This window comes from Martes martes (genome assembly GCF_963455335.1).
Source record: "Martes martes genome assembly, chromosome: 17".
Lineage (NCBI taxonomy): Eukaryota > Metazoa > Chordata > Mammalia > Carnivora > Mustelidae > Martes > Martes martes.
The window spans coordinates 47,216,080-47,277,027 of record NC_137905.1 but is presented as its reverse complement, the minus strand read 5'-3'; the positions used below and the strand labels follow the sequence as shown (position 1 = coordinate 47,277,027).

The 60,948-nt window shown below is 60.6% G+C and overlaps 3 protein-coding genes across 6 annotated transcripts; 2 read left to right on the top strand and 1 right to left on the bottom strand.

The window, feature by feature from the left end:
• The first annotated feature begins 369 nt into the window (after nucleotides 1–369).
• CD79A (CD79a molecule) lies at nucleotides 370–3,782 on the top strand. The gene is made up of 5 exons (XM_080827810.1): nucleotides 370–476; nucleotides 1,893–2,213; nucleotides 2,439–2,557; nucleotides 3,110–3,178; nucleotides 3,308–3,782. The coding sequence occupies exons 1-5, from the start codon at nucleotides 398–400 to the stop codon at nucleotides 3,425–3,427; spliced, it is 708 nt and encodes a 235-aa protein (XP_080683936.1). The 5' UTR covers nucleotides 370–397; the 3' UTR covers nucleotides 3,428–3,782.
• Nucleotides 3,783–4,903: 1,121 nt separating this feature from the next.
• On the top strand, nucleotides 4,904–23,671 carry ARHGEF1 (Rho guanine nucleotide exchange factor 1). 4 transcript variants are annotated; one of them, XM_080828292.1, is made up of 30 exons: nucleotides 4,904–5,034; nucleotides 10,067–10,109; nucleotides 10,198–10,281; nucleotides 10,736–10,849; nucleotides 12,819–12,917; nucleotides 13,100–13,142; nucleotides 13,343–13,589; nucleotides 14,012–14,041; nucleotides 14,293–14,392; nucleotides 14,542–14,638; nucleotides 14,712–14,747; nucleotides 14,902–15,039; nucleotides 15,642–15,747; nucleotides 16,921–17,088; nucleotides 17,382–17,527; nucleotides 18,980–19,126; nucleotides 19,446–19,528; nucleotides 19,748–19,873; nucleotides 19,984–20,098; nucleotides 20,199–20,299; nucleotides 20,494–20,571; nucleotides 20,778–20,853; nucleotides 20,926–21,093; nucleotides 21,608–21,695; nucleotides 21,807–21,893; nucleotides 22,145–22,215; nucleotides 22,309–22,395; nucleotides 22,717–22,892; nucleotides 22,987–23,089; nucleotides 23,308–23,671. In XM_080828292.1, exons 2-29 carry the CDS (start codon nucleotides 10,080–10,082, stop codon nucleotides 23,068–23,070), a joined length of 2,925 nt encoding a protein of 974 aa, XP_080684418.1. In that variant the 5' UTR covers nucleotides 4,904–5,034; nucleotides 10,067–10,079; the 3' UTR covers nucleotides 23,071–23,089; nucleotides 23,308–23,671. The 4 variants fall into 4 exon arrangements, with proteins under 4 accessions (XP_080684418.1, XP_080684420.1, XP_080684417.1 ...); XM_080828291.1 differs by lacking the exon at nucleotides 4,904–5,034 and adding an exon at nucleotides 7,705–7,846; XM_080828294.1 differs by lacking the exon at nucleotides 16,921–17,088 and having other exon boundaries at nucleotides 4,906–5,034.
• Nucleotides 23,672–24,395: 724 nt separating this feature from the next.
• ERFL (ETS repressor factor like) lies at nucleotides 24,396–28,686 on the bottom strand (the record flags this gene model as incomplete). The annotated part of the gene is made up of 5 exons (XM_080828296.1): nucleotides 24,396–24,844; nucleotides 25,179–25,296; nucleotides 25,402–25,597; nucleotides 25,915–26,149; nucleotides 28,620–28,686. 5 exons carry the CDS (start codon nucleotides 28,684–28,686, stop codon nucleotides 24,396–24,398), a joined length of 1,065 nt encoding a protein of 354 aa, XP_080684422.1.
• Nucleotides 28,687–60,948: the final 32,262 nt, after the last annotated feature.

The window sequence follows — 60,948 nt, the reverse complement described above, 5'->3', positions numbered from 1 at the left end:
CTCAGAGAGGACATGAGCTCTGCCTAAGGCCAGTGTGGAGCAGAGAGCAGGCTCAGAACCACCACCCCAACAGACCGCCTGCAGGCAGGGGCACCTCAAACTCTGGCTCCCTGGGGCTTCCTTGCGAGGACTGGTCTCTTTCCCCTCCCTCCCAACAGCCTCCCCTCAGGGGAATTGTGGCCACAGGTGCAGGGAGCAGTTTCTCTCCACCCGGGGCCTGCAGCTCACGGGCAGGGGCTGCCCCAGGGGCCCAGAGCCGAAGGGCCCAGCAGTGGGGCCATTGGAGCCCATCTCCGGCAGGGCTGGGCAGGAAATAGGGCGGGGTTTCGGGCCAGCCGAGGTGGAATCTGGTACCCCAGGACTGCTGCAGCCCAGACCAACCAACCCACTGGGAGAGATGCCTGGGGGTCCCGGAGTCCTCCAAGCGCTGCGTGCCACCATCGTGCTCCTCTTCCTAATCTCTGCTGTTGGCCTGGGTACGTGGCTGACAGGCTGGTGCTGGGGGAGGAGGTGGGGAGCAGTGGGGTGGGGAGGACTGAGGAGGCTGGAGAGAGGGCCCAGGCAGAGAGAAAGGCCCTGCTTAGGGGGCGAGGAGCCAGCAGATGTGGGGGGCGGTGCTGGGAGAGCCCCTGAAGAAGCCTTCCCGGGCAGGCTGCAGGGCCAAGGGGAGGCCGGAGGGGGTTCAGCAAAGTTTAAGGGGCGTCCACAGCCACATGGAAGGAGACAGGGACGACAGACGACTTCCCCACCCCCTCAACCCCACAGGTCAAAATAAGGAACTAAGGTTGCCCTTGACTGAGCTTCAGAGCTGGGGGCAGGAAGGGGACTTGGGGGGTAGGACTCAGCTTCAGTAAGAAGAAACCGCTTTCTCTTTCTCTGCCTTGAATCTCAGTCACCCCACTGCATAGGGAGCCCCCTTTCAGTGCTGGGGAAGGGGGTGCCTCATCCACGCTGCCCTCCGGGCTGCCTCACCCCCACCCCACGCAATGCCAGCTGGTGGGGCTGTGACCACTGGGGCTGAGGTTGCTGCCTCTCTCCCCACCTCTTCCTCCTCCTCTCTTCCTCACCTCCCACCTCCTCCCTCCAGAAGAGGCCGGCCAAGCCAGCTCTATGGGCTGGCCTTGGGGGGGCTGGAAGCTGGGGGTTTCCTCAGCAGCCAACCACCTTCCTGAGGCCCTCCCCTAACCCCCAGCCCAGCCGCCAGCTGAGGTCACTCCTGACCCCCAGGTTGACAGAAGCAATGAGGGGTGGGCCTGAGGTCACAGGGCAAGGCGGGCCCAAAGGCTCAGGGTTTGAAACACCAACCACTCTTGCTGCCCTCATGATGCCAGGCAACAAATTTGCCCTCCCTGGGCCTCAGCTGTCCCACCTATAAAATGGGTTAATGAGAGACCCTACCTCTAAGGCTTTTGTGAAGATTACACCAGAAAAGGACCAGGTGTCAGGTGGGGCTGGGGACTGATGGGAAAGTGAGCCTGGAAGGCCTCCAGGAGGCGGTGAGGCCCAAACGGATTCTGGACAGAGCTCCCTGGACAGGGGCACTTCTGCCACTAGGAAGCCAAATATCCAAATGCCTGTGAGTTCAGTGGGGCCAAAGCACAGAGCACAGGTGGGGAGGGTGGCAAGAGGCACACTGGAGAGGTGGGGGGGGCACTCATGGGGGTGTCCTCGTCCCCGTCCTCCACAGGTGTGCCCTCTCTCTGCTCCCCTCAGTACTACTCTCCCCCCAGAGGCAACCTCACTCCCAGCACCATGGGCCCCCTCCCCCAGCCCCCTCTCCTCCTCGGGGAGTGTCCTCAACCCCCTACCTCCCCACACACGCACCCTGGGCTGCTGCCACTGCTGGGCCCTGGGTCCCCATCACAATCCCCAACCCTTCCGCGTCTCTGCAGTCCCCAGGTGCCAGGCCCTGTGGGTGGACGAGGGCCCGCCCTCGGTGACCGTGAGCCTAGGGGAGGAGGTCCACGTCCCGTGCCTGTACAACCACAGCAGCCGCGACAGCACCTTCAATGTCACGTGGTGGCGCATCATCCAAGACAATGCCACCTGGCCCGACATGTTCTGGAGCTACGGCCAGGGCCCCCGCAGCGAGCTGAGCATCCAGGCCACGAACAAGAGCCACATAGGCCTGTACAGGTGCCGGGTGGAGGAGAAAGGCCTCAACCAGAAAGTCAACCAACAGTACTCCTGCGGCACCTACATCCGAGTGCGCGGTGAGCCAGCCAGCGGCGCCCGCCCCCTCGCACCCCACCCCTGCCCCACCTGCGCGGTGGGGGTGGAGCCGGTGCCCCCCTCCCTTGTGGACATCCTTGCTTCCCGCTCATGCTCACTGCAGGTGGGGGGCTTTGGTGGTCTAGGTCTTGCCGGAACAGGGCTGGGATCCCTGGCGGGTTGGGGGTGGGAGGCCCTCGTGCTCTGAGCGGCTCCCCTCCTCTCAGAGCGGCTCCCCAGACCCTTCCTGGACATGGGAGAGGCCACCAAGAACAACCTCATCACAGCCGAGGGCATCGTCCTGCTCTTCTGCGCCGTGGTGCCTGGGACCCTGCTGCTGTTCAGGGTGAGCCCCTAGGGACTGGGGCCCTCTGACGTGGAGGTCCCCCTAAAGTGGGAGAGTGACAGCACCCTCACAGGACTGAGGGACACCTGAATTTGTAAAGGGCGCGGGGCCCAGAGGCGCATCCTTGCTCGGTCCCTTTGCAGGGTTGTCCTCACTCCCCCCACCGCCAGGTGTACCTCACTCTCGCCCCCCACCCCCAGCCATGGTGTCTCATTCTAGCCACCCCCCCCCCAGGAGCTCAGGGGCCCTCAGATGTGGCCAGGGAAGACTGGGGACTGGCTGTCCTCCTGGAGTCTCTGAATTGCTCCAGCCCTGCCTTAGGTGACAGTCCAGCCACTGCTATTTCTAGGAGAGCTGTTTTTTGTGCAAAAGCAGTAAGGCCGGGACCCAGAGACACCTGCCACTCACCTGCTGTGTGGCTTTGGGCCCAGTCCTTACCCTCTCTGGTAAAGCACCTCTCGGCACCCTGGAGTGTTGTTCGGGGGGGGGGGCGGGGGGAAACATATTTTCCCACACACCCTCTCACTGAAGCTCCCAATCACCCCCTCCCAGAAACGGTGGCAGAATATGAAGTTTGGGGTGGACGCCCCAGATGACTACGAAGATGAAAACCTATATGAGGTGAGCGGTGGGTGGGGACAGGCAAGGGGCATGTGCATTGAGGTTCTCATGGGGGTCCTCCCTGGGGTTGTCTGGGGGCAGGGTCTGGGCATCAGGGCACTGAGGCCCCTCACCACATGTTCACCCCAGGGCCTGAACCTGGATGACTGCTCCATGTATGAGGACATCTCCCGAGGCCTCCAGGGCACCTACCAGGACGTGGGCAGCCTCCACATCGGAGACGGGGATGTCCAGCTGGAGAAGCCGTGACCCTGTGGGCTGCCCTGGCCGGCTGGGCTGCCAGCTCTGGTGTCCCCCTCCTCGCCCCCGCCCCCACCGCCCCATCCGGTTCTCTTTTCATCATCTTTCCCGGGAGTGTCCTGACTCAACTTCCCCCTTGAGCGTGTCTGCTCTTCTTCCTCCTAGCCTACACTCGTCCCGCTGCACATACCCCAATTCAGCCCTCCTCCCGCGGCTTTTCCCAGCCTCCCCCCCACACCCAGCGGGTAATGAGCCCTTAATCGCTGCCTCCAGGGGACCTGATTGCTGAGCCTCGTTAGTGTCCCCTCCCCCTCCCTGCTCTGTCATGGCCACTTAGTGATAATAAATCCCTCCCTACTGCAGACCTTGGCAGGAGTCGTGGATCTCATGGGGATGCTCCCCTCTTCTGGTGGGACCCTGGAGTCCAGGCCTCCGGCCCCTTCTCTCTTAAACCCAGGATCCTGCCCCCACCGACCCCCCCACCCCCACCCCTGCCCACTCCCTACACCTGGGGCCAGGTAACCAGACAGAAATAAGAAGTGTTTGGGGAAGCGCCTCACCCTAGGCTAGGTCCCTGAGCAGGCAGGGGACACAGAAAGGAGGCAGGTGACCATATTTATTTATTCATATTTCAGTCCCACAAACACAGGCGCCTGTCTGGTGGGGCTGGTACCCCGTGCTGACTCCAGCCAGGCCACACCTTTTCTTTTCTGGGAATGGACTTGCAGCAGGGGCATCTGGGGAGAATCTGTGGCTGTCATCTGGGGACTGGGGTGGGGGGCACAGGGACGCAGGGTTTCTGGGGGAAGAGACAGACAGACACAGAGAGATAGTGATGGAGAGACAGAGCAAGTGAAGAGAAAGACAATGAAGGGACAGGGAATCAGGGGGGGACAGAGAGAAAGCAGGAGACAGAGAAGGGAAAGAAAGGTCCATAGAAAAATGGACACGGAGAGGCTGACCCCTGGGACTCTAGAGAAAGGAGTGGTTGGGGAAATGACCGAGGCAGCCATGCAGAAAGATACTGAGACCCGGAGAGGGGAAGACAAGAGATGCGACAGAGGGGAGGGCCAGCGCGGAGAAGCAGGGGCCGCGAGCGGGAGGAAAAGACCCCCCACGGAGAAAGGAGAGCCAGAGGGGCAGACAGAGAGGGACGCGGACAGAAACACGCAGGGCGAGGCAAAGAAAGGAAGACTAAGAGACCCAGACGGAAAGCAGGGGAGGCTGCGGCGAGACGGCCCCCATCCCGCCGGGGACGCGATAGCGGACACCGGGTGGAGGCGAGAAGCGTGGAGCCCGCGACCCGCGCGGACAGACAGACGGACAAAGCCGGGAGGAGCCGGGCGGGGTCGGGGCGGGGCCGGGGCCGGCGGGTCCCCCGCCGAGCGGGGAAAGGAGGGGCCGGGCGGGCGGCGAGAAGGGGAAGGAAGCGGAGGTGCCGGGCGGGCGCGGGGCGCGGGCAGGAAGCGGGGAGGGGCGGCGGGGCGGGGGCCTCCGGAAAAACGCCCCAACTTCCTGCCCCGCCAGAGCCAGGAAGCGGGAGCCGGGACGCAGGGCCCGGGATCGCCGAGCCCGACCTCGGGCGCCCCGCCGGTCACCTCCCCGCCGGACTCCAGGTACACGGTCCCGGCCCCGCCCGGCCTCCCGCCCCTCGGCTGCCAGGGGAAGTGGGGAGGAGGAGGGAGGGGGCCGGGGCGCTGCCGGCAGTGCCGGGGCCTCCTTGGCGCCCCTCAGAGCCAGCGGCCGCCCCTCCGCGGGCCTCAGTTTCCCCATCTGTCAAGGGGAGCAAAGAGAGGAGAACTAACACCTGCCGAGTGCCCAGTAAGTGGGGATGAAGGGTGCAAGGCCGGGGTCAAGGCCTCGCAACTGTCCAGCGGAGGACGGATGATCACTCCCATTGTACGGGTGGGGAAACTGAGGCTTAGGGAGCGGAACCGACTCGTCCCAGGGTCCACACACCGTGAGACCGAGTGGAGTTGGGATTTGAACTTGCAGGTGCTTTCAAGCACCGTTCTCCAACCCCACCTGCTTTAGGGCCACCGAAAAGGAAAAACGTCAATAACTACGCCGTAGGCCCCTGTGAAGCTGAAAGTTGCAGAGCGCGTTTGAAAGCATTTTTTGGAAAGCTCTTTTTCTGGGCCATTAATTAAATACCCTGAGAGTTGGGTTGTAGATGACAGAGCTGGAGATCTTCCCCCATTGTACAGGCGGGAAGACTGAGTCTCGGAAAGAAGTAATTACTTTTTCCAGGTTACACTGCATGTCAGGGGGAAAGGTACCCTGGCACCCAGGAGTTTTGCTTTACAGTCCCGGCACAAAGTGTGCGGCCCGGGCGGTGGGGGTGCCGGGAAAATTAGTGTCCGCCTTGGAAATTCAGCTGTTTCCGGAGTTAGGAAGGCAAGATAGGGTGGGGAACCCAGGCCGGAGACTAAGGGCCAGGGGCGACTCGGAGATCTCGGATTGAGCCCTGGGCCGGGGCGGGGGGCTGGAACGACTCTCTAGTCTGACTGGGGGGGCGGGGGCGGGGGGCGGGGCACAATAGAGTGACAGGGGCAGTCGAGATACGGAAACGCCGGCCCTCCAATGCAGGCCAGAGCGGCCCTTTCTGGCCAGCGTGGCGCAGTGGAGAGCTAGAGCGGCCGGCGGGAGGAGTAGAGTCTCCCGGGCAAGAACCAGGCAGCAGCTAGGCTAGAGCGGCTGGCGGGAGGAGTGGAGCTGGAAGCAAAGGTAGACGCTGGGGCAGCTAGAGCGACTCGGAGGCGGGGGTGGGGAACTCTGGAGCCGGCACGCAGAGGCTTCGGTTCTGGCTGCTGCGGTGGATTCTCCTACGACCAGGAGCAGGTGAGGGACGCGGCCCCCGCCTGGCGTCAGACCCTGACTCCGCAGGTCCGCCCCATCATCCCTGGCCGTGCGCCCCGCCACGTCCCTTGTAGTAGGATTTGGGGCCCGCGTGGACCCGCCACGTCCCACGTAGGATTTGGGGCTGGTGTAGATGCCCCACGTTCCATATAAATTACAAGGTCCTACAGACTTACCAGTTTCCTGCTACCCCCCCCCGGAAACTCGGCTTCTTACAGATGTGGGGTCCCCATCGGTCAGTAGCACCCCCTAGATTCCTGGGTCTTGGGACCACCACATGCGCCTATAGAATTTTGCTCCCGTTTTAAGTCTCCATAGGTCCCCTAGACTGGCTGCTTTACATAGGGAATCATGATCCGGTGTGATCCTCCGTGTAGATCCACTTGTTTGAACTTGCCAATAGAAGAGAATCTGGAGCCTTACACTTTCCAAGGGCCCCTTGTGAACTTACCTTGACTACTCTGTATTTTTAGTCGTTTACGGCTGCTGGAGGTTCTTGGGGACCCGGGTCATCCACTCAGTGTCTTATAGACCCCGAACCTTGCATAGAATCCAGGTGCCCATATAGTCCCCAACTGGTGCCTGCTTTGCTCTAAGACCCTCACCTCTAAGAACCTTCGAAACTTTCCCTGACTGCCACCACCTCCAGTCCCATGGACACAGTGTTCCTGCTGCTGGATGGTTGGCCTTTTCAGTTGCCTACAAACCCATCTGACAGCCTCAGTGTGTGAATACCCTTTGTGGTACCCCCTCACTGTCTATCTTCTAAGCAGCCAACCCCCCACCTTCCCTTCCAGAATGCTCTCTGAGCCCTAAGCCTCTGTGGAGCAGCCTGAGCAGCAGCCCGCACTCCTGCCCAAGTCACAGTGCCCACAGACCCCTGACTTTCCCAGACACCATCAAGGGACCAGACGTGCCTCAACTTCGGTTCAGATTTTAGTTTCCTAAGGTTGGGGTGGGGGGTGGGATTCCCTGTGCTCTGAAGCAGCACATTCTGATAGTTAAATGTGTAAACTCTGAAGTCAGACCGCCTGGGTCTGAATCCTCGCTCTGTCTCTTAAGAACTGTGCCTCAGTTTCCTCTTCTGTAAAATGAAGATAGTTACAAAACGGATCTCCAGGGGTCATTTAGGGGATTCAGTGAGTTAATACCTGTAAAACAATAATGTTATGCCTGGCATATACTTTATGACACTTAGCGCACACTAACAGTTAGCCACTGATTCTTGTTTCCGTGATGAGGAATGCAGAGGTAATAGGCGTCAGGTGCATGACTGGGGCCTGCCTGGCCCTGAGCATTTGCTCACATGACATGTGTCCTCTCCTTTGCGCTTTTTGGAATCTCCCTGCCTCTGTTGAAACTCCCCCCCTGCCCCCCCCCCAGTGGGGTGAGCATGGACCTTCCATGTGTGCGGTCATGTTTTCCAGAAGTTGCTGCCAGTGGCCTGGTGAAGGTTTTCTGTCTCCAACGGGAGTACTAATTGCATGGGGTGCGTGTGGTTGTGAGCGTTGAGTGAGTTCAGATGTGAGAAGCACTTGGAGCAATGCCTAGCACGCTGTTAAGTGCTAGGTAAGTTTAGCTTTTGTAATAAATAATTGCTTTTTTTTTTTTTTTTTTTGGTGCCGGTTTGCAAGTTTATTTACGTGAAGATCTAACAGTGCTCAAATCTTAAATCACCCGAGCTTGGAGGTGGACAGAGGCGCTCTATGGAAGAGAAAGGGAATGTCGTGTGCTCTGGGGAACCCGTGGGATGACACAGGGACACTCCAGAAAGCATCACTGTTTCATGGTCATAAACAAAATCCTACCCACCATTTATTGAGTGCTAGGGAGGAGGCCTGTGGAGGAGGCAGAAGGGTGAGCCTCAGGCAACCGGGGCTGTAAATAGCTTTGGGTTGTGGGGGGAACCCCCTCCCCTCCCCCCACCACCCCACTGGTCCACCCCTCCCCACCTCCTTCCCGCCTGACACGGGCTCTCGTGGCATTAGTCAGACTAATTAAGAACCGAGAAGATGGTGGTGGGAAGACACAGGAAAGCAGAGACTCTAATGGAGACGATGGGAGAGCCAGGGAGAAATGGGGGAGAGTGAGAGACAGTGCATGACACAGTGACTTGAGGACTCAGGTGGCTGCAGAACCAGATGTGGGAAGACAGACACTGACAGAGGGGAGAGACAGCACCGGAAGCTAGGGCAAGGTGGCTGAGAGGGGAGGGAGGGCAGAGGTGGTGGGAAAGTGAGACAGGTCTGAAGGGAGGGAGAGAGGGAAGGAGACCAGGAGAAGAGAGGCAAAGACTTCAAGCACATTCAAGGGACAGACAGCCAGAGGACAGATAGCTGGCCACGGAAGGAGGGCCAGCGGGACAGATGGAGGCAGGGCAAAGGAGACAGACACACCTTGGGGATGAGCTGGCTGAGGACCATCCCTTGTTTTATGGGATTGGAAGCAGGCGAAGATACCAGGTCCCCGAGGGAAAGCAACTTCTGGGTCTTGGGAAGGAGGTTCAGAGTTTTGTTTTCTTATGTGGAGAGAGTTGGGGGTTGGGGGATTTGCCATTAGATTTCCTGTCACAGGAAGTGGGGCTGGTGGGTTCAGAGGCAACATCCGGCCCCAAGCCTGTCAGGTCTAGGAGAGCAGCCCCCACACACCCCATTTATCTCCTTTCTACCTTTCCTTTAACCTTCCCAACTCTGCTAGCCCCCAGGCCCTGCCTCCCTAGGACCTAGCCTGCAGCGCCCTCTTCCCTCAGACCCAGGAGCCCAGACTCCCAGTGCCTCCTCACTCAGACCCAGGAGTCCAGGCCCCCAGCCTATCCTTCCTTACACCCAACCTGCAGCCCTCTCCTCCCTCAGACCCAGGAGTCCAGGCCCCCAGTACCTCCTCCCTCAGACCCAGGAGTCCAGGCCCCCAGTACCTCCTCCCTCAGACCCAGGAGTCCAGGCCCCCAGCCTCTCCTCCCTCAGACCCAGGAGTCTAGGCCCCCAGTACCTCCTCCCTCAGACCCAGGAGTTCAGGCCCCCAGCCTTTCCTCCCTCAGACCCAGGAGTCTAGGTCCCTGGCCTCTTGTTCCTCACACCGAGGAGTCCAGGCCCCCAGTTCTTCCTCCCTCAAACTCAGAAGTCTGGGCCCTTGGCCTCTCCTTCCTCATACCCAATCTGCAGCCCACTCCTCCCTCAGACCCAGGAGTCCACACTCCCAGTGCCTCCTCACTCAGACCCAGGAATCCAGGGCCCCAGCCTGTCCTTCCTCAGACCCAACCTGCAGCCCCTCCTCCCTTAGACCCAGGAGTTGAGCCCCCAGACCTTCCTCCCTCAGACCCAAGAGTCAGGGCTCCTGGCCTGTCCTTCCTCAGACCTAACCTGCAGCCCCCTCCTCCCTCAGACTCAGGAATCCAGGCCCTCAGACCCAGGGGTCCAGGCCTCCAGCCCCTCCTCCCTCAGACCCAGGAGTCCAGGCCCTCAGACCCAGGAGTCCAGGCCTCCAGCCTGTTCCCCATTAGACAGCCCAAATTACAGGCTTTCATGGCCACAGCTCTCTTAGGGACCCCGGCTCCTGGGCCTCCATCACTTCCCCCACCCTCCCAAGGCTCCCTGTCCTTGGGCTCCCCGCCCTGGCTGGCCTCTGAAGGGCTCTTTGTCGCCACACAGAGGCTCCATTGAGCTGTGGAGGCCGGGATTGGGGCGGGGGACACTGTTTACTCACCTTCACACCTGGGCCAGGAATCTGTGAGTAACTGCCCTGTGCCACCGTCTCCTGCTCCCCCTAACCGTGGCCCCTCCTGTTCCCCAGCCCTGTGGAGCCCATGGAGGCAGAGGACATCGCCCGTGGGCTGGTGAGTGGAGAGAGCCTAGGGGCAGGGGACTGGGGGGCTGTGAGTTGGCGTTGCTCCCCCAGCTGAAGCCATCCCTCCTCTTCCATAGGCCCCAGGACCACCACGGCCTGGCCTGGTGCCAGTCAGCATCATTGGGGCTGAGGATGAGGATTTTGAGAATGAGCTGGAGACGGTGAGGGGGAGATGGGGTGGAAAAGCTTCTGTCCCAGCCTCCATGGGCCCCAGCCCTCAAGTCCCATCCTCAGTGTCCCCTCCCTCCTCAGGTCCCCCGTGGGATGCTGGCCCCCGCCTCCTCTCACTGCCTGTCCCTCTTTCTGTAATCTGGGTACCACAATCCTTGTTCCCTCCCGCCCCATCCCTGGTGTCCCATTATAGCGTGGACTCCCACCCTTTTAACTCTAGCCCCGGGTTTTTTCACCGCCCCCCTTAATCGCAGCACAGATCCCTACTCCCTGTGCTAATGCTTGTCCTCATAACCCGCCATTGTACTGCTGACTCATCTGCTGTCCCTGACACCAGCCCTAGCCCCGGCTATTACGGTGTCATCGCTGCCAGGGAGGGGAGGGGTCAAGCCCAAGGTGCCGCTCTGCTCCCCTCTGTCTCACCGCCTCACGCTCCGCCCTCAGAACGCAGAGGAGCACAACAGCCAGTTCCAGAGCCTGGAGCAGGTGAAGCGGCGGCCTGCCCACCTCATGGCCTTCCTGCAGCACGTGGCCTTGCAGTTTGAACCGGGACCCCTGGTGAGAGCGGGGCTGCGTGGGCAGAGGGAGGGCTGAGGCCTGGATCGGCCACCCCGCTCAGTGAGACCGGCCAGAGAAGCCCAGCTGGGAGGGTCCGGGAAACAGATCCAGAGCACACAGCGTGAGCTCTAGAAGAGAGAACCAGAGCGATAGGCATGCGACCCAGGCAAGACTGTGGGTGCCCCGTGGAAATGTCCGCAAGGAGCGAGTGCAGGGGGGAGGGTACTCACAGCAGGGTCAGGCAGAGAGCAGTGGAGACCCCAGAAGCCAGCAGAGCCCCCAGGCTCCCCGCCCCCCTTCCCTGCCCGTGGGTGTGTCACCCATCCATGGCCCCTCCCGCTGACCATGGAAGTGGAATCCTTTTCTGCGGCCTTGGCAGGGGCCACCCGTCCATCGTTCAGGGCCCAGGGCCACGGGAGAGAAACCCCTGGTCTTCCCAGGTCTGGCTGCCCCCAGAAACAAGGAACCACCGCAAGCAGCCCGCACGGCAGAGCGAGCAGAATTCACTATCCCAGATACAAGGCAGAAATTTCCTGGGCCCTGTTAGGGGTGGCTGTGCTGCCCTTTAGGGTCTGGAGAGCCCAGTTCGTGACTCAGGAAGGAAGAGGCCACTGCGCAGGCTGGAGGGGGGCACTCTGGGGACAAGGTCCTCATCGCAGGGAGACCCAGGGTGGCCCAGCCCAGGCTGCAACTAGGGCGTAGCCCGGAGCACTGGACCGTACTGGAAGTGCACAGCAGGGTACATCCCCCCCCCAGCCAGACACTGAGAGAGCTGCTGGGCTGGGATGCCTGGGGCTCCAAGAAGGAGGGGTGCATCGACTGACCCTGGAGCTTCAGAAATGGGCAGGAAATCGGGAAAATGCCTTCTCTCCAGAAGAGTGGCTGCCCCTCCCCTGCAAATGGAGGCTGTGCCCCTCTGGGCAAGGAGGTCCCCCTAGCGAGCCTGAGCTTTCTAGAACTCAGGCTCCTGAACTCAGCCCAGGGAGGGTGCTGACTGCCATGTCCTTTTACAAATGTGGAAACAAGCCCAGCCAGAGCCGGGGGCTTGGCTGAGGTGACCCGGGTGGCCCCCCGCATTCAGACTCTGGCCTCCTGCAGCCCTCTTGCCTCATCAGCTGGGCAGGCAGCCAGGAGATAGCTGTGGCCCTGGGCTGCTTCTTATGGGCCTCTTGTGGGGTTTTGTCATGGAGTTCGGGGGTGTGCAGAGATTGGAAGTGTTTATGGCAGGAAAACAGAGTCCTACCCCTACCGGGGTAAGGCCTTGGCACACGGACTGTGTTCTTTACCCAACGAGAGACCCCAGGAGCCAAGATAGGTGGGAGCGGGCAGCGTGGTGCCAGCACTGCCCAGCATGGGGCTGAAGGGCAGGCGAGCTCGGGGGACGAGTGGTGAATGAATGAGTGAGCCCCACTGGTCCACCTGGTTGTTTGCCCAGCCCCCACTGTGCTCGGGGCCTCTCTGGGGCACCGATGAACCAGAACCTCCCTCCCTCTCTCTCACACACGCACACACATGTGTCCCTCAGGTTTTTGCAATATTTCTAGGCTGTGGGTTCTAGAGGAGCAGTCTGCCTGGATTCTAACCCCAGCTTTGCCACTAACTAACTAGCAGCGTGACCTGGGGCAAGCTACTTGAGCCCAGTGTTCTCATCTATAAAAGGCGATAGTGACCAGTGCCGCGACTGACCAGGTGAACGTGGACCAAGGGTTAGAACAGCATGCTACAGGCCCCGGGCTTCTCAGCGTAGCAGGAGACAGCAGGAAACCAAACCACAGCCACTTCACAGGATAGAAAATGAGCAAATGGTCACACTGGCCCCTGGGGAGGCCAGGAGAGGCAAGGGCCTGGGCGTGGGAGTGGTAGAGACCCAGGAGCTCTTAACCAGAGGACGTGAGCCTCAGGCTTTTCAAGGGAGAGTGTGGTTTGGGGCTGGGCGGGAGAGGACACGTGATGCTCTCTGCCTCCCCAGCTCTGCTGCCTGCACGCAGACATGCTGGCTTCCCTGGGTCCCAAAGAGTCCAAGAAGGCCTTCCTCGACTTCTACCATAGCTTCCTGGACAAGACTGCGGTGAGACACCTCTGAGGGGCCCCAGTCCCCCCACATCCTGGTCCTGGGGAGACTCGGTGCCCGCCTGGCCCTCCCTCCCCGGCTCCCTCCCCTCAGACCATCATTCCCAGCAGGCACCTGGGCTGTGGTGACCCCATCACTGCCCTGGACCTCACCTTCACCCTGTTCTCTGTCCTGAGCAGGTTTTGCGGGTGCCGGTCCCTCCCTCTGTCTCCTTTGAACTCGGTAAGGAGAGAAGGGGACTGTGGGTGAGGGAGAGGTGTCCGGCAGGGGAGCCCTGGGGCGGGAGGCCACGCTCCCCTGCTCCCGTGGACAGCGCAGACTCCCGTCCTCGCCCCTGGCCCCAGCAAACCAAGGAAGCGCACCCGCCGGGGGTCTGAGGGTGGGTGGGAGTGACCCCCAGCCCCCTGCCCGTGTCCCTGCAGATCGCACGCGACCCGACCTCCTCTCCGAGGATGTCCAGCGGCACTTCGTGCAGGACGTGGTGCAGAACCAGCAGGCCACCGTCAGCCGGCTGCTGGAGGACTTCCGCTCCAAGCGGCTCATGGGCATGACACCCTGGGAGCACGACCTGACCCAGCTGGAGGCCTGGGTTGGGCGGGACCGTGCCAGCTTTGAGGCCCGGGAGCGGCACCTGGCCGAGCGGCTACTGACCCACCTGGAGGAGATGCAGTGAGTGGGGCCTGCCCCCTCCCCAGCCTGGCGTGGGGGTTGGGGGGGTCCCTGCAGCTTCAGGTTTCGTTCTTTAACCTTTGGGCTCTTCCCCTGACTTCTGGGTTCCCCAGCCCTGGCATTTGTAATTCAGCTGGTTTTGCATTGTCTCTTCCCAGCTTTGGGGCACCCTCCCAGTTTCCAGGGCTTTCCATGGTCTTGTGTTTGGGCCTGGCGCTTGGGTCCTGTCCTTGCAGCTCCGAGCTCCCAAGAGACGCTCCTCTCTGCTGTGCTCCTCCTTCCCTGCAGCCGAGGCCCTCTCCCTCTCCGCCTCGCCTCTCTCTGTCCCCGCATCTAAGGGGCAGCACCCCGGACATCTGTGCTGGATAGATAGGGATCCAGGCTTAGCAAGTTTGTCGCAAACTTCTCCCTTCTTTTTGCAGACACACCATCTCTCCCGATGAGGAAAAGAGGTGATGAGAGAAGCAGAGAGAACGGCAGGAGAGGCATTTAGTCCCCCAGGGCCCAGGGAGGAGGACTGGGGATCGGGGCCCCGTCCTCTGGAGCCCTCTCCCCCTTCCTCAGACACTCACCTGGAACCGGTTGGGGGGCTGGTGGGAAGTGAATGCGGAGGGGAAGGCTTGGGGGACAGCAGTGCCCTCACGGCCATGGACGTGCATGCATCTGTGCGCATTTCCGGGCCCTGATCGACCCTTCCCCACAGTGCCGCTGTGGTCAGCGCCATCAGCCTGTACATGCGCCACCTTGGGGTGCGGACCAAGAGCGGGGACAAGAAGTCAGGGAGGAATTTCTTCCGAAAAAAGGTGCTTCCCCTGAGCACCCAAACCTGGCGCTTCCCTCCCCCAGAGGCCCCTGGGGAGCCCCGTGACTCTGGCCTCCCAGGGTCTGATTCTGCTCGGTTAGGGTCTCAGGGTTGGAGAGCCCCCTCCTTCACTCTCCCTTCTTCCCTCAGATGATGGGGAATCGGCGGTCAGATGAGCCAACCAAGACCAAGAAAGGCCTGAGCATCTTACTGGACGCCGCCCGCTGGAACCGGGGCGAGCCTCAGGGTGAGGTGCCTGGCCTCTGCCCGCCCCGCTTCCCCACGGCGCCCCTGCCTCACGGCCCCGTCTCTCGTTTCAGCCCCCGATTTCCGACACCTCAAAGTCGAGGCTGATGGTAATGGTCCTGAAGCCGGCTGGGGGTGGGGGGAACCTGGGAGAGGGGCTGGGGGTGCTCCTGGGCTGTGGGGAGGATGGGGCCGGAGTGCAGGCTGCAGTGGATTAGACGTGTTGGGCTCTCATTCCCCCCTGCTCCCTGGGTGTCTCCCCAGCTGAGAAGCCAGGCCTTACGGAAAGGAGGGGAGGCCTGGGGGTGCCCTCCCGGGACCGGAACGTCGGGGCTCCTGGGCAGGACGTCCCTGGAGTTTCTCCTCATCCTCTGTCTGGAGACAGCCCTGACCGAGAACCAGGTGAGTTTCTTAAGCGCCCCCCTGCCCCCAAGAGACCCCCCACTCAGTTCTCCACTTACCCTGCCCTGCTCTTGGTTCCCAGTAGTATTAAGAAACCACCCCCCTTTCCTCTGCTCACCTGCTCCACGGCTCTCCTCTCAGGCTCCAGCCTCTGTCCTGGGGCTGCATAAGCCCCCCTCCTTGGACTGCGTTTCCCATCTGCCCCCAAGGCGTCATTTCCCAGAACTCTCTCAGAGTATATTGTCAGTCCCCTCCAGGGATCTAAGGCAACTGCTCGGCCAGTTCTGGGTTCAAGTCCCAGCTCTGTGGCTTAGTTGGGTTATATCAGGGAAGCCGTGTCTGAGCCTCAGTCTTCCTAAATGGGGTCTACCCTTTCCCTGCAAGTCCCGGCTGAGGGCCGGGGGGAGGAATGGACGTGGAACCTTCCCTGGTTCTGTGGCTCCCCCCAGCCCCCACCCCAGCTGCCGTGGCCATGTTCTCAGAGGCCCTTCTATGAGTCTGTCCCCCATCCCCCACGCCACAGGAGGAACTTGAGGCCCCCAGGGTGGGGGTCTTGCCATAAGGGCCTGGCAGCCAGCTTTGTTCTCCCCACCACCCCACAGGTGTTGATGCCCCACCAGAGCTGGGGGACCCACCGCCGCAGGGCCCGGCCAGCCTGGAGCCCCTGGCGCCCCCCGAGAGCACCGAGGAGGGTGCTGACACAGAGAGGTGCCCGGGGCCAGGCCGGGAGTGGGGGCAGGGGTGCTGGGAGCAGGAAGGGGCTTATCGGGCCAGGGAAGGGGGGAGGTTATGCGTGTGCCGGGGGTCGCGCTGCCATTTGCTCCTGCTGTCCCCGAGCCATCTCCACTCTGCCCTGCTCCTACCTCTATCCATCTTCTGCCTCCTCTTTCTGTCCTCACTTTCTCTTTTCTATCCTCCTCTTCTTTTTCTCCTCCTGCACCTCCTCTGCCTCCTCTTCGGCTCTTCTCGGTCTCCCTGGTCCTCCTGCCCACCCCCCTCATCCCTTCAGGTTGTCATTCCCTCCTCTCCTCTTCTGAGCCACTGCCCTGCGCCTTGCTCCCGCCCCTGCCTTCCTGTGCCCGGTCCTTCAGCCCCCCACCCTCTGTGCTCCAAGCCTGGGGGCCCTGTCCTCCTCACAGTTGGGGGGCAGGCTCTGCCCCCTGCCCGTCCTTGTGCCGCTGCTTTGGGGACCCTTTGGTGGGCGGGGGAGGTGAGTTGGGTTCCATTTGGGTCCTCCTCTGACCCTGTGCCCCTCTCTCCCCAGAAGATGGAAGAGGTGGGTCCGTGGGCCCTGGGTTGGGGGAGGGCTAGCCCCTCCCCCATTTCTCCCAGCCCCTCCCCTCTCCCCATGGGCCATCCCCTCCCCTTCACCCTGCAAGGGGTGGGTGGGGACATCACCCTCCCAGCAGAAGAGCTAAGTATTGAAATCTTCCCTCCCTCACTCCCTGCTCTGCACCCCCCACCCCAGCCCCTTGCCTCAGGGAAGGGAGGGGTCAACCCTGTGCTCCGGACTGGGCTTCCTTCCCCGCCCCCACCAAGTTTCCCGGTCCCTCTTGACCAGCCCCAGTGCCCCAACAGCCCAAAGTCCCAAGTTCCACTGCTCCTTCTGACTCTCTCCTCTCTTCTGTTGCATGTTTGGTATCTGTCCTGGTCTCCCCTACCTTGGTCCCCATCTGTCCCTGTCCTGGTCTCTCCCTGTCTGTCCCTGACCTGGTATCTCCCCACCTCTGGTCTTGTCTTGGTCTCTCCCTGTCTCTGTCCCTGTCCTGGTCTCTCCCAACTGTCCCTGTCTTGGTCTCTCCCTGTCTCTGTCCCTGTCTTGGTCTCTCCCTGTCTCTGTCCTGGCCTCTGCCTGACTCTGTCCTTGGCCTCGGGGTCCAGGCTATCGGGGCGTCTGGGGCGCTCGGAGAGCCTGCGGGTGAGTGACCGCCGCCGGCCGTCCCGGGGCAGCCTCGGGGCTAAGGGCCGGGGTGGGGGCCGCTCCCGGAGTGACGTGGACATGGACCCCAGCTCTGCCACGGCCGTGCTTGGCCCTACCCGACGAGCCACGTAGGTCATTCCTCCCCCATCTACTGAGGCAGCCTGGAGAGTCAGGAGGATGGTGGGGGAGGGGTTGTTGCCAGAGTTAGAGAGAATTGGGTATTGGACACTGAAGTCACTGAGGTCACAGGAGAGGGGTGGGACTCTTCTTTCTTAGAGATCCGGGGCCTACTCTGGAGGCCTTGAATGCCAAGGCCATGGGGTGGGCCGGGGGGTGGGTGGCGGGGCTTCGACACTAGGAATGGAAGTCTCCTCCCAGGGATGCCCCAAACTGGGGCCCTAACAAGGCCTCTGTCTCACAGCCCTGAGCCTGGAGACGAAGGGGACCCGGCACGGTCAGGACTAGAGCTAGAACCAGAAGAGCCCCCTGGCTGGCGGGAGCTTGTCCCCGTCGGCACCCTGCACAGCCTGCCCAAGAGCCAGGTGAAGCGGCAGGAGGTCATCAGTGGTGAGTACGGGGGTTGCCACCCAGTTCTGGCAAAGGGACAAGGTGCTGCCCATCTCTGTGTGCCACAGGCCACGGGCTGGACTTGAAGGCAGCCTGTTGTTACCACCGAGGGCCGTTTGTCATGTACGTCATGGAACAGCCACTCATGGAACAGGAATGTGGCTGTCACCTGTCGAATGTCACCTGTCCAAGTGACATTTGCTGCGAGTTTTTTTCCTAGTGCAGGGCAGAGCTGGTAAGAGCTGGTAAGAGCTGGAAGGGCCACGTGAAGTTGTATTTCTCCAGGAAATCTTTGTTTCCTTATTCGGGAAGTAATAGTTCCCACCTCAAAAGATGGTCATGGAGCTGAGGGGATTCATGGGAAGTGTTCAGTGTGGTGGGGGGCCAGGTAAGAACATTCCAGTGTGGACTTAACCGTTCAGAGGCAAAAGCAGTGCCCTGGGGACAGGTTCCGGAAGATACTCAGTATATCATCAGCGCTTGCTTCTGGACAGGGAGATGATGGAAGTATCCTTTCTGTGTTGATTCTTCTCTGCAATCTCGAACTGGGTGTAGGGTGGGCGTTTGGCAAAAGGAGAACACTTCTTTGGAAGCTCTGGTTTAGAAGTTTTATTTACAAGTTGCTTAATAATAAGAGGAGAACTCATTTGGAAGTTCTAGGGCCGTAGGGGAATACTTCTTGTGTTCCAGATCCTTCTAAGGATAGGAGCCAAATAGAAAGCTGTGTTATCTGGTAGAATTTTCTGGAATAATGAAAACACGCAGCCTCTGTGCTGTCCAGCATGGTTACCACCAGCCGTGTAATGGCCGTTGAGCACTTGAAATGTGACAAGTACCACTGACCACAGAACTGTATCTCATTTCAATTAAAATCTGAAGGACTGTGTGTGGCTAGTGGTACCGTAGCGGAAAGCACAGCCGTTTCCCTCATCAGAAAAATATTCCTAACACGGAGTTGTGCGTTTATAGTCTCCAGGAACTCCTGGGGCCCCTGAAACCCAGGCATGCTCCCTCGCAGCAGTCGGGGGGAGGAGGGTTCCCTGGATCCAAAGCTATCAACGTGTGCGTAAAGGGTTGTCATTGTTCCAGAAACCAAGGCCAAGGGACTTGCTGGATGCTACACACAGCCGCAGGCTTGCTGATGGTGGTGTGACCAGCTCATCCCAGTTCGCCTGGAATTTTCCCAGGTGTAGCACTGACAATCTCATGTTCAGGGAAAGGCGTGGGTGCCAGGCACAGGGGACCACTGGTCACCCGGGCTGGCTGCCGCAGCCAAGGAAAACCAGCAGTGGGATCAGGAATCCTCAGTGGCTAGTTCGGGAGCAAATGATTCCACCCAGGGAGAGTTATCCCTCCCTGTCCCCCTACCCCGAGCCTGCCTCTGAGACTGTGTGCATCCCCCCCACGCCCCACCCCCCGCGCCTTTCCCAACCGTGCTTCCTGCTCCCGCAGAGCTGCTGGTGACCGAGGCCGCCCATGTGCGCATGCTCCGGGTGCTGCATGACCTTTTCTACCAGCCCATGGCAGAAGGGGGCTTCTTCTCCCTGGAGGAGCTCCAGAACATCTTCCCCAGCCTGGACGAGCTCATCGAGGTGCATTGTGAGTGCAGGGCTGTGGCCCGCTGTGCGCCCCACGGCCGGCTCCCTCCTCAAGGCCTCAGTGGCTCAACCGGAGCCTAGCACATTCTCCTTGAGTGCCTGCCATGGGCAGCTTCCTTTCTAGCCCTGGGGGCAGCCCCGGACCCCCCCAGAGCTCATATTCCCGGGGCACATCAACAAGGGCATAGCATTGGTTGGGCGGCGGCCCCTCGGCCCCCAGGATCTGACACCTGCAGCTCGACCACCACTGCCTCCTGCTCAGCTCTGCACACTGCGGCTCTGGCCCTGACAGTGCCCCCTTGCCTCACCGCTCTCCACAGCCCTGTTCCTCGATCGACTGATGAAGCTCAGGCAGGATAGTGGCTACCTCATTGAGGAGATCGGAGACGTGCTGCTGGCTCGGGTGAGGGCGCCCAATCCCTGCCTCCCCTGGGGTCCCCTCCTTCCAGCCAGGGACCTGGAATCCAGGCCCAGGGAGGCCGGTCTCAAGCCTCTCTCCCATTAAGACCCCGGGGTCTGGGCCGCTCACTGCAGGCGCCTGTCGAGGCTGCTGTTCCCACGTGAGGCCCGGCTCTTCCCAATCCCACCTGAGACACCCTCCCTGGCCTGAATCTCGCTGTAGTTTGATGGTGCCGAAGGCAGCTGGTTCCAGAAAATCTCCTCCCGCTTCTGCAGCCGCCAGTCATTTGCCTTAGAGCAGCTCAAAGCCAAGCAGCGCAAGGAGCCTCGGTTCTGTGCCTTTGTGCAGGTGAGGGGGAGGCCAGGGTCCGGGGGTGGGGGAAGGCGGTGCTGGTGTCACAGTTCCTGCTGCGTGCCCCCCCCCCCCGGCTGGGCCACTCAGCGCCACTCTGCCCGTAGGAGGCTGAGAGCCGCCCCCGGTGCCGCCGCCTGCAGCTGAAGGATATGATCCCCACGGAGATGCAGCGTCTGACCAAGTACCCGCTGCTCCTCCAGAGCATCGGGCAGAACACAGGTGCCAGCGCGCCGGGCCCCAGCTTCCGCGGGGCGGCGGCGGGGCGGGCCAGGAGCTTCCCGGCTCGGGGTCACCAGGGCCTGTCTCTCCTTTGCCACAGAAGAGCCGGCGGAACGAGAGAAAGTGGAACTGGCAGCTGAGTGCTGCCGAGAAATTCTGCACCACGTCAACCAGGCCGTGCGCGACATGGAGGACCTGCTGGTACGCCTGGCCCTGGCCGTGGGCCCAGGGCAACGGGGCGTCCACGTGCGGGGCTTGGGCGGGCCTTTGTCTTGTCTATCTCAGGGCCCCTTCTCTGGAGGCCAGGCCCTGCCCTCAGCTTGTCCCCTTTAGGGTCACTGTGGGTCAGCCACAGCCTTCGGGTCCTCCCTGTGACTCTCCCTTCCCCCGTGCAGCGACTCAAGGATTATCAGAAGCGCCTGGACTTGTCCCACCTACGCCAGAGCAGTGACCCCATGCTGAGCGAGTTCAAGGTGGCCCTGCCCGCCCTGCCCCTGCTCTCCAGCAGCCCTGCCCCTCCTGCCCCGGGAGTTCTCTGCTAATGCACCCTGGGAAGGAGAGCCACCCCTCCGCCCAGAGCCCCTCTTCAGTCGCAGCCGGTTGCCCCTCCTGACCCCTGCCCTGCCCTCCCCTCCCCTGCCGTGCCCTGCGCCGACCGGGTGCGCCCTCCTGCCTCCAGAACCTGGACATCACCAAGAAGAAGCTGGTGCATGAGGGCCCGTTGACGTGGCGGGTGACGAAGGACAAGGCTGTGGGTGAGCGCGGGGGCCGGGGCTGGGGTGCTGGGGGGTAGGGGGGGGCCGCTGAGCCTGGGCCTTGCCTTGCAGAGGTCCACGTGCTGCTGCTGGACGACCTGCTGCTGCTGCTCCAGCGCCAGGACGAGCGGCTGCTGCTCAAGTCCCACAGCCGAACGCTGACACCCACACCCGACGGCAAGACCATGCTGCGGCCGGTGCTGCGGCTCACGTCCGCCATCACCCGCGAGGTGGCCACCGGTGAGGCACAAGCCCGAGGCGTGGGCGGCGACCGTCCGGGAGGGCTGGGGAGCACGCGGGGCGGCGGGGGGGGGGGGCATGCCAGGGGGCCCCAGCAGAGGCGAAGAAGGCAGCCAGGGGACCAGGAGGGTTGTGGGTCTTAGGAAGGGAGCCCAGCAGCTCCTCCGGGATTTGCAGGGAGCAGCCCGCTCTCATCAGTCTTGGGAGATGCCCCCCTGGCTGTCTCCTGGGGACCGTAGGGGAGCGGGAGCGGGGAAGGGGGGTACAGAGTGGGGGTTTGCAGAGGTACATCAGCGGCTGCAGGGGTCTGTGGGGCGAGCCAGACTGGGGACTTGCTGCCTGATGAACGAGGGGTGTGAGATGGAGGCCTTGGGACAAGGCACGTGAAGGATGGCGTGAGCTGCAGGAGCCCAAGGCCGCTGCCAGCAGGGGCTGCCCCAGCCTCTAGCCCACACTCAGGGGAGGGCACATGGGGGTGACCTTGGCTCTGAACCCCTTCTCCCTCCTCCCACAGATCACAAAGCCTTTTATGTCCTTTTTACGTGGGACCAGGAGGCACAGATCTATGAACTGGTGGCTCAGACCGTGTCGGAACGGAAGAAGTGAGGGTCGCTTGGGTGGACGAGGAGGCCCGGGCTGGGGGGTGGGAGGCTCCGGCGCAGGATCTGGGGGCTCTGACTGCCTGCCCCGGGGGCGCTGACCTGTCTCCCCAGCTGGTGTTCCCTCATCACCGAGACTGCTGGATCCTTGAAGGTCCCCGCTCCTGCCTCTCGCTCCAAATCCCGGCCTAGCCCGAGCAGGTGAGGGAGGACAGTGGAGGCCTGAAGACCCGGGGAGTTTGAGCTCTGGGGGTGTGTGTGTCTGTCTGTCTGTCTGTGTCTGTGTGTGCGTGTGCCGCCACCACAGCCTCTCTGGTCCCTACCCAGGCTCCTGTCTCCATCTCCCAGCCTCAACTTTTTTTTCTGTTTGTGGCCCCCACCTGCTGTCTCCCTGCCGCCCCCTCCCCAGGGCCAGGGCTGTGGGATCACTTAGTCCTTCCCCCCCCCACCAGCACCCGAGAGCCCCTGCTCAGCAGCTCAGAGAACGGCAACGGTGGTGGCCGAGAGATGCCCCCAGCGGACGGTGAGCCTTCGCAGGGGGCACGGAGGGGGGCGGGCATCACGAGGAGGCCTAGCAACAGCTGAACACCCGCTCCGGCTTCTGCCTCCTGCCCAGGCCGGACAGAAAGGATCCTTAGCATGCTCCTGCCCTACTCCAGGCCCGGTCCCGAGGGCCAGCTCGCTGCCAAGGCCCTGGAGAAAGGTAGGCCATGCGGGACTGCCCCTAGCCCCCCTTCCCAGCTTGCCTCCTGCCCAGGCCCAGCACGCCCGGCCTGCATCACCACTCTCGGTGGCCCCAAGCCCCTCTTCCTTCCACAGCCTCTGTCCCTCCCTTGACCTTCCGTTCAGCCTCTCCCTGGACGCCCTCCACCCTCCGTGTTCCTTGCCTCTCCTCTGCACCCCTTCACATCCCCCAGCCCCACCTGCAGCCTGGCCCCCACCTTCCCCTCTGGGATCCCCCCCCTGCCAGCCTTCAGCCTCTTTCCCAGCCCTGCTTCTGACTCTGTCCCCTTGTCCCTGCCAGTGCTGTCCCTGAAGCAGCTCCTGGTTCCCTCGGAGGAAGACAGCGGAGCGGGGCCTCCCCGTGAAGGGGATGGGGTCCCAGGGGGCGGCTCCCAGAGCCAGGACCAGAGCCAGGACCAGACCCAGGAGATTCGGGAGAAGCTGCTCAGCCTGGAGGAGACCGTGAAACAGCTGGAGGTGGCGCCCTGGGGGGGAGGAGAAGGGTGGGGGGAGACGGAGCAGACTCCGGACTCCGTGGAGGGACCCCTCTCACTGCGGACTCTCCAACCAGGAGGTGGAGGAGGAATTTTGTCGCCTGCGACTCCTCCTGTCTCAGCTCGGGGAGAACGCTGCGCCCCAGCCTGGCTGTACCTGAGGCCCCTGGCCCCAGGCAGGTGAGTGGAGAACTGGTGGGACCAGAGTGGGCGCCTCAGCGGCTCCCTTCTCTACAGCCCCCTGCTGCTCTCTCCCTCTGCCTCAGTTTCCCTGCATGTCCCCATTCCACCTCTTGCACCCTCCTCTCGCCCTCCATCATCCCCCCTCCATCTCCCTCTCCCTGTTTCTCCCCCTTTCTCTTCATCTCTCCCCATCTCCCTCTTCCTACATCCCCCAGGCCTTTCGCAAGACTGAGGGCCACCCGCTGCCACCGCACAGCTGCCGCCGCATCTCCACCCCAAGGGCCTGAGGAGAGGGAGCTGGGCTGCCGGGGCGGGGGGCTGTGCCTGGGGGGGCCCCGCTGGGATCACTGCCTACCCGCAACCTCCCGTCGGCCTGGGCCTTCTCTCCCTCCTGCCTTCTGCTTGGGGGACTCAGGGCTTCCTTCCCAGGGGGACCACAGTGACCCTGCCATGCCCCGGGCCATCACAGTAATGCCGGGGTCGGGGGGCCACCCCTCCATTCCCCACCCCCAAGTGCCTTTGCTCTGTTTTTATACCCTGAATTGGAGGTTTATTTTTTAATATATATTATCTAAGGAGAGCTCTGTGTCTGTGAGAATAGGGTGGGGGCCCTGGAGTGGGTTCTGGAACCCTCCATGACTGTCTGGCATCACTTTCCTGGGTCTGTCCCACTGCCTTTATCCAGTCCTTCCTTCCTGGGTTTTGCCAGCGACTCCCCAGGTGATGCTCCCACCCCAAGCCCCAACTCACCCATGACGCCCGGATCCTGCACAGCTCACGCTCCTTTCCGTTCTTTTATTTTTGTAGTAAACTCTCTGGAGGTGGCTAGTGGGGGTTGTGGGGAGCTGGTGGGGAGGGGGCCCTCCTGGGCGGGGCTGGGGGCGGGGTTATTGCTCTGAGCTCCCTGTCCCAGGGGGCTTGTGTGGGGAGGGGGGTCAGGGCTGGGGCCAGCACAAGGGGAGACACAGCCGCACAAACACATAGGGCACAGCACGGGGGCGGGGGGCGGATGGGTAGGAGAGGCTGGGCGCCATATTGCACTTTGGGAGTGGGGTCAGACGGGGACCCCCCTCAAACAAGCCTGGGCAGGAGGCTCGAGGCCTTCACATTCCCTCCCTCTCTGGATGGGGGAGGGGAGACCCCAGCCTGGGGTGAGGGAAGAAGGTGGGCAGCCACGTGCCCGGTCCTGGGAGGGGGTCGAGGGCTGGTCCCCGGCCTCGGGCGGGACATCGAGGGCAGGCCAGGCCAGGCACGAGTGGCTGCCCACCCCCCACCCTGGTGGAACCCTTCACCTGACACGGGTTCAGCTGCCGCTCCCCCCTTTGCTTGCCTTGGCCTTGGGGGGCACAGGGAGGCCCTCGTCGCCCTCGCTGTCAGAGCTGCAGCCGCTGACGTCCGTGATCTCCAGTTCCGAGTCGCTGTCATCCTTACCACCCAGTGTGGCCTCCGGACCCCTGGCTCCAGGCAGCGCCAGGCGAGGGGCTGCTGCCAGGCCTGAGGGGCGCTCGGGGCCCAGGCTCTCCCCTGCTGCAGCCAGGAGGGGTGAAGTCGCAGGGCCTCCCCCGGCCCCTGCTGAGGGCAGGTGGCCCAGGGTACTGGCCAGAGGGTTAGGGTAGAAGTGCGGGGGGTACAGGGAGGGGGGCAGCTTGGGGAAGGGGCCGGTGAGGTACGGGTTAAAGTTCCAGGGGTAGTCTGGGAAGGCGCGGCTGTAAGGACCCAGCAGGCTGGGGGGCTTGGAATAGCCAGTGGCACCTGGGGAACAGGGTGTGGGTCAGGCTGGGCACACCGCCACCGTGGGAAGGTGCCCCCACCCTGCGCCATCGGCCGAGGTCTGCCCATTCTCCACCCTCACCTGGTTTTTCCAGTCCTTTGTCGCCTAAAAGCCCCTCTCCCAGCCTTTCCCTGCCCCCGTTTCTCCCCTCCCTCTCCCCAAGTCCTCCTGTGGCTTTTAAGCACGGGCACACACGCAGCCTCACCCTGGGCCTCCTTCCTGCATCCTTCCTCTCCCCATCTTTACCCATCCTCTTCCCTCAGACACGGGCAGCGTGCCCCCCCACAACCAGCACCCACACCCGCAGGCCCTTACCAGAGCCCAGGAACGGGAAAGGGCTGTCCAGACGCAGCTTATCTGTCTCAGGAGGGAACAGGGGCGCCCGGGCCCCTGGCTCTCCCAGGCGAGGGGCCGAGAACAGGGTCTGCAGTGTCTGCAGAGGGAGGCAAGGGGCGGCACACAGCTTAGACCGGCTGGGTTGAGGGCTGGAGAGAGTGCACCAAACCCCCAGTTCGGGGACCCCAGTGTCCTAACTCACCTCGGGGGTAAGGGGAGGAGCATCTGGCCCAGGCGTCCCCCCAAAGGGACCAGGGGTCAGCAAGAGTGGGGAGCCCGTGGTGGCTGCTGCCACATCCAACAGTGGGTAATTGACAAGTACGACTTTGCTGAAGTTGAACTTGTAGGTGAACCTCTTCCCTTTGGTCTTATGGAGAATCCGCTTGTTGTAGTAGTAGCTGTGGGGAGAGGGAGGACAAGGGGATGCTGGGGAGGGGCACCGAGGGAGGTAAAGAGGGCGCCCCTGACTCATTAGTGCCCAGAGCACAACAGTCTGGGGAAACAGGCTCACAGAAGTCCCTTAACCAAGGTAGCAAAGCAGGGGTGAAGCAGCGGCTGGGATCCTGGCTTCTGGCCTTCCTCCTCGCATCCCTCCCTCTCACAGGTAATCACAGGGGCTACCCCACGCAGATCCCTGCACCTTGGGATCCCAGGGATTCTGCCCCGGGAGACCGAGAGCAAACCCCAGAGCCAGCCTCCCCCTGCCTCTCCTCACCGCAGGGCCCGGCTCAGCTTGTCGTAATTCATGTGAGGCTTGCACTTGCGGATGCCCCAGAGCCGAGCCACTTCGTCAGGGTCCTTGATGACGAATTCCCCGTAGTCCCCCTGCCAGGCGATGACCCCCTGATACTCCTCCTTCTGCAGCAGCTCCAGGATAAAGTGCCACAGCTGGATCTGCCTCGAACCAGGGGACGACTCCGGCTTGTAGGCCCAGTCCGGGAAGGCAAACCCTGGGGAGGCAGGGGAGTGACCCCGGGTCAGGACGCCAAGTCCAAGGCTCTGGGTCCCCCGTGGACTCGGGAACCGGGAGGCCCCCCTGAATCCTGGTCTCCGAGGAGCAGCTGCCCAGCCTCAGCCATCTTTAAGGACCCAGTTCCCACTCTACCCCAGGTGGCGTCCAGGCCCCAAACTGTCCAAACAGTGGCAGAGAACTCTGTTGTCCAGGGAGCCCGGAGTGGCACCTGCAGCTTCCTCCTCTACCTTGGCACAACTCGCCTGCGTTTGGGGTCTGGGGGTAGAGTGTGGGGAGGCCACGGGAGCGGCACCCCTCCTCGTCCACAGCCCTTCTCCCGCTGCCCCCTCCAGCCCAGCCCCAGGAGGCCTCTGGTCTCGCCTGCTCTCGGGAACACCCTCAGTCTTGCTATCTCCCCTCCTCCCACGCCCTTGCCCCCCGACCCCCCCCACCGGCTCCATCTCTCCCTGACGCCCTCCACTGACCACAGGCTGCCACGTCCAGGCCTGTCTGCGCGTTCATACCTTTCATGTCCCCTGTCCCCTCCCTACGTCTGTGCTCTGACGCTCTGAGCGCCCGTGCGTCAGCAGACACCCACAGTGTACAGGTCCCACAGACGTCCACTCACACTCCGGGGCGCCTGGCGACACCACGGCCCACGGTGGGCACCAGAATGGGACGCGGCAGCTCACGCACAACGTGCCGCCGAGGCAGGCCCGCCGGACCCCTGGCCCCACACAGCCCAACACGCACTCGTGCGTCTCGGGCCCCTCAGAACTGGGCCCCGCTAACCACACTGCCATGTCAGGAGACGCACAGGACCGCGAAGGCCCAACTACCAGTGCGACAGCAAGACAAGCGTCCACCTGACAGGGGCACACGGGGTGACACCACGCCTGTCGCCCTTTGCCTCAGAGCCCGCAGGCCCAGACATGGGGATGGAAGGATTATTAGCCCGGAAGGAACTAAGCTTGAGCTGGGAGAGCAGCCATGTGACCATGTGCTGTGCACTCCCAGGGCAGATCCCTGCCCTCTCTGGGGTGGGAGGCAAGGAGCAGTAGGGTCCCATCTGGGCTGCCTGGTATGTCCCTGGGTGCTAGTGCCTCCCCTGCCGAAGGTTCAAAGGCCACGCAGCTTCCTCCCTGAAAGGATAATTTTTCTCTCAGCCCCATTTTGGGTCTTTCTTACTCCAGGAGACAGAGCTCCAGCAACCCACGAGCTCTGGCACATTCCACACCTGGAATATATCCTAGTGGGGAAGAGGCAACCCCAGAGATGACACCACACAACTGGCCACACACAAGCAGATACACACCCCAGTCTGGAGCCACCATCTGTCCTCAAACACGTCCGCAGGTACATTGTACCTGCTGACACACAACTCGAGAGGACCCACCTCAGCCCACACACACACACACACATTATGACGGTCCCCCAAAGTCCATCACACTCAGTGAAACACAGATGCAAGAAACCTCCTGACACACACACCCCAACACACACACACAGGCCTGGGGGCACCCACCCACCCAGCCCGAAGCCCACCGAGACCCCCATCCTGGACCCCGGCCCAGACCCAAAAGTAACAGCAGCACACTCCTCACCCCACGGAGGCAGGGACATACTTGGCGAGCTGGCACCCCGCCGCCAATCCTGAGACGTAAGCATGCTCGACATCCCAAAGAAACACCACCTGCCCGGCGCAGAGACACCCAGGTAGCCTCCCGTGTGTGTGCAAACAGGCACAGCAGCTCACACAAAGACTGACACCGCACAGACATACTCTCCCAGTGTGACCTCTTCTTCCAGAAGCTCCGAAGCGTGACACAGGGACACATTCTGAGACCCCACGTAGAAGCAGGCACAGACTGCCAGTCTGCGCGCGCACACACACGCACTCGCGCAGACACACACTGCCCATCTGAGGGGCGTGTGACTTGGCACATCCAAGCCAGTCTTACTGTCCACATCCCCAGCTCTGAGTGTCCACTTCTGAGCAGGCCGTCCGTCCTCTCTCCCAGGGCTCCAGCGGGCTGGGCCATGTCTCCATGTCCCCCTGCCCAGGCAGTCCCTGTCTGTCTGCCCACCTGCACCTGGCCGGTTCCCCCATGGTCCCCGCCCCTGCTCCGTCAGTGCCTGGCCATCTCCAGTCCCCTTGCCTCTCTTTGCCCGAAGGTCCTGGGTGGGAGCAGGCTGAGAGGTACGCAGCCGGGACCCCAGGACCTCAGACCCCTGAATCCTGTCTGTTTCGGACCCCAAGACCTCCCCACCCTCCAAAGACCCTCATGTCCCAGCAGGCAAGTAGCAGGGACAGCTGGCTGTGAAGTTTTAAGCCAAGTTTCTCATTAGGGGGTTGCATTGAGGGGACAGAGAGAAACCGGGACAGAGGAGGGAGGACAAGGAGAGGTGCAGAAAGGAGGAGCCGGCTGGCTGGGAAGGGGCGGGAGGTCCGGGCCAGGGCCAGTTACCAGGGGTCCAGAGAGCCGGCAGGGCGGGCGGGGCGAAGAGAAGGTCGGAGACGCAGCTACAGTCCATGGTGGAGCCAGCCCTGCAGAGAGGCCGGGACAGACACACGGGGACAGGCAGGCAGCAGGCAGGAGAGACAGACAGGGGTCAGTGGGGTGGGCGCTCCGCCCAGGCCCACCCATCCTGCCACCCGCCGCCCTCTCCACCCACGGCCAGCCGACCCTTCCTCCCGCAGCCTCCTCCTCGCTCTGTGCCTCGATCACTACCCACGGCGCCCCTGGCCGCCCTCCCCACTGCTCCCGCTGGCTCACTCGCTCACACTGGCTGGCTCGCCCCCTGCCCGCCCCGTGCCGGCTCTGCCGCTGCCTTCTCTCCAGCCGCTCTCGCGCCTGACCTCTCAACCGTCTCTGCGTCTCTGCCCCTCTCTCTGGCCGTCCCAGATTTGTCTCGCTCTGAACCTCGCCCCCACCCCATGGCCCGCCCAGCAGACCCCAGGGCTGGCTCATCTAGCTCCCGAGCAGCCCCCGGCTTTCATCTGCGGGCCCAGAGCCGGCCAGACGCGGCCCGCCCGCCCCGCACGCTGCAGGAAGGCTCCCACAGCTGCCGCTCCCCAACCTGCTGCCCAGCCCTCGGACCCTGCCACTTGCACCCACGCCCCCACCCCTCAGACACCCCTTCCCCTTGGATCTGCCTCCCCCACCAAACAGCACCCCCCAGACACCCCTTCCCCTTGGATCTGGTCCCCCCACCAAACAGCACCCCAGACACCCCTTCCCTTTAGATCTGCGTCCCCTACCAAACAGCACCCCCAGACACTCCTTCCTCTTGGATCTGCCTCCCCCTGAGATAGCCCCCCTAGATACCCCTCTCCTTAGATCTGTCTCCCCTTCAAATAGACCTTCCCTCAAACATCCCCCCCAACAGCTCCCCTCAGACACCCTTCATCCTTGGATATGTCTCCCCTCAACACAGCCCCCCTCAGACACTTCTGCCCTTTAGATCTACCCCCCAAACAGTACCTCTCAAACACCTCTTCCTCCTCAGACATATGCCCCCCAGAAACCCTTACCCCTTTAGATCTGCCTCCTCCCTCAGACAGCTCCCTGCAGACCCCCTCTCCCCCTTGGATATGCCCCCCCTCAGACCCCTACTCCTTCAGATACCCCATCCCCCTGAGACACTCCCTCCCCTCCTCTCCTGTCTCTCAGAACCTTTACCTTCTGCCAGCCCCTCCCCTTAGATGCCCGCCATCTCGGACACCCCCCCACATCCATACCCTCAGACATCTGCTCCTCTCAGACACCCACCCCTCAGACACATCTTCCCCCTCAGATACCTCAGCCCCTCACCACGCCACCCCTTGAGACCCCCTCTCAAAGAAAGCACTTTCCTCAGACCCCCTGACTCAGACACACCCCCCTCAAATACTCCACACCTGTGACGTGACATGCTCTCGAATACAGCATTCCTCTCAGACATCACTCTGCCCAAAGATCCCGGACAGCCGTTCTGTTCCCCAGAAACCCCACCTCACCCCTTGGATGCCAGACAAGACTTGCCAGATGGCCCGTTCCCTCCAGACCTGTCCGGTCCCTACGGACACCCAGGTGCCCCCCACCCCGCCACGCAGTGTCCCCTGCGTCTCTCCCACAAGATCCCCTCCGGCACTCAGACCCCCTGCCACCTCATTTGCCTTCTTGGGGTCCCCCCACCGCCTACAGCCAATCTGCCCCCAAGCCCCCATGTCCCCTCTGTCTTCCATCCAATCTCCCCAACTTTCTCTCTTGCTCTCCTTCCCGGTCTCTCCCCCTCTATGTTTCTCTGCACACATCTTTTTCCCCTTCTTGGTCTCCCCCCATCTCTTTTCCATTTTTCTGTCCCTCTTTCCTGGTCTCCCCACAACCCAGGGGTCCCCTCCCATCCTTCCCCACCCCCTCTCCCTAAGCCCTGTGCCCCCCCACCTCCCTTGGTCTCCCGGATCTCTGGCTTCCCCACGCCCCCTCTCCTCCCCGCCCAATCCCTTCTCCCGGCTCTCCCCTCTTCCCCCTGTGCCCCCGTCCGGCCTCTGTGCCCCCAGCCCGTCCCGCCTCAGTCTCCCCATCTCCCTCCCGGCTCCGCACCTCGCTGGCCACCTCTCTCCCACCTCCCGCTCGCTCTGCCTCTCCGGGTCCCCCTCCCTCCTGCCTCCACCCCCGCCCCCACCCCCATTGGCCCCTCTCATTTCCGTGTTGGTTTTGATTTCTCTTCCCGACGCTTTCAACTCCCCGCCGCCTCCTCCGGACACGTTATAACGAGGAGCCGTGGGATCGGCGCTCCGGGCCCTGCTCCCACGCTCCCCCCGCATCTCTCACATGCATCTCTGCCGTCTCACCGTCTCTGCCGGCCCCTTCTCTGTCCCCGCCTCTGTCCCATCGGACCCGCAGGGACTAGGTCCCTGCCCCGACTGTCGGGGTCCACAGAGCCACATCTCAGGGTCCCCGTGTCCCTGTCTCAGGATCCCCACGTCTCCCTGTCTCCACACCGCTCTTTTATGTCTCTAGGTGTCCACATCTCTCCTCCCCACATCCTTGTCTCCGCATCCCTCGGTCTCTGTCTCCATCTCTGTCTCTGCGTCTCTGTTTCGTCCCAGTGTCCGTCTCCTGGGGCCCCTTTGATCTCGCCCTGCCCCTGGCGCCCCCCTGGCCCCATTGATCGCTGATCGACCGATGGAAGGAGCGGGGCCTGCGGGGGCCGGGGCTGCAGGGCCGGGCAGGGGCCCCAGTAGGATGCTGGACAGACGGACAGACGGACAGCCGGCCCCAGACCTGGTAGCTGTAGAGGGGGAGCTGCGGCAGCCCCTGCCCCGCCGGTCCGCGCCGTGCGGATGGGGACTCCGGGCAAGCTTTAATTTTTAATTTTATTTTGCTTCCTCCACCCCCCCCCGCCCCCCATCTCCACCGCCTGCAGCCACGGCACAGAATGTGTGTGTGCGCAGCAGTGGGAGCAGGGCTGCGCAGGCAAGACGTTGCCACTCTCCTCTCCCTGCCAAGCAGGCACACAGCCCAGGCACACACACCACACCGCCACACACAGCACACAGACACGGGTCAACAAAATCACACACACAGCACACCACACTGACATGGGCCAAGAGTCACATACACACACGCCACACAGACACAGGTCACCAAAATCACGCTCACACACCACAACACACCAGCATAGGTCCAGAGTCACACACACACCACACCGTCACAACACATCACACACAGGTCAACAAAGTGATACGCACCACACCATCATGCCCAACCCATCACACAGACACAGGTTGACAAAGTCACACATATCACACCGTCACATACCACACAGACACACCATCAGCCGAGTGACACACACACCACCGTCACACACACACCACACATCACACCAATGTGTGATGCACATGTCAACAAAATCGTACACAAAAAGACTAACAACCCACACACATCACACAGACCCACACAGCAACTCGGCACGCGTACCACCGTGTCCCATGCGACACACAGACATACAGGTCACAAGGGTCACACACTCCATGACCACCACACACATACCAGGATGGCCACAGATACTCACAGAGAAACAGACACATGGTTCTATGCAGACCCACATACAAGACACATACCAATTCAGTGCCACACAGAAATAAAGACGCACCATCCAATCACAGACAGAAACCCACCCACACAGACACAGAAGGACACACTGAGGCTCACAAATGAAGGCAGACACACAAACCTACAAGCACACACTGACTCGACGCCACCCGGGAACAGAAGCCCACCCAGACACACCCCCTGCACAGCCAAGTCCCACCCAGGTGACACCCAAAAGCACCCAGTGTCCCACAGACACGCACCAGAGGCCCCGCGTGCACACTGCTCCCACACTCACAGAGCCAGAGATGCACGCGTGGCACCCATACAGCCACCACGGGACCACAAACACACGTGGACACACACACACACACACACAGGCCAGCCCACAAAGCGGCACACTCAGACCGGAAGGCCAGCTGGGTGAGGGGCTGTGTCAGGCTGAGGTGGGCCCTGGGAGCTGAAGCCACCCTGGGCCCCCGCTGCTCCTGCCACCATCCGTCCAGCTGTCTGTCTCCCCCGCGCCCATGCACTTCTCACGCCTTGTGTGGGCATGCGCGAAACGGGCACGGCTCGGGCCTACTTCTGCTACCATCTCCCCAGAGACAGGGGCTCCCGGCCTCCTTCAGGCCCACAGGGCGGCAGGGTCTCGCTCACTGAGGTCTTTGTTGTTCCGTCTGCCTCTAGCTCCAGATACCTCTGTTTCTGAGGGCCTGAGTTTCTCGTCTCTGTCTTGGGGCATCTCTGTCTCTCTCTCTGTCTTGGGGTATCTCTGGCTCTCTGCGTCTCTCTCTCTCCCTTCGCCTCTGTCTCCTCACCCCCTATCACCCCGGCCCCCTGGGCTGGGGTTTAACCAGTTGTTTTGATTTCTCTAAGCTGCTCCGGCCGCCTCGGGAGCCGCCTCAGGCCTCGCCCCCCCTCAACAGCCCCTTCATCCCTCACCCAGTACCCCCTCCCCTTAACACAATCTGCACAAGTGGAATGAAAATTGATTTTTTTTTTAAATTTCATATCTTCTCCGGGGCTCTGTCTAAAGAGGAGAGAGACGCGGCCCAAGACCCTTCTCTTGCCGCCACCCCCGCACACGCGCGCACACACACACACCCAACAGGCACACACATCACGCCTGGACACACACACACACACACTCCCACACTCCGCCTGCCCCCACCCAGAGACACACCCCTCCCTGTGCCACACACCCATGAGGGCACAGCCGTGCACATAGCAGACATGCACGCAGACTCCTGCACACACTCTCCAGGCACCCCCAGTAGGCACACTTCACATACCTTGTCCCATCCTGGCGCACAGAGCCCGGTGGCCTGCTGACACGCTGTGGCACGCATGCAATGCACACACACATACACACACCCCTGTCCATACAGATCACAGCCACATCCAAGCATACACGAGTTCAAGGGAGGCCCCACTATGGGCATCAAGAAGGTCCCTGGGGCTGTCCCTGGGCGGACAGGGTCAGGGCTTTCAGGTGACAGGGGCTTTCCTGCCTGGACTTGCCACCTGAAACCCCGAGGTCACCCCAACTCCCAACACAACCTGTATCAACCAAATGCTATAGTATGACCTGGGCGGGGTGTCTCTGTGCCTGGGGTGTAGAGTGCGTGTGTACGTACATACATACACGTACACTTACACGCATGCACACCACTCACTACTTCTCTCAAAGCCACACACTGTCGTCCCCCCAACAGGCTGGTGCCTTTGCCAGCTCGCTTATGCCCACACGGACACACAAAACACTGGGATGGAACCACACACACCTGGGCACCCGCAACACACAGGCCCCCAGAAGCCACACAACACACGCAGCAGCACCAACCACAGGGCCATGCTCCCATATCACCCCAGACACGCAGCCTCACGTGCCACTGGGTGTCCGCTCCCCGGAGCAGGGCACGCAGACCCCATCCAACCGTCACACGCAGACCCACACCCACAAGCACATGAAGACTTCACCGCCCTCCAGGGCCCACACGGAATCATTTCCTGGCTAGTCCCAGACTCGGACACAGCCCGCAGGCTCAGAGGCACAACGGCAGCCCCAGAACACAGAGCCCACGGCCAAGCGGGCCCCCACGGGCGGCAGCTGTGATGCCCAGGTCTGGGAGGGGGGGGCCGTGAGCACATCCCACACCTGCTCCTCCCCTGAGGTCCACACACCCACACTCACCAGCCCAGCGCCTGGGGTCTGGCACCCACTCGGTCCTCCCACCAGGCCTCAATCGGTCTCCTTGCCGTCAGGGAGGCGTGCTCCCTGGTCACTGACACATACCACCCGCCTGGCCAAGTCCAGACACGGCCCAACTCCAGAGTTTCGGGCGGTCACCCCAGATGCTCACAGTACAGCATCACACAGCAGTCACGCACAGGCTCACAGACACGGCTCCGGGGGCTCCTCCCGCTCCCACGCTCACGCACCTGTGCTCGGGATGCACACACACCGCCACAGGTCACACCTACGTGGACCGCCACACAAATCCCAGTCACACAGAGACAGCCCCCCCCATGCAGTGTCACACACAGAGACAGCTGGAGACACAAAAGCACACACGCGGGCACGCGGGCTGGAAGGTGCACTGTGCGAGAGACAGAAGGACAGACTGGCAGACAGCTTCCCAGCCTGGAGAAGGTGTGTCTGTGACATGCAGTTTGGGGTTGGGACAGGGGTGGAGACCTCATACCCACCCTCTCCCCCACTCCCTGTCTCTCCCTGGAGCTGGTGTCTGTCTGTCGTGTGTCTCTGGGTCCATCCAACCCCCTCCCTGTCCCTCCCTCCCTCTCTCTGAGTCCCAGTCTCTGCACGAACGTCCCTGGGGCTGTGGCCAGCACGCGGAACCATGTCAGTTGGGGGGTGGGGGGAGAGCATCCCCGGGGAGGCGGGAGCCGCAGTGCCACGCACCCCGCCTACCAAACAGAACTGGGGGAGGGGAGGGGAGAGGCGCAACCACGGACCCAGAGCTCAGGCTGCTTCCCTACCCCCTGCCAGCATCCCCCTGCCCTTCCCCTCAGAGACCCTAGAGAAGGAGGAAGCATGGTGGGGGATGGAGGGGGAAACAGGGAGCAGGAGAGACATAGGGGGGGCACAGAGAGAGAAGCAGGAAGCAACACCTACCGGGAGACAGATGGGGACAGAGACCAGAGGGACACGGAGAAAAGACGGGAAAGCAGAGAGTCCTGCAAAGACAGGGAAAGAACAAGACCCTGACAGATACAGTGGTGGAAGGGGGGGGGGGGCGGCGAGCCAGGGGGAAACCCGGAGAAGGGGAGCGAGTCAGAGCAGCCGGGACAAAGTGAATTAGGGAGCGGAGGTCGGGAAGAGAGATTGCTCCAAGGAGGGACCCGGGTGAGAGAGGAAGGAGAGGAGGGGCAGAGAGGCGGAAAATTGAGGGATTAGGGCAGAGGCGAAGGAGTGGACCAGGAGGGCAGGGGGCTGCTGGGCAGAGGCACGAGTCGGGGGGAGAAGTGCAAGTGTGGGCTCAAGGCCAGCACCACGCCCAGTTGCAGTCGTTGTGTGTGGAGGTCTGTGTTGCAGGGGTCTGACCTGGCCCCTGGCTGTCACCCCAACCCCTTCCCCTCCAGATCTCTGCCTGGCCAAGGCCAATTCCCAACTAGCCCCTCATCCCAAACCCCAACCTCCTGCTGAGGCTCCCCTCCCCGCCCCTCCCCCGGCTTGCACCGGAGACAGTGACAGCCATCTGCAGGAGCAATGACTGTGATTGGTGGTGGGGTGGAGGGACAGAAAACCGAAGGCAAGCAGGGCCAGCTAATCCCGGGACCTGAAGGTCCCAGAGCCCCTCTGGGACTCAGGGGCACCATGTGTCCCGTTCATGGGACTTGGCACCAAGTATGTGCTCAGGAAATACTGTTGAAAGGAAATTCAGATTAAAAGGAGCAAGGCAGGGAGACCGAGGGACAGGGAGTCAAAGGACAGAAAGCCAGAGACCAAGGGAGAGCCAGACCCGGGGTGAAAGGCCTATAGATGGGGGACAGGAGGACGAAGGAATGGAGACAGGAATGGAGCAGAGAGGCAGAGGGACAGATGGGAAACTGAGGCACAGAACACAGGGGGACAGGGAAACATGGGGAAATGGGGGAGAAGGGAGTTACGGAGGGTCAGAGAAAATGAGCAGATAAATGGGGTCAAAGACCCAGGAAGGCGAAGTTGAGACTCAGAAAGGGAAGAGAGGGCGTAGGAAGACAGGAAACAGAGGGCAGGGCCTGAGAGCCTGGGGCCAGGTGTGGGGCCTGGGTCGGCTGGAGCTGGGTGCCCGGGGTTCAGGGGATCCCATGAGGGCCAGCAAAGGGCCGGGGTCCTGCTAGGCTAGGGGAGGCTCGGGGCTCCAGGGGCGTCGCACGGTGCTAATTCAGCTCCATCGATCAGACGGGATGAGAGCAATAAATTATTGTGACAAGATGCAATCCTGGCCCGCGTTCTGCCGCCGAGGCGGATCGATCCCTGTCCCCAGCCCCACACCGGGGCCCGTGCCCAAGCCATGGCCCGGACGCCTCTGCCCATCTCCTCCGTTCCCCCACCTCGCACACTCCCGCTGCCAGCCAGGTGGGGCAGCAGCCCTGGGGAAAAGAAAGGGAGCCTTGGAGGGAAGACCAGCCCCTATCTGTCCCAGCACCTCTCGCTTCCCCCTCATCACCCCATCCTCGCCAAGACCTGGGAGGTAGCAATGGCCAGGATGCCCATTTCCCAGACGTGGAAACTGAGGCTCAGATAAGGAAAGTAACTTGGCTAAAGTCCCACAGGGGTGGGTGGGACGGCCTGGCTCAAAGGTAAGTCAGCATGACTTCAAGCCCCCCAAAACCTGCACTGCCAGAGAGAACAAGGGACCAGGAAAGAGGAGGAGGGAGAAGGCAGAGAGAGCCTGAGAAAGAGAGTACAGGACACAAGGAAAGAGTCAGACGCTAGAAAGAGATAAGATACAGAGACAGAGACACAGAGAGAGAGAGACACACACACACACACACACAAAGAATAAAAAGACAAGGAGGTAGGAAGAGACAGAAAGAGAAAGAGTCTCAGCTTGGCAGACAGGCAGGGGGGAGGTGGGCAGCAGGAGGCAGAGATGAAGAGAGGAGCGGAACAAAGACAGGGTGGGCAGAGAGGGATGGAGGTGGGAAAGCAGCCTGTGGAGTGATGGGTAGTTCTGGAGAGCAAGGTGTGTCTGAGGGGACAGGTGTGTGGTGGCAGGACCCAGGCTGCCCGGTGGCAGGTGGGAGGGAGTCCCCGTCAGAGAGGCGCCAGGTGTGCGAGCAGGGAGGCGGGGCGTGGCGGAGGGCAGGAGTGGGGGGCTGGCAGGAGGCTGGGGTGCAGGAGAGCTGGCGGGTAATGCAGAGACATGCATTTCCCGAGTGACAAGGTGGGCAGATGTGTCCATGGAGGAAGGAGGTCACCTGACAGGCAGGTGTGGGAGTTAAGGACACCTGGGGGACGGAAGTCAGATGGCCTCCGAGATTGACCAGCTCCTGAGACCTCCAAGAAATGACTGCATTTTCCTGGGCTCAGTTTCCTTCTCTGTACAGTGGGGAGAAGAGTAAGGACGTGCCTCATATGGGCCTGGAGAGGATGAAAGGAGACCGTGGTTAGAAGAACCGAGAACACTGCCTGTCACAGAGACGGAGGTGGGGGGTAATAAGGGGCCGCTGGAGGAGGCGCCTGGCTGGCTCCGACAGGAGAGCACGCGACTCTTGATCTCAGGGTTGTGAGTTCGAGCCCCAAGCTGGGTGTAGAGGTGACTTAAAAATAAAATCTGGAAGTGAGGGGGAAGCAGTAGCTGGGGACACGGGAGGAGCAGGCAGGTGCTACTCCAGGAGTGGTCGGTGGACCAGCTCGTGAGGAATGCAGAGTCTCAGGTTCCGTCCCAGCCCTGCCACACCAGAATCTCTGGCGTGAGGCCCGGAGCTCTGGGTCCCAGCAGGCCCTGCAGGGGTTTCCAGCGCCCGCCGAAGTCAGAGAACCTCTGGCATAAGGGAGTGTGTACGACGCAACAGGCCGGTGCAGGACGGCTGGGAGCAGGTGTTGCAGGTGTTTAACAAACACCACAGGTGGTATCATGCCCTTCCAGAAAGGTGTTCCCTGAGCAGGCAGAGGGCTGGTGACGCCTTCCGTGAAAAGGGACAGGCATCTCCGGAGAGGAGCAGGGCGGGTGGGAGACAGGGGGAGGGATCTGAGGGCGGGCTCTGAAGGTGTGGGGGTGACACCTTACAAGAGCCGCTGGTGCAGATGAGCGCAGCTGGGACAAGGTGGCTGTGAGCTGTGGGGTAGGTACACGACGTCTGAAAAAGCCACGAAGGTGGGTGCCTGGCTGGCTCAGTCAGTAAAGCCTGTGACTCTTGACCTCGAGGTCCTGAGTTCAAGCCTCACACTGGGCAGGGAGCTTACTTTAAAAAAAAAAAAATTTTTTTTAAAGAAAAATCTATGAAAGGACAAGAGTTAATGGCATGGGGAGACGTGGGGGGGGGGCTCCATGTTGGGTCTGGATGTTAGGTCGGGGGCAGGAGCAGGCGTTCCCCTTGGGGACAGACGCCAGGGGCAGGGCAGAGGCCCATGGGCAGAGGTGTAAAGCCGAGGGAGATTAAGGAGAGGGCAGGTGGGGGAAGTCGCAGCATCTGTGAGCCGGCGTGGAACCCAAGCCAGTGATGCCTGTGGGCAGACAGGTGAGGGAGGTGCAGAGATACCGGTGTGAGCTTGGGCAGCAAGGAAGGAGGAAGTAAGAAAATGGGGAACTTGTGTGGGTAAAGAAGAGAAGCAGACGGTGCCTGAGGGACAGGTGTGGGGAAACAGGTATACAGGTCAGACAGGACCCCGTGGCCAAGGACAGATTCCCTGGCCCAACCTGTGCATGTGGGAAGGGGCGGTGTGTGTGAGACAGTGAGAGGAAAGAGAAGCAGAGACAGACACGGAGAAGGAGGTGAGCCGCAAGTGTGGAGGCGAGACAGGTGACTTTCAGAGGATGAAGGCTTGTAGGAGAGGGACAGGAGGGAGGAGGAAACACCGGATACCCGGGGACCACTGCACGTGTGAGCCGTCAAGATGTGCTGAGGTCAGGAGACCCAGGGGTAGGTGCACGTGTTGTCTGGGATGAGTTGCCTGAAAGACAGGTGTGGGCAGGGCAGGCGGAAGTAGGTATCTCTGTGGGAGATAGGAGGGTGGGGGAGTTAGGGGTGGGGGAGTTAGGGACCTGCGGAGAGCACCGGGGTGAGGCAGATGTGTTTGGAAGTGCCTGTGGAAGAACCCGGATGGGGTGGCCCAGGTGAGCACCTTGAGGGAGAAGAATGTGACCAGAGAGGTGGGAGGTGGCAGGCGTGACCTGAGGGCAGATTAAGAGAAGGCTCAGGTCCATGCTGCTGAACAAAGGAAGGTGTGTAGGTGCGTGTGTGCGCGCGAGCGCGCCTGTGCATGTGCCAAAGATATGGTAACAGGTACTGCTTGAGGGGAGGCAGAAGCAAAGAAATATGAAAGTGTGAGAACTAAGTGTGTTTGAAGCTTTAGGAGACAGGTGGGGTGATACAGGGGCAAGTAGAAAAGGGACAGAACAGCACGAAATGAGACAGATGCAGGGATTCAATCGGGAAGGGCAGATTCTGGAGAACAGGTGTTACCTGGAGGGGCAGGTAAGAGGGGCCGTGTGTTACCTGAGAGACCACGGGCATCTCTGGGGCACGTTTCAAGGGACAAGTGTTACCTGGAAAAGCAGGTGAGAGGGAACAGGTGGTACCTACACGGACAGATGAAGAGGACAGGTCACCTGCAGGGGACAGGTACAAGGAGTCTAATGTTACCTGGCCATCCAGATGTGGGGAACTGAAGAGAAAACGTTAAGGTGACAGGTGTGCAGAGGGGCAGGTGTGAGCAAAAGGTGTTACCTGAGGCCACAGGTGTGTGCAGTGTGGCTCTTCAGGGCCATCTGAGGCCTTGGTTTCACTCACTTCCCTCCCCTCCCCTCCCCAGGGGCCCGTTCTAGCCCTGGGATCCCTTCCCTGGGCTTCGGAGCCAGGCGGAGCAGGGCACATGGTTAGCTCCCCACTCATGAGCTCTGGGCTCAGTGAGGCCGGCAGGGCCTGCCCGGCAGCCGGGCTCCTGAGGCTGCTTGGCGATGCGGAGCGCGTCTGGGCCTCGGCGGGCCGGCCGGGCAGGGGGAGCGGGCGGGGGGGCCGTTTAGCCGTGATAGATCCGCGCGCCGCTTGTCTCTTAATCTCCGGAGCGACCGATCGATTCGCTATTTCCCTTTGTTGCCAGAAAATTCGATCCTGGGCCTGGAATTAGGTCCCCGGCTTAATCTGAGCGGAAACCAGCGAGGGGGAGACAGAGACAGAGATGCTGGGAGAGACAGAGACAAAGAGAGAGTAAGAGACAGAGAAAGGCAGAGACAGAGAGACAGAAAGGGATGCTGAGAAAGACGCAAAGAGAGAGAGGCACAGAGATTCTGAGACAGTCCAAGAGTTGGACTCCAAGAGAAAGAGATGCTGCTGCGAGAGACACAGATAAAGAGTCCGAAAGAGACAGAGAGAGATTCTGGGAGTTAGAGGTGGACACGGAGGTGCCCAAAGAGAGAGAGACACGGTAAGGAGAGACCCAGCCAGAGAAGAGACAGCAGAGGTGGCCCTGCATGACCCTGGGACAGTGATGGAATGACAGAGACAGAGAGGGGACACAGCATACTCAGCCGCCTGTCCTCAGAAGGACTCAGCCCCCCGAAGGTCAGGGCTAGACCTGCACTCCCAGCCCTAAAGTGTGCAGACCCATTTATTGGCCCAATGTCCTTCCCACAGGCCATACTGACCCCCTTACACGGAATATCCACACCCCAAATATCTAGAGCCAACTGTGCATACCCTCAGCCTTGAGCTCCAGCTCCAAACCCAGACCTCCCAGCTCACCCCCATCCAAACCTCCATACTACCACACAGCCCCAAATGTCCACTCCCCTCGTCTGACCCCCCAACCCCAGTCAACTCTCAACCCCAAATATGCTGTCTCTTGGCTCTGAACCCCCAGGTCCCAGATTCCAAGCCCTCAGTCCTGGCCCCTAGCCCCCCATCCCACCGCCCCAGGGTTCTAGCCCCAAAGGTCCAGGCCCACCCTCAGGTGTGCCCGCCAGCCCCGGTTCCCAAACAGACCCGGGGCTCTCCCGGCCCCCTCCCCTCGCACTCTCGCACGCACTCCTCCGCCCCTGCGTTTCGACCCCGTGCCCCGAGCGCGCACCTCCAGCCCTCTCCCCCTCCCACCTCCCCAGAGCCGAGCGCTGCCCCACCCGCCGCCTCCGCGGGGGCCGACGACCCCGCCCGCCTTCCCCGCCCCGGGTTCCGCGGCCGGGCTCCGAAGGTCCCCCGGGAGCACCTCCCGCGCCCCGCCCCCCTCCCCGCCCCTGCGCCGGCCCGCGGCGCTCACTCACTTTCCGGGGTTTGCGCCTCCGCTCCGGTCCGGCGACAAGTGTTTAAAGTTGGGATCCCGCGGCCATGGCCCCCACGGCGTCCTGGGGAGCGGGCCCCGGGGTGGGGGGCGAGGCCGGGCAGGGGTGGGGGGGGCGAGGCCCGGGGCCCCGGGGGGACGGAACGGGAGCGAGAGTCGAGGAGAGACCCGGACCCGGAGGGACGGCCGGGGACCCGGAGAGGGGGGCCGCGCGGGGAGCGGGAGGCGCGGAGAGGGGCGCGCGGGAGAGAGGCGCGGGGAGAGACGCGGGCCGCGGGGCGGGGGCGCGGGGCGTAGGGGGCGCGGGCGGCCGGCCTGCCGAGCCTCCTGCGCTTCCTCCTCCTCCTCCTCCTCCTCCTCCCTCTGCTCCTCCGCGGCGCGCCGCGCGCCTCCGCCCTCGCGGCCGCCGGGCCGGCTCGGCGCGCAGATATATGGAGGCGGCGGCGGCGGCGGGCGCTGCGGGGGAGGGGGCGGGAGCGCGATCGATGGAATATAATTTTCCTCAAACTCGGAAAATAAAGTTCAGAGCTGATCAAATTTGAAAACAGATGTCGAATCGCGACTCTAAATAAGGTTCGATCCCGGGACTGAGGGAGTGGGGGTGGGGGCGGGGTGGGTGGAGAGACCCCCCCCTCCCCTTCTCTCCCCGCCCCGCCCCTCCCCTCCCCTCCCCTCCCGAGGAGGGCAAGCGGACAAACCCACCGGCGGGCGGGAGGTGGAGGTGGCAATTACGCGTCTGGGACACCCTACTGGACACGCGAAACCGGACCCGGACACACAGGCCCAGGACGTCGGGACGCACGGATACAGTGGCACAGACAGTGCCAACACACACGCAGGCTCCATAGCCTAGCGGGCACTGGGACATACAGACCCACACACACACAACCATGGTGACATGCAGCTACACTCCACCTCCTAACACACAAGCCCGGGCCATATGGACAGACACAGCCACATTCCCCTGCAGGGGCCCATGGGGTCGCAGGAACTCACCACACCCGCAGCCACCGGGAAGGGCCGGGATCTGCTCGCACTGAAATAACCAGAGAACAACCCCTGGCCTCAGGGCCCTGAAACCCCAGCACCCCACCCCCACCCCGGGTTCTGCACCGCCCCCCCAGCCTGACGCTGGCCCTCACTATCTAGCCACTGTCCTCTTCCTCCCCTTGTGCCTTCCCCTCATCTCCTCCCTCTCTCCCCTTCCGCACTTCTGTCCCCCCCTTTTCTCTCCCATTCTCGGGTCAAGCTCTGCTGCCCCCCCCAAACGCCAGTGCCACCTTCTCAGGGAAACAGCAGCCCTTGGAGTCACCCGCCTCTAGATGGAAAGTGCCTGGGGCAAAACAACTGTCCCCAAATGCATATGCTGGGTCCAGGGCAGCTCGGCAAGATTGTACCAACCCCCACTGACCTCAGGGGCGGTGGGGGGCAGGGGAGTGATACTGAAGCGGGGAGATAACCCCAGAGAACTTCAGACAGGCTCCAGCTCCTCCAGCCCCTGTTCAGAATGAACTTGGGTGAGCTCCTCAGCACCCACGTGGCCTCAGTTTGCTCAGCTGCAAAATGGGTCAACAATGACAGCTCCCTCCTGGGGAGGGACACACAGCAGGCCCGTGGGGGGCACTCTGCATTGGGTCACGCGCCAAACAAAGCACTTGCCGTGAGCACCACTACTTCAAAATAACCTCGTTAAAATGTACTAAATTCTGCTGGAAAACAAGGATCCCCTCACTTGTTTCGACGTGGAACATCACCCTTCCAGGCAGGCTGAGGAAAGCCCCTGCCCTGAGGGTCTCTACCCCTTCATCAGGCCATACTTGAGACCCCCTCAGCAGAGCCACCCTCTTCTGGAGGTCTAGAACCACCCCCGACCCTATACAGCATCGTTGAGGATGGCTCACCAACCAGACTTGTACCTGTCAGGTGTCCGTGACACCCACCAGACTGCGGAGAACACCCCACCCAGCGCCCGCTGGGAGGGAGGACTCCTCATCAGCACATGATGCCCATTCAGGAGGAGGACAACAGCCTCCAGGTGTTCCAAGAAAGCTAGAACACCGGCAGGCCATCAGGAACACCATCCGGGATGTATTTAATGGCCATTCAATGCACGACAGAACACCTGGGAGAGAAGCACACCTGAGCAGAAAGGACCCAGTGGACTGTGTGCTACGCCGTCCAGTAAGAGCCTGCCCTCTGGGAAGGCACCATTTATCACGCTGCACACAACACCCTTCTGGAAAACACGACATCCTTGGGACGTCAGCAAAGAGCACCAGCCCCGAGGGCTTTCACACTCTTTTATCTCTCAGCCCCGCCTCTGGGAGAGGAGGGCGTCGCAGGGGGTCAGACTATAGGCAACACGTGTGAGGGGCTTCCGTCGCCCCGTGAGAGGTAGTGGAGGACCCCTGAGGGGGACTCTGAAGCCCTCGGTGGCCAGGGCTGGATCGGCTGCACAACCACGCCCCCGTCTGACTGCTCAGACTCCCCCCCCGCCAACTCCCCGCACCCCTCCTCCAGGAGACACCTTCCTGAATTCTGTAAGACCTCTGGGGCTGTGCATCTTTGGACGATCCGTGCGCCCTCTCTGAGCCCCAGGCGGCTGGGAGGATTCGTGAGGAGGATGTCAGAGTGTGGCGCGTCCTGTAAGCACGCGGGAACACGACAGAAGTGAGGGTTCTTACAGTCGAGCATTCCCCGGGAGGGGGGCGGTCACCCGGGCGGCAGTTTCCCTCGTTAGCAGTATTGCCGACACCTACCCGACTGCAGGAAGCGTCTCACAGGAGGGGGGCCATTAAGCTGTACTTAACATCCCCAGGGAGGCTGCACCAGCCGACGGCTGTAGTTAACACCCTACTGAGACAGAACACCCTCGGGGTGTTTAATGCCCCCTGGAAAAGAGAGAGAGAGAGAGAGGGCACCCTCAACCAGCCTGTAACACCCAGTGGACTGAATTTATTACCCATGAAGCAGCCCTTAGACTCTCTTTACCTCTGGGGTCCGTAACAGCCATTAGACTCTCTTTACCCCCCCCCAGGGAGGGAGGGGACCCCTCTGTTGGGGCACAAGCCTCCCTTTCCATTGCTTATAACACCCTTGCAGGGGGTGTCCGGGGGCAGCGAATACCACTAAGGTGGACAGAGGGTGAAGCCAGGATGAGCATAAGCAGGCCGCCCCCCTAACCCTCACCCTGCACGGCTCTCCCGGAGCCGCAGGAGCTCAGCCGTGGGGTGGACTGAACATGGTCTTGGCGCAGTTCTAACAGCCATGACAATGAACCCTTTACTGGTATTTGATTGGCCCCAAGAGATGAATCCTCTAATTCTGTCAGCGACAATCCTACGTACGAGGCAGGGGCCGTTTTGGATTGTCTCCATTTTACCGATGAGGAAACCGAGGCGCAGAAGTCCCTTGCCGGCTGTCACACAGCTAGTTAGTGGAAGTGGGCCCCAGCCTCTGCAGCCTGGCTGGAGGGGGCAGGATCTGCTTTTCGAACCCCCCAAGGCTGGCTAGACCCCCTGCTGCCTCCACCCCCACCCCCATGGATTAGACTCACCACCCTACCCCTGCTCTCTGCATTTCCTCTACACAGTCTGACGTCCCCTCAGCAGCCCCGGGTTGGAGGCTCCCTGAGGGCAGGGCCTGTGGGCGATTCTGCTGTGGTTCCCCAGGGAGGGCAGAGCCTTTCGCTTAGGGACCTGGGGAGACCCAGCGAGGGGAGGAGGGGAAAGACAGTAGAGAGGGGTGTGGGGAGGAGGGCAGGGGAGGGGAGCTGAAACTGGGCCAGGACTCACTGAAGGTGCTGGGGAGTGGGAGGGGGTCCAGAGGCTAGGGGAGGCACATCTGCGGGGAAGGGAGCAGACAGCATCCTCACCCCTCCCCCACCCCCTGGAAGGTGGAAGAGGGCTGGTGGCAGGGGATGGGGCAGGCCAGACAGACCACCACACAGACAGACAGGAGAGCAGAAGGAGGCAGGCAGCCAGGGCATGGGCCTGGGGGTATGGGGGTGAGGGTCAGACAGATGGACAAGAGTGGGGTGTTGAGAAGATTGACGGACAGATGGGGGAGGGGTCCCAGGGGAAGGACCGGCAGACCTATCGCATGGGGTCGGGCAGAGGACAGACGGACAGCAGAAGAGAGTGGCCATGGTGTGGGGGAGGGGCGGGGGGACGGACAGACGGAGAACGGCAGGGGACAGGCGGCGGGCCGGGTGTGCGGGGCCGCCAGGCGCGGCCCGCGAGGCCAGGGCCAGGCCGAGGGCGCGCGCGGTGGCGGCCGGCGCGGGGAGGCGGAGGCCGGGCGAGCGGCGGTGTTTGTGGAGCTGTCGGCTGCGGTGGAATTATGAAAAATAGCAGGCATCGGAGCCGGCCTTCAGCTTCGATTAGGGGAGATGGGACATGACAGGTGCGATCAATACGCAGCCGTTCTATAAAGTGTCAAGTAATGAATCAATTTCGACTAAATTTTCCATTTTTCAGAGGCCGTTCTCCGAGAGAAGAATATCCTCTTTTGTAAAGATATTATTATCGATTTCGGCGGCAATTTGACATCAGGGGTAGTTAATTCCACTCAGAATAAAATTGAAAACACTTGAGAGAGAAAAGAGAGAGGCGAAGAGTGAGACAGAGGGAGAGGGGGGAGGGCGGGAGGGGCCGGGAAGAGAGAGACGGATGGACAGAGAGACAGAGACAGAGACCTAGGGAGAGGACAGACAGCGCGGCCCGCGGAGCTGGGGCAGAGACCATGCAGAGACACAGAGACAAACCGAGAGGCTGTAAAGCCCAGAGTTAGTGGGGGCGACAGAGACTGACAGAGACGTTCAGAGAGACTGGGGGGCGGGCAGAACAGCGTGACAGAGAGACAGAGTGTCTCCCAGATGAGCCTAGATGCTAGAGACTTGTCACACAGGCAAAGACGTGGACAAAGACAAATTCTGAGCTAGGGAGAGATGGCAAAAGAGGCAGGGGAAACAGAGAGGGGAGAGACACAGAAAGTGAGAGACGGAGAAGGGGAAGTTAGGGAGCTGGGGGGAGCGCCACTGAGCGAGTCGGGCAGCGACTGGGGGGATAGGGGACCGGATGAGCGGGGCGGGGGGGGGCAGAGGCGAGAGAGGTCCAAGGGCTGAGGGCACATCCCAAAATGGGGTCTGTCCTGCCTGCGCTGTCCCCCAAAGTCACTCTGAATGCGGGAGGTGTGTGTGTGTGTGTGTGTGTGTGTGTGTGTGTGTGTGTCACAGTCCCCAACCCGAACCGCAGGGGCTGCTTAAGGCAGAGCGTGAGTGTGCCTGTGTGTCCATGAACTTCCCTGGCGGCGAGCGCTCTGATCCAGGCTCCCGGAGTCTTGACTGGGGTTGCGGGTAGGGGAGCGCCTGTGTTTGCCGCCCTCGGGGTGTGTGTGTGCCCTTGCAGGCTATGACTTAATCTGATTACTTGTGTGTTTCCTGGAATCCTGTGTGTGTCCCTGTCCCTGTGCCTACACGAGCTGTGAGTCCCTGGCCTCGCAGCCCCATGGGTCTCAGCAGCAGGCAGGGGTGAGCCGGCCAGCCCCCCAGCTGAAATCCCAACCCCCTCCCACACACCCCCCACCTCCGCAGCTCACAGGCTGCCTGAAGAGAGGAAAGAGAGGGCTGGAGCATAGGACCCCTGGATTCTGAGAGAGAAGATGGCTGCGGACCCCGACTTCTGAGTCTGAGGGAGCCCAGGGCTGGTTGGCTTGCACCCTCCTAAATGGGATGGTCTGGCGAGAGGCGAGGCGGCTGGCTGGGAAGCTCCTCAGCCGTCCAGTCAGCCTCCCCACCGGAAAAGCCTGTGCCTGCTGCCCCCTAGTGGACGTGGAGATTGGGCTGGCCACGGACAGGGAGCTGACAAGGTCAAGGGAAGGCAGAGGGACAGATCCACAGGGGAGCAGAGACAGAGATATGGACAGAGAGAGAGATGAACACAGACAGGGACAGAGACGAACAGGGGACAGAGAAGTAGGCAGATAGAGGGGCAAGGGTCAGGCAGGCAGAGGATTGAGATGCTGGTTGAGAGAGGAGACTGGCCAGGGAGACCAGCAGAATCTGGGGAGGGGACAGAGTGGGGACAGACGGGTGTTGGGCTGGTGTGAAGACTCAGGTACAGCTAGTATGAGAGACAGACAGGAGCCATGTGGACAGAAGGACGGTGTGACAGGGGGATGGCAGATAGATCTAAGGAAGGGAGATATAAGGAAGAGGAAACCCAGGGAGCAGGCAGAGAGAAAACAGGTAGAGAGAGAGATAAGGAGATACAGGCACAGAGTGAAGGGCAGAGATAGAGACGGGCAGACACTCATGGAGAGACAGAGGGACACACAGAAACAGGCTGATGCACCTAGACAGACAGGCAGACACATACCAGAGAGACAGTCAGACCAAGGCCGGTGGACAGAGGAGTACAGAGGAGCCAGGGCCCCCAAAGCCAAGTGGACACCCCGAGATGGAGCAGGAAGCCATAGGTGGGGGTGGGGCTGAACCCAGGATTGGGGGAGACCGTGGCCCAGTAGGGGTTCCAGGCTGAGGGGCCTCCCAAGGCACAGTTTAGGAGTGAAGCTGGGGACTGGGCTCCTCTGGCCAGGGTCTTTGCCCGCCACCCCCCTCCTAATCCCCCCCCACCCGGCGGGCTGCCCGGCGGAGGCGACAGATTGAGCGATGAGACGCATTACGCACTTAATCCGCCTGATTGAATGTTTTGCTTTCGCCCAAATTGAAACATTAAACAACACGGGACGAGAAGAGGCGGCCGCAAATCACTCATGAAAGATTCATCTTCTCCCCGGCAGCCACCACCGCCCGCCTCCACTGCCGCTGCCGCCGCCCACCCCAGCCGGGAAGCCTTGGGGTGCGGGTGGGGGCTGGGGCAGTGCCCCTGCCCACCATGTGGGGCCCCAGCCCTCATGGCCCAGCGAAGTTCTTTCCCCCCGTCCAGCCTCCATCCCACAGGTGGTCTGAGACTGGGACCTCAGATCCCAGGACCAGCCCGAGTAGCATGACCTTGGCCCTGTCCCTGTCCTCTCTGGTGAGGAGCCCTTTCTGTCCCCTCTGGGGTCTACTTCTCTAGCTCCCTTTCTGGACCAGCCCAGGACCCTGGGGCAGGGAGGAGTCTACTCAATGTGACTTGGGGCAGGGGTAATGAGGTCTGAGAGCCTCGTCTCTGTGCACATTCTAGATCCAGGAATGGGGTGGCATCTGGGGTGGGTGAGTCAGAGGGAGATGGCTGTTGTGTCACGAAGAATGGAAATAGGGGGACAGGGAGCCCGTGTGTGTGTGTGTGTGTGTGTGTGTGTGTGTGTTTTCTCTGCCACTTGGAGCCGTGTGTCTCTCCTCGTGTATGGATGGCTGTACTTTGTTCTGCTCTGTTGCTGTAACTTGCCTGTTTCTCCATCTGTGTCATGCGCCTGTGCCTGTGTACCCTGGGGGTGAGGCTGTAACTCCAGGGGCCTATGGGCGTCGGTCTGCCTGTCTGTGTCTGAGTGTGACTTTCTCTGTGTGCACCGTGCGTGTGGTATTGGGTGTGTTTGTATGACTTTAAGGGTGTGACTGTGTGCGACTTCCTGTGCTTGTTTGTGGGTGCCTGTGTGCTGGTGTCTGTCTGTCTGTCTGCTTGGATTTGTGTCTGCGGGCTGCTTGCTCTGGGTCTGACTTGGGATCTGCATTTAACTGTTTCACAGCTGGGTCTCTTATGCACCTATGTGTCTCTGCAACCATGTCTCTCTCTCCGTCTCTGGTTATTTCTTTTTCTGTCTCTGGTCAAGAGGGCACCTGCTGGGGACAGAGACAATTCACCAGAAGAAGTAGGGCTGGGGTAAGGAGAAGGGGAGAGAGGAGGCAAAAAAAGACAGAGAAAGACAGGACAGTGGTGCCGCTTGAGAGCAGGGGAGCAGGGAGCAAGCGCGGGGGAGCTGGGGGGGCCGTAGTGGGCGCCACGGCCGGAGCGGGTGATCAATATTCGATTTAGGTTTTAATTCCGGGGCTTTCGGAGCCTGTCAGCCCTGATGTATGAGCTCACACCGGGGCCGCCCAGCCAGCCACCCCACGGATGCCCATGGCCTGGTGGCCTGTCCTGGCCCCAGCTCCCTTGCCCTGCTGGCTGCTGGCTACGGAAGACCAGGAAGGGGGGATGGGCCTGTCCAGAGACAGAGGGAGGGGCTGCACTTGCACGTGGGCATGAGTTCACAGTCAAGTTCACACCTGGTCCCTCAGGTACCTGCTGATCTGCTTTTTCCTGCCTGTGTTGGAGGGAAAAGGGAAGGAGCCCCAGGCCCTGTCCCCAGGGATCTACGGAGATCCTCACTGTCTCGGGAACTCCCTGTTAGAGTCCCACAGCCTGTCTGTGGGCACTAGTCACACACGCCCTGGTGCACACCCAGCCCTGGGTTCATGCATACCTGTGCCCACAGGAATCTGACCATTCACATGTCCGCACACATGCCTCTGGGCTCAAACACACATGTGCACAAACTCTGACACACTCATCCACACGTGTCTCCTCTGACCCATATGCCTGTCCACGTGCAAATTCTGATCGACACGCGTCCACACACATGACCCCCAGGCCACACAGACACATAGATAAAGGTTACACATGGATGGGAAGTAGGATCAACGTGGGGGACGGTGTTCCAGCTAGAGTCAGGGACAGAAGGACACAAAAACTCAGACACAGAGGCAGAAATGTACAGAGGGAAGCCAGGGGAGGGTGCCAGGAGGTGGGGACAGGCAGTGGGCAGCAGTCAGGGTGGGAGGGGGATGGGGAGCTCTCCCTTCTTCTCCAGATGCCCCCCCCCAAACCCTGTCTCTCTCTCAGGAAGATGGATCCACCGCCCTCCCTGATGACAATGCTGTCTGCGCAAACTTTAATTAACACTTTGAGTTAATTAGTTCGAGATCATTTAGGAGTAAAATGTTTTTATTAGGGAGGCTGCGAGCCTGTTGATGGATGGGGCGCGATTCGCTCTTCCGCCCGCGGGGACAGCCGGTAAACAGAAATCAATCAGGGGCTTCCCAACCCAGCCCCCCCAATGCCAAGCTCCCAGCCTAGGGCCCCCCCAGAGTCCGGGCTCCCAACCCTCTCTGCCTCCCAGCCCCCTCTGCCTCCTGGGGCACAAGAGTCCTGGTCCCCAACCTTCTCCTCTCTCAGGATCCCGAAGTCCATGTCTGGAGCCCACTTGTCTCTCGGACCCAGGCTGCCGGCCTCCCAGCTCCACCCTCCCTCAGACCCACCAAGGCCTCGACCCCTTTTGCGTCGGGCTGGAGCCCCCACTCCCTCCTGGGCTCCCCAGCAGAGAGCTAGGGGCTCATTCACTGCTGCGGGTGGTGATCGGACCCTTCCCCTCGGCTCCCTCTCCGGGTCTCTGACTCGGCGTCTCCGGAACTTTCTCTAGGTCGCCAGCCGTCTCGCTCCCACTGCGGGTCCAGCCCCTGCCCGCCGTCCCGGGTCGGGCTCCCGCAGCCCCTCCCACCCCGCTGACGGCTTCATCAGGTGTCTGGGCTGCGGGCGGGGAGGCCGGGCCGGGCGAGGGGATGCCAGGGGGAGGGGGGCCAAGGGGGGTGGAGGGGGCGGGGGCTCCGGGGCCGATAAATCTTCATCAGGCGGCGGCGGGGGGGCCATTAGGCGCTAATGGGAAGATGGAGGGGCCTGTCGGCCGCGCGGGCCGGGCCTCATTTGTCCTGCTTCCCGCTCCATTGGCCGCCGCCCCCGCCCCGCCCCTCCCCCCCGCTGCTGCCGCGCGCGCCCCATTTCCGCTTCAAACCTTTGGAAGGGATTGGGGGGGATTAGGGGAGCCCGAAGAAAAAGGGAGTTGGAGTGTAGGGACCGACTTGGAAATGGGGTGGGGGCCAGGACAGGGAGGGGAAGGTGGTTAGGTCGCAGAGGCAGTTTAGAACGTGGGCGACTCAGCTAGAAAGCAGGCGGAGGGGGGAGCAGACGCCGTGGGGTGGGTCAGAAGGGGGAGAAAGTAAATAGAACTCCCCGGAGGAGGGCAGAACTCGGGAGGGGGGCGCACAGGACGCGCGGGAGGGGACCTGGACCGCGGGAAGGGTGGGGACTGGAGCAAGGGGGGGCAGGAATGGAATTAGGGGAGAGGGTCAGATCACCCGGCCCCGGCCTCCAGGGCGGGGAGCGCAGGAAGGCGAGCGGGCGGCGTCCCTGGAGGCAGAGGCGCCGCCCCCGCCCGCCGCTGCCACCGCCCGCTCCCGGACTCGCGCCCCCCGCGCGTCCACTCTGATTTCTCGGCCCATTTTTCTTCCTCTCCTGTCACTCCGGCGCTCGCCCTCCCGCCGCCGGCTGCCCCGCCGCGCTCTGCTTCCCGCGGGAACCCCCGCCGCATCCAGCCCTGGGGGCCGCAGCCGGGCTCTGCGCCGCAGCGCCCCCCACTCCCACCCTGCCTGGGCCCTCTTAGCCCCCGTCGGAACCACGTATTCCGGGCATGTCACCCCCAAATTGGTGACCCCCGAAAATGGACTGTGTCCTTGAACACCCACAGGAGGGGCCCAGCCTTGGGGGCAGCACTGGAGTGGGGACCCCAGAGCCAGTGATCAAGACTTTAGCATTTCTGGGCCCATCTCAGACTCCCCAAAAGGAGGCATCTAGATACCCACAAGCCTATGTGAACCCCCACCCTCTTTCAGAAATGCCCAAGAAGACTGAAGAGCCCAAGGATCAGACTTCTGCCTTGAGACAGTCACACTAGGCCTCGTGAATAGTAACCCAGACTCAGAAACACCAAGAGCTGTATCCCCACCCCAGCCCCAAACACCCCAAAATAAGGATTCTGGGCCCTAACTCCATTCACCCCAAACCTCCAGCCCAAGAAAATGATAGGATAAAGGAAATGGGCCTTAGCTTAGTCACCCCAAAATAAGCATCAGTAACTCCACAAGCCACCCATTAAATATGGAGTCATTCTTCCAGACTCAGTACCCCCACATTAGGCATCAGGAGGCCCCAAAGTTGGCACACCTAAACTAGACCTTCCTCATTGAACCCTAAGCAAACACGAGGACCACAAGAAAAATCAGGATCTAGACAAACGGGTCTTCAGCTGCAGCCACCCCATTCAGCATGTGACCCCCCCATTCTCTACGCAAACTAGGAAATGGAGCTGAAACTCAGTCACCCCTAACTTGATCTGCCCCAATCTTGATCCCCAGACTCAATCTGTCCCAACTTGGGATCTGGGCTGCCAGCTTGACTCCCACACTAGACTTCTGGCTCCCCGGACTCATTTCTACTACACCAGGATGAGGACCCCCCCCTCAGCAAATCACCCTGACATTAGTCATCCGGGTCTCTGCAATCACCCCAAACGCACTGCACCCATTCATTGGTGACCTTGACCTAGGCATTCGAACAACCAGCCATTCAAACAACTACCTGGGGTACCAGATGGTTCCCAACTTGGCATCTAGAACCCCAGATCAGCTGTCCTTAAAATATACACCAGCACTTCCCTGCTCAGAACTCACCCCCAGTCATAAGGGTTATGAACTTTTCAGGAAGTTAACCCACCATCTAGGCAGCTAGCCTCCCAACCTCAGACACTCCAATAATAGGACTCTGACACTGAGGTTTAGTGATCCCCAAACTACAGCTTTGGTCCCCAAACTTCAATTACCCCTAGACAAGCCATTTGAATCTCATAGGCTCTTTCCCTTCCAAAGTAGGCAAATCAAGTCAAAAATCCCCAAACTGGTCATCTGGAGCTGACCCTCAAGTTGATCATCGATCCTAAACCGAACTCTGGGAGCTCCATAATCAGCATGACTCAAACTCAGAATTTGGGGTGTCTCTCTCAAACACCCCTGTAGGGCATTGGTGGTAGTCCCCCCAAACAGATACAACCATGTTCTAACCCCAGAACCTGCTCATGGACCTTATTGAGAAGAGACGCTTTCAGTTGTGATTAAGTGATGGATCTGGAGATGAGATCATTCTGGCTTACCTGGGAGGGTCCTAAATCCAAAGATGAACGGCCTTTTGTTTTTTGTTTAAAGATTTTTTAAAAAGATTTTATTTATTTGAGAGTGAGACAGAGAGAGCATGAATGGGGAGAGGGATGCAGAGGGAAAGGGACAAGAAGACTCCCTGCCCAGGCTCGATCCCAGGACCCCGAGATCATGACCCCAGCCAAAGGCAGAAGCTTCACCCACTGAGCCACCCAGGCACCCCTAAGATTTTTTTCTTTTTTAAATGTTTAACTAGTCTCCACACCCAGTGTGGGGTTCAAACTTACAACCCCAAGATCAAGAGCCGCGTGCTCCACTGACAGCCAGCTAGGCAGGCCTGAATGTTCTTGTTAAGAGACTGAGGAGAAGGCGCGTGGAGACGGAGGCAGGAGGGCGGCGCCTGGATGAGGCAAGGAGGGACCGTCCCCTGGAGCCTTCAGAGGGCGTGTGGCCCTACGACACCTTGATTTTGGCCTTCTGGCCTCCAGAACTCTGAGAGAATCCCCTTCTGCTGTTTTAAGCCACAGGATACTAACACACCCCGCACACTCCTCCCAAACCAAGCCTCTGTATCTCTAGACTCAGTGGACCCCCAAACTAGGCTACGGACCCCCACAGTCAAGTGCCCCAAACTAGCCTCTATTCCCCAGGCCAGGCTCCTGGATCTCAGACCAACTGCCCACAATTGTGACCTCAGAGACCCACAGATCCCCCCAAATTTGTTAACTAGATCCCAAGGCTCATTCAGCCATCATCACAATTAATAGCCCTTGGGATCGCCCACAGACAGTAACCTCCAACCTCTTCAACCACCACAGCCTTGACAGACACCTAACAGTTGAGCTCCCCCTGAAGGGGTGGCTGGGCCCGCAGTGTCAGCGCCTCCAAAATGGAATAAGCATTAGGACCCCTTTAGTTGGTTAACCCTAAACTCAGGATCTGGGCCCCGAGGTTAGTTCCCCCCTGACCGAGGTATCAAGACCCCCACTTCAAGCCACTTCTAATCCAGGCATCTAGGCTCCCCAAGATCTGAGGCTCCATGTCCATCACCCATAACTAGGTACCTGGGTTGATTAGCCTCAGATACCCCCGTATTAGACAACACCCCAAACTCCATCACTCCTAAACCAGGTACAAGGAACCCCAGTGACAGTGACCTCAAACTTTGGCAACTAGACCTTGAGGATCAGTAGCCCCAAATTGGATAGAAGTATTAGGAATCTTCATTAGTAACCCCCAAACTAGGCAGCTAGTCCCCCCTCTCAAATGCCCTTCTGAAAGTAGGCTTCTGATACACCCGAATGACAGTTCTCCCCAGGTTGGCATCAGGTGACACAGTCAACCACAAGGGACCTAGGGAGTCGCAGCTCACCTTGGCATCTGGGTCCCAGCTCTCACATACAACTTGGACTCCCAACTGGTCATTCCAACCTCAACATCTGGGTAGCCTATAGTGGGAACCCCTGAACTAGACATCTGAATGGCTTGTCTTAGTCACCCCCAAATCAGTCACCCCCAAACCAGTCACTCTCCATTGGGCTGGTGACTCTCCAGACTCACTCACTCCAATCTCGACAGGCAAAGCTCCACAGGCAGGCAGACCCTTCTGGTCTAGGCAGCTAGGCCCCATGGTCATTGCCGAGGCAAGTCTCGGAAGCCCTTTGAAGTCCCCACGCAAGCCCACCCTATCACAGATCCAGAACCTGGCTCTAGGCACCCCAAATCAGGAACATGGGCTCACACAGGCAGGAGGGACTCTGCCCAAATTCAGTATCTGAAACCCAGTGTCCCATCTCCCCCAGGGAGGGATCTGCATCCCCATTTTCTTTACCTGCAACAACGAATCTCAACCGCCATGACTGTTTGCCCCCGGAACTGAATTTTGACCCTGGGGACCCTGTTGTGTCCAATGAAGACAGCCAAGCCCCTCCCATCCCCCCAGCCAGAAAGCCCCACAGCACACGGTGCCCCCACCTCAGAGACCTCTCAGCCTAGCATCCAGGCCCCGTCCTCAACTGTCCCCACATTGGCTATCTCTACTCCAGGGCCTGTCACTTTCACACTCGTGTTTGGAGATGCCCCCAGCCTTAAGGGCCAGTGACTCTTCGTGCCCAAACCCGGTCAGGGACCCCTCCCGTGGGTCCTGGGTCCTGAGGTCCTGACCCCCGGACTCCCACGTTCCAAACGCCCAGACGCCCAGTTCCAGTAACCCCCAAAGGGGGCTCCACACCCATGGCCACGCCCACTCCGAAGTCCACATGTGTCCAGGGATCCCCATGTCTGGGTGCAGGAAACCCCTGCCTCAACCACCACAGGAGAATCAGGCATCGAGTGTTCTCAGACTCAGCTAGACATAGAAGGTTCCAGGGCACTGGGCTCTGCACCCCAAACTAGGAGACCAGAATGACAGCTCCTGCCACCACCAACCTGGACGGGCACCCTGAGTCTGTGCACCCCCAGCCACACCTCCACACTCTGCCCCAAGCCAGTCAGCAGCCTCTCGTGTGGCCACATCCCACACAGCTGGACTCCCGGCCTAGTGACCCATGCCAGGCCCTGGACCCTAATCTCGTCCATATGCAGTGGGGCTCCCACACCCGTCGTACCGCGCCAAACAGCACCAGACCCTTGTAATGAAAACTGTCTGTGACACCAAGCATCAGCTCAAATCAGGCCATCAGATCCCCACTCTGCTTCTCCAGGGTACACAGCCGAGCTCTTAGTCTATCACCCCAAAGTAGATACCAGTCTCTGACCTCAACAAGGCCCCTGACTCTCTGTCATCCGTAGGACACAAGCTGACCCCCATCTCCTCTCCGTCAAACTACCCAGGTTCCGCTACCTCGTCCCATCATCCCCAGAGAGATCATGGGAACACTAGCTCTTCACCCCAAGATGGAGGCCCGGCTCGCGGTCTCCGAGCCTCAACTGAACTGCTGTTCACACAAATTGGCCTCAGACTCAGGGACCAGCAGTCTCTGTTGCCAAGAACTGAGAAACGGAATCCCCCGTAGTTGTCACCCCAAAGCAGGACCCTCTCACCTGGTTTCATCGTCCCCACCTAGATGACTGTCCCAGTCACCATCTTCCCCAGCTGGACAACAGAACCCCCACCACTGTCGATCCAACCCAGACAACAGGGCCCCAGTCACTGTCACCCTAAACTAGAAAACAAGACCAGCAGTTTGTCACCCTATTCAGGCAACTAGACCTACAGTCCCTGTCACCCCAAATGGGACATCGGGTGAATAAAATCTGTTACTCCAACTGTCTTCACAAGTTAGCAAGCTGAGCACCCGTTCTCCCGTGACCCAAGACTTACAACCAAACCTCTAGTCTTAGCTGGTTTGTCACCCAAAGCATCCTGGAGACGTCATCTTCAGTTCCATAAAACTGGACAATCAGACCTCAGTCTCTGCCACCCCAAATATACTCTGAGATCTCAGTCACTGTCCTAGCAAACTAGACACCCAGACCCCCATTCTCTGTCACCCCCAAAACACCTTTGAACCCCAGTCTCTGTCCTATAAAACCAGACACCCAAACCTCCAGTCTCTTTGCCCCAAATGCTCCTCAGAATCTCCAGTCTGTCGCTCAACACTAAACAACCAGTCCCCAGTCTGTCATCCCAAATTTCCTCAGGGACGCTAATCTCTGTCCCGCCAAACTAGGCCAGAGTTCCAGATTCTGTCAACCCAAATGGTCCCTGGGACCCCGGTTTCTCCCCCACAATGACCAAGCCTTCAGTCTCCGTCCAATATTCCCAGAGCCTGTTCTCTGTCCCACAGTTCCAGACACCTGACCCCCAGACTCTGCCCCCCAAACAAGGCAACAGCAGCACAAGACTCTGTCCTTCCACACTGAGCAGCTCCGTGCAAGAAATACCTCCTCAGACTAACGACAGGGACCCACAGCCCCTCCAGCCTCCCTCTTGTCCATCACACTCCTCCGTCGCCCGAAACTGGACAAAGAGAACTTCATCCCACTTGTGCCAAACTAGACGCCCAAACCCCCCTTCTACATCACCCCACACTAGACCCTGGAATCCTTGTTGTCTGATCCCAAAGTGCCCAGCTGATCCCTAATTTCTGTCATCTCAAACTAGACAACTGAGTTCCCAGTCTCTGTCCCTCCAAGCCAGGTCCTGAATCCCAGAATCCTACTCTCTGCCGCCCCAATCTAGACAAATGAACCCCTACTTCTTCTTCTAAAGATTTTATCTATTTAGGGAGACTGGGCGGCTCAGTTGGTTAAGCGGCTGCCTTTGGCTCAGGTCATGGTCTCTGGAGTCCTGGGATCGGGTCCTGCATCAGGCTCTCTGCTCAGCGGGGAGTCTGCTTCTCCCTCTGTCCCTCCCCCTCTCTCACTCTCGCTCTCAAATAAATAAATCAAATCTTAAAATACACATTTTATCTATTTAGAGAGAGAGACAGCACATGCTCAAGGGGTGGGGCAGAGGAGAGGGAAAGAGAGAAGCTCAAGTAGACTCCTTGCTGAGCACAAAGCCCAATGAGGGGCTTAATCTCATGACCTTGAGATCATGACCTGAGCTGAAATCAAGAGTCAGACACCCAGCAAACTGAGCCACCATGGCACCCCTGAACCTCACTTGTTATGCCCGAAGCCAGACATTTGGGTCTCCAATATCTGGCCTGTTAGACAAAGGAAACCCACAGTCCTCTGAAATCCCAATCATGACAGCCACATCCATCATCTCTGCCTTCCAAGCCAAACAACAGACCCTCGTCAGTCTGTCACCCCAACGAGGCCACCAGACCTACAGTGTCTGCTGCCTCAAACTAGTCAAAGGGCCCCCCAACGTCTCTTACCCCAAACCGAAGCCCCAAACCCGTCATCACCCCAAAACAGACAACCAGCCCTTTGGTTTCTCTAACCCCAAACTGGACAATTGGTCTGTGTCCCTGACACCCCAAATGAGATGACCACGAGTCTCAGACACCCTGATGGAATCCACCAGACCCCCAATTTCTGTTGCTCCAAACTAGTCACTGAATGTTCACCCTTTATCCCAAAACCTTAAAATGCTGGAGTCCTAGCAACCAGATCCCATCTGTCTCCCTAGACTAGACCTTAAAATTCCAGCTCCATTAACCTCAACCTTGACAAGGACCCGCATCTTTGACAGCGAGAACAACCCCAGTCCTGGTCTCTCCCAACCAGACAAAAGAGTCCCTAATTTGTCACTTACCACTTGGAACTAGACCCATTATGTTTTCCTAACCCCAAACTATACAAGCAGACAGTCCCCAAACTTTAAAAATGCAACTCCCCGGTCGGTGTCACCTCACACTAGCCAGTAAGACTTCTCCATCAGTGTTGTCCCAAGTTACACAGCAGGACCCCCAGGCTCCGGGGCTCCAGACTAGACCACATGGCCTCTCTCTGTGGCTCTAAGGAGATGAGAGACCCCCAGCGTGTCACCTCCAGCCAAGGGGACACCCTACCTTGTCATCCCAAACTGGGGTCCTAGACTCCCAAAGTCATGCCCCCCAAACTTGCCACCTAGATACCCACACCCCTTTTCTATCGCCCGAAGCTGGGTAAATGACCACCCGTCTCTGTCACCTCGAAGCTGATAACAGATCCTCTGTTTTTCTGTTACCCTAAAGTGGAAACTGTCACCCCAAAATAAGACAACCAAAGGCCCCATCTGACACGTAAAATGAGGCCCCTGGCTGTGTCACTCCGTACTAGACAATGACTTTTTTTTTTAAAAAAGATTTATTTATTTGAGAGAGAGAGAGAGAGAGAGAGACGGTTGAGGGAGCCTGAGTGGGGGGAGGGGCAGAGGGAGAGAGAGAAGCTCAAGCAGACTCCCCACTGAGCATGGAGCTGGACAAGGGCCAATCTCATGACCGTAAGATCATGACCTGAGCCAAAATCAAGAGTTGGATACTTAACCAACTGAACCCCCAAGGTGCCCCTGCACTAGACAATTAGATCCCTGTCCCTGTCACACCAAACCTGGACCCACAGGCTCTTTAATAATGAAGTCAACAACCAGGCTCCCAGTTTGTCACTCCCAACCAGCCAACTGGACTCCCAGGATCTGTCACCAAAACAGACGACCAGACTTTTGTCCCCATGATGAGACACCAAGCCCTTGTTTTCACTGCCCCAATCCAAACCTCGCAACCCAAGGTCATTCAGGAGGGAGGCACAGGGAATGGGCCTCCAGTCTTGACCACCCCCATGGGAACTTCTGGTTTGAGGCATCTCAATAACCCGACATCAGAATTAGGGACCTGTAGTCAATCACCCCCAGATTAGGCCTCTGGGCTGAGTCTCTCAACCTCCCACCATCACCCCACAACCCCAGGCTGCTAACCACTTGCCTCAGGATCTCAGTCCTGGTCCTTGGGCCCCTGACCTTGTCACCTCCAAACAAGGCAGCCTGGCCACATTCCCCAGGTTCAGCAGTGTAAACTGCGGTGTAACTTGGGACGTAGTGACCTCCCACCTTGTGGGCATGAACACCGTCTCCCTGGGGAGCACCAGCATCTCCATCAGTAGATGAAACGCCCTATACAACCCCAGAAGTGGGATTGGGAGCAGGCCTTGTAGACCCAGGGACGTGTCTGGGCCTGGGGCTCCCAGGTTTTATCTCCCAGAAGTCCGGCTACAGACTCTCCCTCCCTGGAGAAGATCCGCAGGAAGCACTTTTCCGCCCTCTGGTGGCAGCCATTGGAAGCACACCCCTGGTGACACCATTGTGGGCCCCAGAGCCCAGGTACCTACCTGGGGCTCATCCTTGCCTGCTCCCTCCCACTCAGTTCCCACGCACATCAGTCATTAAGCTCCTTGTTCTGAATTTGTCTTCCCTGTCCCTACTCTCCACTCCATGTCCCTGCCTCATCCTCCCTGGCCCCATTCCCTTTAGCCCATCCCCATATACAATCCCAAAGGGAGATTTCTGAAATTCACACCTGGCCCTGTCCCCCAACTGTTCAACACCCTTCCATAGTCCACGTTACCTTAAGCTAAAATCCAAAGACCTCAATGGCTTGCAGGTCCTGTGTGATCTGGTTCCAACATCCTCCCCACCACCTCTCCTACAGCTGTTCCCTTCACTCCCTTCACACAGCCACAAGCCCTGCCTTGTCACTGAGCAGGTCCCACCCCAGGGCCTTTGCACTTGCTGTTCTCTCTGGCTGGAATACTCTTCCCCTGGCCTTCCAAGGAGCAATCTCTTCGTCCCAGCAGGGCCCTGCCTTGCCATTCTGAGGGAGCCCTCTCCTTCCATGATTCTCTAGCCTCACCCAGTCCCGTTTATTCGCTTCACAAGC

Excerpts from the sequence above, each read along its gene's own strand:
- ARHGEF1 (XM_080828291.1), top strand. The coding sequence starts at position 7,821 with ATGCCTAGCACGCTGTTAAGTGCTAG. Across the intron at positions 13,143-13,342 it reads CTCTGTCTCCTTTGAACTCG|ATCGCACGCGACCCGACCTC; the intron begins GTAAGGAGAGAA and ends GTGTCCCTGCAG. Across the intron at positions 14,748-14,901 it reads CCTCAAAGTCGAGGCTGATG|CTGAGAAGCCAGGCCTTACG; the intron begins GTAATGGTCCTG and ends GTGTCTCCCCAG.
- CD79A (XM_080827810.1), top strand. The coding sequence starts at position 398 with ATGCCTGGGGGTCCCGGAGTCCTCCAAGCGCTGCGTGCCACCATCGTG. Across the intron at positions 2,214-2,438 it reads CACCTACATCCGAGTGCGCG|AGCGGCTCCCCAGACCCTTC; the intron begins GTGAGCCAGCCA and ends CCCTCCTCTCAG. Across the intron at positions 2,558-3,109 it reads GGACCCTGCTGCTGTTCAGG|AAACGGTGGCAGAATATGAA; the intron begins GTGAGCCCCTAG and ends ACCCCCTCCCAG.